Source organism: Arachis hypogaea, chromosome 12 (assembly GCF_003086295.3).
Source record: "Arachis hypogaea cultivar Tifrunner chromosome 12, arahy.Tifrunner.gnm2.J5K5, whole genome shotgun sequence".
NCBI classification, from domain to species: Eukaryota; Viridiplantae; Streptophyta; class Magnoliopsida; order Fabales; family Fabaceae; genus Arachis; species Arachis hypogaea.
This window is the reverse complement of record NC_092047.1, coordinates 72,572,864-72,644,952: the sequence shown is the minus strand read 5'-3', so window position 1 is coordinate 72,644,952 and position 72,089 is coordinate 72,572,864. Positions and strand designations below refer to the sequence as shown.

The following is a 72,089-nucleotide window of genomic DNA, read 5'->3' as shown; positions in this document are numbered from 1 at the left end:
GGTGATTAGCCGTGCTGTGACAGAGCGCGTGAGCGTAGTTTTCACTGGAAGGATGGAAGGTAGCCATTGACAACGGTGATCCACCAACACACAGCTTGCCATAGGGGGACGTGCGTGCATGAATCAGAAGACAGAGGAAAGCAGAGATTCAGAAGACAAAGCATCTCCAAAACTCCAACATATTCTCCATTACTGCACAACAAGTAACCTTTAATTTATGCTCTACTGGTTATTCACAATTCAATTGATAAACATAATTGACTTCCTGACTAAGATTTACAAGATAACCATAGATTGCTTCAAACCAACAATCTCCGTGGGATTCGACCCTTACTCACGTAAGGTATTACTTGGACGACCCAGTGCACTTGCTGGTTAGTGGTACGCGTTGTGAAAAGTGTAATTCACGATTCGTGCACCAAGTTTTTGGCACCGTTGCCGGGGATTGTTCGTGTTTGAACAACTGACGGATTATTTTGTTGCTTAGATTAGGAAAAATCTTTCTTTTTTTGGTTTAGAGTCTTTTATTATTTATCCCTTGTTAAAATACTTTAAACTTATAGCTCAGTTATTTAGAACGTGGTGTTTATGTTCATGATAATTGGCTATCATATTTTTTAAAAACCTTTTTTAAAAATAATTTTTCTATTAAATCCTGTGCCAAACTTTAAGTTTGGTGTTTTCAAAAATAATCTTTCTTAAAATTTTTGAAGGTCCCATAACTCATTTGGCTAGAGCGTTAATCTGTGTTCTTGGTAATTGGGTTAGAATCTTTTATACTCTTTTCAAAACCTTCTTTTTCAAAAATATTTTTTTTTATTAAATCTTGTGCCAAACTTTAAGTTTGGTGTTTTCTTGTTGATTTCCCTTTGATTTTCGAAAATTTTGGTTTGGTTTTCTAAAAATTTTAAGTTTGGTGTTCTTCCTTCATGTTCTTGTGTTCTTGTGAGTCTTCAAAGTGTTCTTGAGTTTCCTTGTGTCTTGATGTTAAAATTTTTAAGTTTGGTGTTCCTTGGTGTTTTCCCTCCAAAATTTTCAAAAACAAGGAGCATTAGATCTAAAAATTTTAAATCTTGTACTATCTTATTGTTTTTCTCTCTCCTCACTAAATTCAAAAATATCTTTTCAAAATATCTCTTCTAACTTCCTAACTTCTTATCTTTTCAAAATTTGTTTCAACTAACTAACTAACTTTTTGTTTGTTTCTTAACTTTTTCAAAACTACCTAACTAACTCTCTCTCTCTAATTTTCGAAAATATCTTCCCTCTTTTTCAAAAATTTTCTTTTTTTTTAACTAATTATTTTTATTTTTTTTTTACGAAAAAAAAAAATTTTTTAAATAAAAATATTTTTTAAAATTCAAATTCTTTTTAGTTATTTTATTTTATTTAAGTGTTTACTTCATATAAAATAAAATAAATAAAAAGATAAATCAGTCCAAGTTATATCCATAGATCCATCATGGACATAAGTGGAGATGGACAGTCCAGGAGGACTTTGGGGTCATATTCTAACCCCTCTACTGCTTCATATGGGAGTAGCATCTGCATACCCTCCATTGGAGTTAGTAGCTTTGAGTTGAATCCTCAGCTCATTATCATGGTGCAGCAAAATTGCCAGTATTCCGGTCTTCCACAGGAAGAACCTACAGAGTTTCTGGCACAATTTTTACAAATTGCTGACACAGTACATGATAAGGAAATAGATCAGGATGTCTACAGACTATTACTGTTTTTATTTGCTGTAAAAGATCAAGCTAAAAGGTGGTTAAATAACCAACCTAAGGCCAGCATAAGGACATGGAAACAGCTGACAGAAAAATTCCTGAATCAATATTTCCCTCCAAAAAGGATGACACAGCTGAGGCTGGACATCCAAGGCTTTAAATAAGGAGATAATGAATCTCTTTATGATGCCTGGGAGAGATACAGAGAGATGCTACGAAAATGCCCCTCTGAAATGTTTTCAGAGTGGGTTCAGTTAGACATCTTCTACTATGGGGTTGCAGAAGGAGCTCAGATGTCTTTAGATTACTCAGCTGGTGGATCTATCCATATGAGAAAGACAATTGAAGAAGCTCAAGAGCTCATTGATACAGTTGCCAGGAATCAGCATCTGTATCTAAGCAGCAACCCTTCCATGAATGAAGAGGTTAAAACAGTAACTGCTGAATTCAGTACTGTAAAACAAGCTGCTGAATTCAATCAGCAATTAGATTTTCTAACAAAGCAGCTAGCTGAATTCAAAGACAGGTTACAGGAGACAAGGATAGCTAATATACATATGGACGAACAGTTTAAACAAACAAAGCAGCAGCTATCAAGGCAAATAGCAGAAGAATGCCAAGCAGTTCAATTAAGAAGTGGGAAAACATTAAATACCCCACCTCAAGGCATCAAAAATTCAAGAAATGAGCGACCTACCAAAGATTCACCTGAGGACAGTAAGAGCCCAGGGAAAAATAATTCTGGCACTAAAACGCCAAAAAATGGGTGGAAGGCTGGCACTGAACGCCCAGACCATGCCCAAAACTGGCGTTCAGCGCCAGAAACAAGGCAGGATTAGCGTTCAACGCCAGAAATGGGCAAGAATCTGGCGTTGAACGCCCAAATGGTGCATAATCCAGCGCTGAACGCCCAAAATGGGCACAGTTCTGGCGTTCAGGCGCCAGGAACAGACAGTGAGCTGGCGTCTAACGTCACTCCAGCTTCTGACTCTGGCACTCAATTGCCAGTGAGGGATCAGACACATACAAGTGCTGATAACAACCCCTCTAAAAAGGCTTCTTTAACCACTAAGGTTGAGGAATATAAAGCCAAGATACCTTATCCTCAAAAACTCCGGAAAGAGGAGCAGGATAAGCAATTTGCTCGCTTTGCAGATTATCTAAGGAATCTTGAAATAAAGATTCCATTTGCAGAGGCACTTGAGCAAATACCTTCTTATGCCAAGTTCATGAAAGAGATCTTGAGTCATAAAAAGGAGTGGAGAGAAACAGAAAGAGTTCTCCTCACTGAAGAATGCAGTGCAGTCATTCTGAAAAGCTTTCCTGAAAAGCTTAAAGACCCTGGGAGTTTTCTGATACCATGCATATTAGAAGGTGATTGCACCAAGACAGCTTTATGCGATCTTGGGGCAAGCATCAACCTGATACCTGCATCCACTATCAGAAAGCTTGGCTTAACTGATGAAGTTAAACCAACCCGGATATGTCTCCAACTTGCTGATGGTTCCACTAAATACCCATCAGGCGTGATTGAGGACATGATTGTCAGAGTTGGGCCATTCGCCTTTCCCACTGACTTTGTTGTGCTGGAAATGGAGGAGCACAAGAGTGCCACTCTCACTCTAGGAAGACCCTTCCTAGCAACTGGACGATCCCTCATTGACGTCCAACAGGGGGAAATAACCCTGAGAGTCAACGATGACGAGTTCAAGTTGAACGCTGTCAAAGCCATGCAGCATCCAGACACATCAACAGACTGCATGAAAGTTGACCTTATTGACTCTTTGGTAGAAGAGATCAACATGGCTGAGAGTCTCGAATCAGAGTTGGAAGACATCTTTAAAGATGTTCAGCCTGATTTGGAGGATTCAGGGGACATGAAAGAGCCTCTGAACTTTCTTCTAAAAGAGGAAAAACCTCCTAAACCAGAGCTCAAGCCACTGCCACCATCCTTAAAATATGCATTTCTAGGAGAAGGTGACACTTTTCCAGTGATCATAAGCTCTGCTTTAAATTCACAGGAAGAGGAAGCACTTATTCAAGTGCTAAGGACACACAAGACAGCTCTTGGGTGGTCCATAGGTGACCTTAAGGGCATAAGCCCAGCTAGATGCATGCACAAAATCCTATTGGAGGATAATGCCAAACCAGTGGTTCAACCACAGAGGCGGCTAAATCCAACCATGAAAGAAGTGGTGCAGAAAGAGGTCACCAAATTACTAGAGGCTGGGATTATTTATCCTATTTCTGATAGCCCCTGGGTGAGCCCTGTTCAAGTCGTCCCAAAAAAGGGAGGCATGACAGTGATTCATAATGAAAAAAATGAACTGGTTCCTACAAGAACAGTTACAGGGTGGCGCATGTGTATTGACTACAGAAGGCTCAATACAGCCACCAGAAAGGATCATTTTCCTTTACCATTCATAGACCAGATGCTAGAGAGACTAGCAGCTCATGATTACTACTGCTTTTTGGATGGCTACTCAGGCTATAACCAGATTGCAGTAGATCCCCAGGATCAAGAGAAAACAGCATTCACATGTCCATCCGGAGTGTTTGCTTATAGAAGGATGCCCTTTGGGCTATGCAATGCACCTGCAACCTTCCAGAGATGCATGCTCTCTATTTTCTCTGATATGGTGGAAAATTTTCTGGAAGTCTTCATGGATGACTTCTCAGTATATGGAGACTCATTCAGCTCCTGTCTTGATCACCTAAAACTTGTTCTGAAAAGATGCCAAGAAACCAACCTAGTTTTAAACTGGGAAAAGTGTCAGTTCATGGTGACTGAAGGAATTGTTCTTGGGCATAAAATCTCAAACAAGGGAATAGAGGTGGATCAAGCAAAAATAGAGGTAATTGAAAAATTACCACCACCTGCCAATGTTAAGGCAATCAGAAGCTTTCTGGGGCATGCAGGATTCTATAGGAGGTTTATAAAGGATTTTTCAAAAATCGCAAAACCTCTAAGCAATCTGCTAGCTGCTGACACGCCATTTGTGTTTGACACAGCATGCCTGCAGGCGTTTGAAACGCTGAAAGCTAAGCTGGTCACAGCACCAGTCATTTCGGCACCAGACTGGACATTGCCATTTGAGTTAATGTGTGATGCCAGTAATCATGCCATTGGTGCAGTATTGGGACAGAGGCATGACAAGCTTCTGCATGTCATTTATTATGCCAGTCGCGTTCTAAATGATGCCCAGAAAAATTACACAACCACAGAAAAAGAACTACTTGCAGTGGTTTACGCCATTGACAAGTTCAGATCATACTTAGTAGGATCAAAAGTGATTGTGTATACTGACCATGCTGCTCTTAAATATCTACTCACAAAGCAGGATTCAAAACCCAGGCTCATCAGATGGGTATTGCTTCTGCAAGAGTTTGATATAGAAATAAGAGACAGAAAAGGGACAGAGAACCAAGTAGCTGATCATCTGTCCCGGATAGAGCCAGTGGAAGGGACGTCCCTCCCCTTTCTTGAGATCTCTGAGACGTTCCCTGATGAGCATCTATTTGCCATTCAGGAAGCACCATGGTTTGCCGATATTGCAAACTATAAAGCTGCAAGGTTCATACCCAAGGAGTACAATAGAATACAAAAGAAGAAACTAATTACTGATGCAAAGTACTACTTGTGGGATGAACCCTATCTCTTTAAGAGATGTGCAGACGGAATTATCCGTAGGTGTGTCCCCAAAGAGGAAGCACAGAGAATCCTATGGCATTGCCATGGATCTCAATATGGAGGCCATTTCGGAGGTGAGCGAACAGCCACCAAGGTCCTCCAATGTGGCTTCTATTGGCCCACACTCTATAAAGATTCCCGAGAGTTTGTACGTAATTGTGACAGTTGCCAAAGAGCTGGTAATCTGCCTCATGGTTACGCCATGCCTCAACAAGGAATCTTGGAAATAGAGTTGTTTGATGTATGGGGAATTGACTTCATGGGACCTTTCCCACCATCATACTCAAACACTTATATTATGGTGGCAGTTGACTATGTATCAAAATGGGTTGAGGCTATTGCCACACCCACCAATGATACTAAAACAGTGCTGAAGTTCCTCCAGAAACATATCTTTAGCAGGTTTGGTGTCCCTAGAGTGTTAATCAGTGATGGGAGCACTCACTTCTGCAATAAACAGCTTTACTCTGCCATGGTTCGGTATGGAATTCGCCACAAAGTGGCCACTCCATATCATCCACAAACCAACGGGCAAGCTGAAGTCTCTAACAGAGAATTAAAGAGAATCCTGGAACGGACAGTAAATACCCGTAGAAAGGATTGGGCAAGGAGCTTGGATGACGCTCTGTGGGCTTACAGAACAGCATTCAAGACCCCTATAGGGACCTCTCCATACCAACTCATGTATGGTAAGGCATGCCACTTGCCCGTGGAACTGGAACATAAGGCCTACTGGGCAACCAGATTCCTAAACATAGATGCCAAATTAGCAGGAGAAAAACGATTGCTCCAGCTAAATGAGCTAGAGGAATTCAGATTCACAGCTTTCGAAAATGCCAAGCTTTATAAAGAAAAATCAAAAAAATGGCATGACAGAAAGCTGTCATCTAGAATCTTTGAACCAGGACAGAAGGTCCTGTTGTTTAACTCTAGACTCAGGCTATTCCCCGGGAAACTGAAATCCCGGTGGAGGGGACCATACGTGATTACAAGTGTGTCACCATATGGTTATGTGGAGCTTCAAGATATTGATTCTGATAAGAAGTTCATTGTCAATGGACAGAGAATCAAGCATTATCTTGAAGGCAACACTGAGCAAGAATGCTCAAGGCTGAAGCTAGATTAAAAGCTCAGCAAGGTCCAGCTATAGACAATAAAGAAGCGCTTGCTGGGAGGCAACCCAGCCATGGGGCAACAATCCTCTAAGCATTTTGCCCTATTTCTATCTTTATTTTTTATATAAGAGTTCATTGACAACAAGGTAAATAATCATTTACAGAAGACCTCGGCACACAAAACAGAGTAAAAGAGCTCAATGGCAAGAAAACGCCAGTAAAGGGGCATTTTGGGCGTTCAGCGCCCAAAATGGGCATCCACTGGGCGCTGAACGCCAGTAATGGCAGCATTTGGGCGTTCAACGCCAGAAATGGCCACCCACTGGGCGTTGAACACCAGGAAGGGCAGCAACTGGGCGCTGAACGCCCAGGAGACCAACATTTGGGCGCTGAACGCCCAAAACAGGCAGTGTTTGGGCGTTCAAACGCCAGGAGGACAGGGAGGAGCCAAATCCAGTAATCCCACACGTATTTCCATTTTAATTTCAAATTTTATGCTTCAATGCATGATTTTTACATGAACATATCAAGAACCCTGATTTCTAAAATCCTTAATTTCTAAAAATCCATCTTTCCAAATTCAATCCAACTCTTTTCAAAATCTTTTCTGAAAACAAATCTATCTTTTTCACTCAAAAATCTTTTCAACTAATCCATATCTTTTTCAAATATCCATATTATCTTTTTCAAAATTCAGAGTTCTCTTTTTCAAAAATCTATCATATCTTTTCAAAATTAAACTCTATCTTCTATCTTATCTTTTTCAACTCAATCTTTTTATCTTATCTCCTCCAATTTTTCGAAAACCCACCCCCCCACCCTTTAAATTGGGCTCGGCATCCCCCCTCCTTCATCATCAAGTGCTTCTCAATCTCCTTCTATCCCTCTCATTTCTTTTCTTTTGCTTGAGGACAAGCAAACCTCTAAGTTTGGTGTGTTTATCCGAGATCACTACTAAGATTATGGCTCTCAAAGGGAAACAATACACTCCAAGAGGCAAGAAAGAGAGCGTTCCAAAACCACTTTGGAATCAAGGGAAGTTCTTATCTAAAGAACATTCAGACCATTATCTTAAAGTAATGGGTCTGAGATCAGTGATCCCGGAAGTTAGATTCGATCTGAAAGAAAACGAATATCCGGAGATCCAGGAGCAAATTCGAATCAGGAACTGGGAAGTCCTAGCTAATCCTGAAACGAAAGTAGGAAGGAACATGGTCCAGGAGTTTTATGCTAATATGTGGCAGACTGACAAGCAAAGACTATCTGGAACTGCCTGCTACGAGTTTCGGACCATGGTCAGGGGAAAAATTGTTCATACCACCCCTGACAAGATCAGAGAGATATTAAAGCTACCTCAGCTAAAGGATGATCCAGACTCCTTCAACAGGAGGATGATGAGAGTAGACATTGGCCTGGATAAGATTCTAGAGGACATATGTATCCCTGGAGCCAGGTGGACCACCAACACAAAGGGCGTCCCAAATCAACTCAAGAGAGAGGATCTCAAACCAGTTGCCAGAGGATGGCTGGACTTCATTGGGCGTTCTCTGTTGCCCACTAGCAACCGTTCTGAAGTCACAGTTAAAAGAGCAGTGATGATTCATTGCATCATGATGGGAAAAGAAGTGGAGGTTCATCAGCTGATTTCAACTGAGCTCTATAAGATTGCTAACAAAAATTCAAAAGAAGCCAGGTTGGCTTATCCAAGCGTGATTTCTCTGCTCTGCAAGGACGCTGGAGTCAAGATGGGAATAACTGAATATATCCTAATTGAAAAGTCAATCACCAAAGCATCAATGGAGAGACAACAGGCACAGGAGGATCCCATCAAGAAGAGAGCACAGGAATTCCTTCCAGAGATACCTCAAGCTGAATACTGGGAATATTTAGAGACATCCATCACCAAGATGCAGGCAGCTATGGATCAGATAATAAAACAACAGAAGGAACACAGTCAAATGCTGACCCATATGCTTAAAGAACAAGAGGAGCAGGGACGTGACTTAAGGGAACTGAAGCGCCAAAAGTCTTCTGTAATACCAAGCCTCCCAAGGATCAGAGGAACCCCCATACCCCCAGAATAAAGGTTGTTAATTTCCAATTTCTGCCTTAACTCTGTGACAGTGTCCTTATAAAAAGTTTACCTTAGAAGTCATATAATAGTAATTAGTATTTATTTGATTTTATCTCTAGTTAAGCTATAGTTTATTTTTCTCATCATCATTAAACATGAATAAAGTAGTAGATCTTTTGAATAAGAGGCAATAAAATTTTGAGTTTTGAATAAAACAAATTCTAATTGGTTAAATGTGGTGGCAATGCTTTCTGTCTTCTGAATGAATGCTTGAACAGTGCATATGTCTTTTGAATTTGTTGTTTAAGATTGTTAAATATGTTGGCTCTTGAAAGAATAATGAACATGAGACATGTTATTGATAATCTGAAAAATCATAAAAATGATTCTTGAAGCAAGAAAAAGCAGCAAAGAACAAAGCTTGCAGGAAAAAAAAAAAAAAAAAAAGAAGCAAGCAGAAAAAGCCAATAACCCTTAAAACCAAAAGGCAAGGGCAATTAAAAAGGATCCCAAGGCTTTGAGCATCAGTAGATAGGAGGGCCTAAAGGACTGAAATCCTGGTCTAAGCGGCTAAACCAAGCTGTCCCTAACCATGTGCTTGTGGCGTGCAGGTGTCAAGTGAAAACTTGAGACTGAGCGGTTAAAGTCAAGGTCCAAAGCAAAAGGAAGAGTGTGCTTAAGAACTCTGGACACCTCTAATTGGGGACTTTAGCAAAGCTGAGTCACAATCTGAAAAGGTTCACCCAGTTATGTGTCTGTGGCATTTATGTATCCGGTAGTAATACTGGAAAACAAAGTGCTTAGGGCCACGGCCAAGACTCATAAAGAAGCTGTGTTCAAGAATCATCACACTGAACTAAGAGAATCAATAACACCATCTGAATCTGACTTCCTATAGATGCCAATCACTCTGAGCTTCAATGGATAAAGTGAGATGCCAAAACTGTTCAGAAGCAAAAAGCTACTAGTCCCGCTCATCTAATTAGAATCTGAGCTTCAATCAAAAAACTCTGAGATATTATTGCTTCTCAACCTATTAGTCTTCTATTTTATTTATCTAGTTGCTTGAGGACAAGCAACAGTTTAAGTTTGGTGTTGTGATGAGCGGATATTTTATACGCTTTTTGGGGATAATTTCATATAGTTTTGAGTATGTTTTAGTTAGTTTTTAGTCTATTTCTAGTAGTTTTTAGGAAAAAATTCATATTTCTGGACTTTACCATGAGTTGTGTGTTTTTCTGTAATTTCAGGTATTTTTCTGGCTGAAATTGAAGGAGCTGAGCAAAAATCTGATTCAGGCTGAAAAAGGACTGCTGATGTTGTTGGATTCTGACCTCCCTGCACTCAAAGTGGATTTTCTGGAGCTACAGAACTCGAAATGGCGTGCTTCCAATTGCGTTGGAAAGTAGACATCCAGGACTTTCCAGCAATATATAATAGTCCATACTTTGCACAAGGATAGACGACGTAAACTGGCGTTCAACGCCAGTTCTCTGCCCAATTCTGGCGTCCAGCGCCAGAAAAGGATCAAAAACTGGAGTTGAACGCCCAAACTGGCATAAAAACTGGCGTTCAACTCCACAAATGGCCTCTGTACGTGACTCACTCAAATCTCAGCCCCAGCACACACCAAGTGGGCCCCAGAAGTGGACCTCTGCATCATCCATCATAGTCCACTCATATTTTGTAACCCTAGGCTACTAGTTTAGTATTTAAACAACTTTTAGAGACTTATTTTGTATTTCATGACATTTCAAATCTAAACTTTGTATTCTCTGACGGCATGAGTCTCTAAACCCCATTGTTGAGGGTGAGGAGCTCTGCTGTGTCTCGATGAATTAATGCAAGTATTTCTGTTTTCCATTCAAACACGCTTGTTCCTATCTAAGATGTTCATTCGCGCTTAACTGTGATGGAGGTGATGAGCTGTGACACTCATCACCTTCCTCAAATCATGAACGTGTGTCTGACAACCACCTCCGTTCTATATACGATTGAATGAGTATCTCTTAGATTCCTTAATCAGAATCTCCGTGGTATAAGCTAGAACTGATGGCGGCATTCATGAGAATCCGGAAAGTCTAAACCTTGTCTGTGGTATTCCGAGTAGGATTCAAGGATTGAATGACTGTGACGAGCTTCAAACTCTTGAAGGCTGGGCGTTAGTGACAGACGCAAAAGGATAGTAAATCCTATTCCAACCGGATCGAGAACCAACCGGTGATTAGCCGTGCTGTGACAGAGCGCGTGAGCGTAGTTTTCACTGGAAGGATGGAAGGTAGCCATTGACAACGGTGATCCACCAACACACAGCTTGCCATAGGGGGACGTGCGTGCATGAATCAGAAGACAGAGGAAAGCAGAGATTCAGAAGACAAAGCATCTCCAAAACTCCAACATATTCTCCATTACTGCACAACAAGTAACCTTTAATTTATGCTCTACTGGTTATTCACAATTCAATTGATAAACATAATTGACTTCCTGACTAAGATTTACAAGATAACCATAGATTGCTTCAAACCAACAATCTCCGTGGGATTCGACCCTTACTCACGTAAGGTATTACTTGGACGACCCAGTGCACTTGCTGGTTAGTGGTACGCGTTGTGAAAAGTGTAATTCACGATTCGTGCACCAAGATTCCACCACTTTAACCTTAACTTACTCTTTATCTTGGACTTAGCATGAGGACATGCTATTGTTTAAGTGTGGGGAGGTTGATAAACCCATATTTTATGATATATTTTGTGCTTAATCTGAGTGATTTATTCAATCCTTCACCAACTTATTCATATTAATTTCATGGTTTTACTTTCCCTTCCTTATTATGTGATGTATGTGAAAAACATGTTTCCTATGCTTAAAAATAATTATTTTGATTGCCCTTTATTTTCATTCGATGCCGTGATTCGTGTGTTGAGTAGTTTCAGATCTTCTAAGGCAGGAATGACTTAAAGGATGGAATGAAAACATACAAAAATGGAAGGAAAGCACAAAACAGAGTTTTTGAAGAAACTGGCAGCCACGCGATCGCATGGGCGACGCGGCCGTATGCCAGCGCGAAAAGGCATTGACGCGGCCGCATGACTGACGCGACCGCGCGCCTCGAGCAAAACACATATGACGCAGTCGCATGACTGACGTGATCGCGTGATAAGGAAAACTCCAATTGATGCGACCGCGTGACCCACGTGGACGCATGACAGAGGCCACGCACCAGAAATTGCAGAAAACGCTCATAGCGATTTCTGAGGCTCTTTTTGGCCCAAATCCAAGTCCAGAAGGCATAGACCAGAGGTTATGAAGTGGAGGAATGCATCCATTCAAAGGGAGAGTCTCCAATTATTTAGTTTTCCATGATTTAGATTTAGTTTTGAGAGGGAGATTCTCTCCTCTCTCTTTAGGATTAAGATTTAGATTTAGGATTTTATGCGCTTTCAGGATTATCTCTTTTTATCAGGTTCAATATTCCTTTTTATTATTTTCCTAATTTTATTTATGAATTCTTCTATGTTATAGATTACTCTTTGAATTAATGTTATTTGAGGTATTTCAGTTTATTATTGCTTTCTTTTATTTACATTATTGTTATTCCCATCTGAAGACATTTTTATTCCAGTAGATTTACTTTTCTCCTTTTGGTCTTGGTTAAGAAATCAGTAACTCAGGAGTTATCAAACTCAAGCATGATTGATAATTGTTATCTTTGCTAATTGAACTGAACTTCTATAATCCCAATCTTTCCTTAGGGATTAACTAGGATTCGAAGATCAAACTAATTAGTCACTTGACCTTTCTTTGCTTTAAGTAAAGACTAATTGAGTGGAATTAAGATTCAATTTTCATCATCATTGATAAGGATAACTAGGATAGGACTTCTAATTTCTCATACCTTGCCAAAAGTTTATTTTACAGTTATTTATTTATTTTACAGTCTTTTACTTATTTTAATTGCAATATAAATTACTTGCTCCCTACCTTCAAAACCTCAATTTACAATCTTCATAACCAATAATAAGAACATACTTCCCTGCTGAGAAGACGACCCGAGGTTTAAATACTCGGTTATCAATTTTAAAGGGGTTTGTTACTTGTGACAACCAAAACGTTTGTATGAAAGGACTTTTGTTGGTTTAGAAGCTATACTTGCAACGAGGATTTATCTGCAAATTTCTAGACCACGCAAAAGTTCTCTCATCAGTCGGTCAGTACCTGACTTCCGGAGGTAATTTCTTCTCCTTTAAACACCAATAATATAGGATATTTAGTTAATTTTTCTTTTGTTTAGGATAGGATAAATTGCATAGTAATAATTAGTTGCATGCATGTTCTACTTGATTGAAAAAAATAATAAGTTTCTTTTTAAGACCCTATTTTTGAAACATTTCACTAATTTAAAATAAATCTTTTGTGTTAAACTTGTTAGAAGTTGTAATTGGAACATAGTTAAAAAAGCTGAGAACACACAACCCGTGAGATTTTGAGCCTAATTACATGGTTACACTATTTAACCATAAATATTTTATTCTTGTGTGTTTACTTCTTTATGATTGTAATCTTTGTTTTGTTTCATCCTATATGTCCAATGTTTAATTTATTTATATGCATGCATATGATTGAGGCCATTAATTGTTTAGCTCACTTATCCCAAATAAGCCTACCTTTTAATCATCCTTGTCAGCCACTTTGAGCCTTTTAATCCCATTTGTTCTATATTTTACCACATTAATAGCCTTAAATGGAAAAACAATTAAATATCCCAATTGAATCTTTGGTTAGCTTAAGATAGAAATTGTGTGTTGATTAAGCATGGGAAAATTGTGGGAACATGGGTTAATAAAGGAATATGTTATGTTCTTACCTTAATAAAATAATGGGAATTTGGGTACCTACTCATGTGAAACTACAAAAATAGTATATAAAATCCATGTGCATTGATAAGTTATGTTTATTTTTCATAGTAAAAAAAAATAGTAGTAATTAAGTAAATAAATAAGGGGACAAAATTACCCCAATTCTAAAATTAAGTTAAGTTCAAAAGATCAATGCATATGTGATAAAAATTTAAGGAAAAGTTAATACATGAGTATATAATGCAAAAGTGAAAATTATGGGTAGCTAGGCATGATTCTAGAGTTATATGGAGTGTATGTATTCTAGATAAAAGCTTAAGTTAGTCAAAGATTCAATTTATAGCTCACTTAGCCATATGTATACCCTTACCCTTACCTTAACCCCATTACAACCTTGAAAAAGACCTCATGATGTTGTATTGGTACATTAAATATTGTTGATTGGTTAGGTGAAAAATAAAGTTTAGAAAGCATGATTAGAGAAGAGTAGAGTAATTACCCTAGACACTTGAGAGACTAGAGTGCATATACACCATCAGTGAGGGTTCAGTGCTTAATTCTATGTTCCCTACTTTCATGAGCTGTCTTCTTACAATGTTACATGTTTTTACAATATAATTTGAATTAGTGAAATCTAATTTATGTTTGTCTAGAAAAGCTTATTTATTTTAACCAAGTAGACAAGAATCATATAGTTGCATTCATATATATAGGTTGCATTGCATAGCATGAGTTTTACATTTCCCTACTCATTTAATTTATCTCCTTAAAACTAAGCATAAGGACATGCTAACGTTTAAAGTGTAGGGAAGTTGATAAACCATTATTTTATGATTTATATTGTGTTTAATTGAGTGTTTTTATCAAGTCTTTACCTACTTATTCATATGATTAGCATGATATTACAATTCCTTCCCAAAATTATTCCATGGTTGAAAACTTGCTTCCTAGAGATCTTTTAATTATACATTTTAACTCTCCTTCATCCCATTCGATGCCGTGATCCGTGTGTTAAGTGTTTCAGGCTTCATAGAGCAGGAATGGCTTAGAGAATAGAGAGGAAGCTTGCAAAAATGGAAAGAACACAAGAAACCAAGGAGATGACCAGCGAATAATGACGTGAGCGCATGGCTCACACGAGCGCGCGAAAAGAAGAAATCGCAGTGACGTGAACGCGTGCCTGACGCAAACGCGTGGATTGAAGTCTACACGAATGACGCGAACGCGTGGATGACGCGAACGCGTGACAAGAAAAATCGCTGAATGACGCGAACACGTGGACGACGCGTACGCGTGACCTGCGCAATCTGCAAAAATAACAGAATACGCTGGGGGCGATTTCGGGCCGCATTTTAACCCAGTTTTTGGCCCAGAAACACAGACAAAACCTAGGGAACATGCAGAAACTCAACAGGCATCCACACACATTCAGATACATCGATATTAGGATTGTTTTCAGTTTCATATCTGAATCTAGATTAGCTTTACATTAGTAGTTTATACTTTTGCTTTGGATTTTTGGATGCCGAAGAATCATTACCTCCGTGAAGACATTACTTTAGTTTGTTTCCTTATTCCTTTACTTTTACTCATTGCTCATTGACCCTATTCAAATAAGCTTGTTGCATTTTGAATTTATTAATATATAGAATTACTTTTAATTTTAATTAATTTTAATTCTCTATTTTATTTTATTTAATTTATTATGTCTTCTTATATTTTTATGAATATTAATTATATGTCAATGGAGTAGATTTTCTACTTGACATGGGGGTTGATTAAGAGGAGACGCTTGAGTTGGAATGCTCAAGTGCTTGGTTAATTTGAACATTGTTGGCTAATTCTATATCTACTAACGCTAGACCTTCCCAATGGAAAGGACTAGGATCTATGGATAAGAATCAGTTCAATCACTTGACTTTCCTTTACTCAGTAAGGGTTAACTAAGTGAAAACAACAACCGCTTTACATTACATTTGAGAAGATTCCAACAAGGATAGAACTTCCGATTAATCAATTCCCCAGTCAAGGCTTTTATATTAATAATAATTCTTAGTTTTATTGCTTTAATTTACAAATACTTTAATTACTCATTATCCAATTCAAACCTTCTGAAAAATTTCTAATTGATAAATTATCACTCTTTCCTGCAACTCGTTGGGAGACGACCAGGGACTCATACTCCCAGTATTTTTAATTTGAATTTTTGTGACAACCCCTTTTAAATTGAGAAGGCGGATCTTAGCTGGTTGAGAACTATACTTGCAATGCAATTCGTTTATTAATTTCTTAACAGGTCGATTTCCGCCACCATCATCTCTCCTATGCAATTAGCTTTTGACCAGCAGCCAAATGTTTCCCATTTAAGAATATTTGGGGGTGCGATATATGTTCCCATTGCATCACCTAATCGCACCAAAATGGGACCCCAAAGAAAATTAGGGATATATGTTGGATATGATTCTCCCTCTATAGTGAGGTATCTTGAGATACAAACTGGAGATGTATTTAAAGCCCGGTTTGCGGATTGTCATTTTGATGAATCAAATTTCCAACATTAAGAGGAGAGAATAAGCTTCCTGAAAAGGAACTAAATTGGAATGCATCATCGTTGATGCATTTAGATCCTCGATCAGGGGAATGTGAACTAGAAGTTCAAAAAATTATACATTTGCAAAGAATACCAAATGAATTGCCTAATACATTTTTCGATACAAAGAGGATAACCAAGTCGTATATACTAGTGGAAAATGCCCCAATTCGAATTGATGTCCCAGTAGGACAAATAGCCCCTGAAACAAATTCACGCCAAAAGCGTGGCAGGCCTGTCGGTTCCAAAGGCAAAAATCCTCGAAAGAGAAAAGAGGTAAATACTATCCCTGTTGAAAAAGACATAGTAAAGACACCTACAGTTGTCCAAAATTCTGATATAGTTTTAACGCCAGAAGACATTCAGGTACCTGAAATTGTGAAAATGACGAGATCTCGATAAATTATGTCTTTACAGGAGAGAAATGGGACCGAAATAAGGCAATTGTCAATGAAATATTTGCATATAATGTGGCATTAAATATCATGCATGAAAGTAAGGATCTTGAGCCAAGATCAGTCGAAGAATGTCGACAAAGGAATGATTGGCCAAAATGGGAAGAAGCCATGAAGGCTGAATTAGACTCACTTGCAAAACATGAAGTCTTTGGACCTGTAGTCCATACACCAGAAGATGTAAAACCTGTTGGATACAGATGGGTATTTGTGAGAAAACGAAATGAGAAAAATGAAGTTGTGTGCTACAAAGCCCGACTTGTGGCACAAGATTTTTCACAAAGGCCCGGTATAGATTATGAAGAAACGTATTTCCCTGTAGTGGATGCGATAACATTGCGCTATTTGGTCAGTTTATCTGCATATCATAAACTGCATATGCATTTAATGGATGTGGTAACAGCCTATTTATACGGCTCATTAGATCAAGATATCTATATGAAAGTCCCTGAAGGACTAAAGATATCCAAACCATCTAATGAATATTCACAAGGGTTATACTCAGTCAAATTACAAAGATCTTTATATGGTCTGAAACAATCTGGACGAATGTGGTATAATCGTCTTACTGAGTATCTGGCCAAAGATGGATTCAAGAATGATGATATCTGTCCATGTGTTTTCATAAAGAAATCTGCATCTGAATTCATTATAATTGCTGTGTACGTTGATGATTTAAATATCATTGGGACTCCTGAAGAGATTTCAACAATTATAAAAACTCTAAAAGAAGAGTTTGAGATGAAAGATCTTGGAAGGACTAAATTTTGTCTCGGCCTGCAGATCGAGCATATAAAAAATGAGATCTTTATTCATCAAACAACATACACAGAGAAGATCTTGAAAAAATTCTATATGGATAAGTCACATCCTTTGAGTACCCCAATGATCGTAAGATCTTTGGATGTGGAAAAGGATAAATTCCGTCCTAAAGAAGAAAATGAAGATATCCTTGGTCCTGAAGTACCATATCTCAGTGCCATTGGAGCGCTAATGTATCTTGCTAATAATACAAGACCCGATATATCATTTGCTGTGAATTTACTAGCAAGATATAGTTCTTCTCCAACCAGAAGACATTGGAGTGGAATCAAACAAATCTTTCGATATCTTCAGGGAACGGTTGATATGGGATTGTTTTATCCCTATGAATCCAAGTCACAACTAGTTGGCTATGCAGATGTTGGATACTTGTCTGATCCACATAAAGGGAGATCTCAAACAGGATATCTGTTTACATATGGTGGTACAGTTATATCATGGAAGTCCACGAAACAGACGATAGCAGCAACCTCCTCTAATCATGCCGAAATATTAGCGATACATGAAGCAAGTCGCGAGTGTTTTTTGCTCAGGAGTTTTATCCAATATATCCTGTCATCATGTGGACTTATTGATCATAAGATAGCTCCTACTGTCCTGCTTGAAGATAATACAGCATGCATTGCTCAACTTAAAGGCAGATACATCAAAAGCGATAGAACAAAGCGTATTTCTCCCAAATTCTTCTTCACTCATGATCTTCAAAATCAAGGGACAATTGATTTCAATCAGATCCGCTAAAATAAAAATCTGGCAAATTTATTCACAAAGTCACTTCCAAAATCCTCCTTTGAAAGATTGGTACAAGAGATTGGGATGCGCCAATTTCGAGACATTAAATGATGTCGACAAGAAGAGACTGTACTCTTTTTTCCTTAGTCAGGTTTTTTCTCATTGGATTTTTCTTGACAAGGTTTTTAATAAGGTAGTCCCCATCACAGAGGATATTGTACTCTTTTTCCTTCACTAAAGTTTTTTTCTCATTGGATTTTTCTTTAGTAAGGTTTTATCGAGACAATGATCCTAAATGGACATTTAAAGGGGAATGTTATGATAAGAACGTATTGAATGCCCATTTATAAAATTGGGCGGCTAATCTTTCCTATGCTGAAGGAATAACTTTTCAAGGCAAGTTTAAGATTAATGAAAGTTGAAATCAAAAGCTTGTCATCTGTATAAATAGTAGAAGCAATGATTAAAACAACATAGCAATAACAATCAATAACAATATTCTCTCTCTTTTATACTCTTCTCTCTTTACATACGATACTACTTATATTAGTAGATATATATAAATTATCTTTATTATATTGAGTTAATTATATTGGCTAATATTAATACTAGAGTCTTTTATTTATTATTTTATCTTCTTTATTTATTTATTTCACAACATAACAAAGGTAGAATTGATCACGAATTTGAGTACTTTGATCTCCTAGCCAATTGGTTTGAGCTTATATATGTAATAATATATAATGGATATTCTGAACCCACATATTTCATATTTGTCATAATCGGTTTAGGAACAGGCACATGTTTTGGAGAACCATATAGAAATTGCTTATCCTCAACTCTACTCTACTCTACTGCAGCCTATTTGGTCCTGAATGGAGTTGAAGTTTCCTGTCAGGGACAACCTGAAGAACACCGGGTTGCTCTGCAAAAGTAAGATAGAGATATGAAACATTAAAATGTGTACTACTAGAAGAAAAAGGGAAAAAAAGTAAGGGCAACAGATATAGTGTGACAACTTATGGTCAATCAAAAATAATTATTTGCAAAGATATAGATAGATTGTAAAAAGAAAACGTCCTATAAGAAAATTAGAAAATAACTAGACTTGCTAACGTTGAGATGTAATATGAGGTTCTCATTTGAAATACTTAATGACTGAAAATAAGAACACATGTTCCAACATTCAGTTTTGCGTTATAATTGAAAATAGTTGAGAATAAGTCTCTACGAGAAGCTACCATTTTAATATCAACAAGAAACTGAAACCATATTTATTTTAGATTTTAATTACTTAAAAACGACAAAATATGCAAAATTGATTTTCTTTTTTCAGTTAAAAAGATTTAATGGTAAAATAATCTAAAACAAACACACTCTTAATTTTAAAAACAGTCACTCGAGTAATTGTCTGTATCCTAAAATATTGCAAAAAGAAGTTCATTGGAGACACATATTCAATTATTCACAATGCAGAATCTAATAAACCCATATTCAATTATTCACAATACAAAACCCTGTGATTTCTGGTGCGATTCATTCATCACATTCTTTAGATTCCTATAATTGCAATGGAACAGCACTCAGCAGGGTGGGGGAAGCCTTAAAAATATCTTTTGATGCAAACAAAAGGATAGAGCTTGGCAAGTGGAAGTGCCTCAAATAGGGTAACTTATTTGGAGCAAGAGTGACAAACAAACAATAAAAAGGGAAGAAGAAGAAAAATCAGGTATAACAATGCAGTTCTTGTTCGACTAATTCTATCAGGTAATAAACTATATCCACTTAAAATCAGTGGTTAGAAGAACATCTTAAAGGTGTTTCCTATGTTCAACATTCGACATATATATATATATATATATATATATATATATATATATATATATATATATATATATATATATTGAGATCAAAACATTGATTGACCATGATGGAACAATATGAAAAACATGATAGGTGAGAGTGTAAAGCTGAAATAGAGAGCACCCAACCAGCTACCAAACTCTAAGAAAGAAAGCCGGTACCTTCCTTCAATTTTTGTTGATCCTAAAAGGAAAGGATTCTTGGCTAGACTGATTCTTAAATCTTACGGGTGCTGGTTCCTAATATCTAATACTTAACCTAACTAATAATAATGGGTATCACTCATAAAACTAACTCTAACCAACTTTATCCTAATACAGAATTCATAGTACCCCCTAGACTAATAGGAACTTGCATTACAAGAGCATTTTATCATTTCATCATATTTAATACTAGCGAAGATAATCTTTCATCCAATGGTTTGTAATGCTTATTTTGTTTTCTTGAAAAGCTTACTATCAAACATGTATTCCAGTTGCTTATAAAGCTGTCTAGTGTATTATGGTTGTATTAATTGTTGAGTAATCGCAGTTAGGGAAGAAAAAGTGAACCAGTTATCCTAGAATAAACAAATACCACAACCGCTCAAACTAGTCCAACAATAAACCACTCTCCCATTAGAGGAAACAGATTATTTAGCCAGAGAATACCTTTTCAGTGGTACATTTCCATCATTTGTTAAGATTATCTAATACTCTTGTGGAATCTTAACTAGTTCAAAACCTATATATGACAAGCTCAATCCAAATGTTCAGAGATAAAAACACTCACTCTCATCTATCAGGAAACATGCCAAAAGCCACCGCAAATCAAAACCCTAAATAAACAGAACATGAAATTGATAGCGCAAATTACCCATAGTTCACAGGTGACCCATAACACATCAGAAAATTTCAACGGGAGGAAAAATCACAGACCAGATGAGGTCCAAAACAAATAAAAAGGGGTGGGGTTTTGCTTCCAATGCATTCGAAGTCTTGAAATTTCAAAACTACTATGATTCCTTCTTACAAACTTTCCACTCTCAAAACATTCCCCTAAACCCTAAAAAATTATTATTTGAAATAAGAAACTCACTTGAAATTTCAGCAACCTGCTCTGGAGTAAGCTTAGCAGAGAACCCACTAGCTGCGGACTTGTAACTGTACACCAAAGCTTCCTTCGCAGCATCCTCACTACAGTCAACAACCCAGTTTCACCCAAAAATAAAATTATTAAAAAAATACTTTAATTTCGCTCAATTTTCTCAAAAAAAAAAAAAAAAAAAAAAAAAAAAAAAAAAAAACGAAAAGAAAAGGTAAGAGAATGAATGAATGAGGCACCTTCCAAGGACAGCAGATAGGGTTCTGATGTGGTAAGCCTCAGGCTCCTCGTCGTGGGGCTTCTCAGTGTACACAATTTGAACCGAAGCCGCCGGAGCAGAAGAGAGAGCCTCAGAGTCGAGGGTTTTGGCAGCGGAATCCGACATGGCGATGCAATTCAAAGGGAACAATGCCAAGAAAACAAGGAAAAATGATCGAGATTGAGAGGCCTTTGGCTTGGGCTTTGGATTGGGATTGAGGGGTGTGACTGTGATCATATGCTTTGATTGTCGTCTTTCTTATATAACAAGGTCGTGTACGCGGACACGGCTTGACGGGGTAGGAATATATATTTGTTGGTTTTTTAAGTTGGTAGTTTCATTTGCTTACCAAAGAAGTCACCATTTTGGCGTTGCAAACAATTAATGGGAATTCAGCGTTTTGTTTTGGAGTCAGTTATCCGGGCACGGATTCGTACACGGAACATGTTTGTGTCGCGGAAATGCCAAAAATTTATTTGGCTCATATGAGTCAGGCCGTGTAAAATTAGAATGTTTATGTTGACGGGTCTTTTTCGTAATTGCATGAAAAATAGAAGGGTCATTTTTTTATTTTTTAAATTATAGTTTATATCTGTTCACTTTTGATTAACCAATTTGATTAACTCTACTCAGTAACTGACCATAGAGTTTGTAAACGGACGTCCTCCAGCTCCATATTTGAACACAATGGTAATGACCTTCATTTTTGGCGGTCTTCGATAGTTGACGCATCCTATAATTCCAGTCAATTTGCGACTCGAACGTTTGATGGCATCGTCGTCTCGGTCAATAGAAAGAAGGTATCGACTGTATTATCACTCTACATTTGATTTTAAATATCTCCTTTTGTTTTCTCAAATTTTGTCAACTTTGTTTAAGGATATCCCTGTGTGCGTGTGTTTCGATGAATTATCGTATTGTTGTTATTTGGCAAAACTGTATGACAGAATAAACCTTGGAGTTAGACCAGTCGAGGACAAAGGCTTTGTAGGGATGGAGTCGGACAGGTATGAGTTACATAAAGATGAAACAGAACACGACCATCTTGGAGAGGCCGATGGCGACACTGGGGATGGGGTTGAATTGGAAAACAATTTGGACGCTGTCGGAGGAATGTATGACGACTTATACATTGTTGATTTTGGCGAATTGCTAGGTTCGATTGATTTTGTGAACTTGAGTAGGGAGAAAGTTTGCCGGTTTAATTTTGCAGATGTTGACATTGCGTTTGATTTCTACCAGGCATATGCAAAACACCATGGATTTAGCGGGAGACGTTTCAGGAGCGAAAAATGTGGTGAAATAAGGATACAATAGGAACTTGTGTGCCATCGAGAAGGATTTAGATCGCTGAAGTTCTACTCAATTCCTAACCAGCAAAAGAGGCCAAGGGCTGAGACACGGTGTGGATGCCCTGCAAGGATGCAGGTTTGCATGGACGATGAATCAGAATATTGGTACGTTACATACTTTTCAGACGAGCATAACCACCCCGTTCTTGATTTGCTTTTTTCTTCCATGTTCCCAAGCCATCGGAGGATGAGCGAAGCGGACATTGAGTAAACATAAATCCATTTATCTACCTATTAATATATAATAAGAATATAGTAGGTGGTTCTTTGTTTGACAAGTGCTAGGCTTATTTGGTTGACAAGTTGTGCAGACAAAACAAGAGTCCAAATGCTATTTCAGATATTTGTGAGGGGTGAAAATGTACTACACCTTATCCTTATTATTTTAACATTAACTCAAAAATAATGCTATAAATAGTTGTAAGAGCCTACCACATTTTATATTTGTCACTAGCACACTTTGTTTAAAAAGAGTTGATTGAGTTTAGTGCAATCTTTCTCCTTTTGATATCACAATTTGAAAACAAAATGTGAGTGTTATCTTTCCCTTTTGAGTGCACAAATTTAAATTCAGGTTTAAAAATCAATTCTTTGCTTGATTTTCTCTATCTCTCTCTTTCTCTTCTTTCTTTCTCACGCTCTCTCTCTGATTGAGTAAACACAAATGGAGTGGTAGTTCAAAATACAAGCATATCACCAATGAGGAAGAAGAAGCAAGGAGCTTGCTGCTAATGCAAGCAGTAACTGGCAGAGAAGATAGAGAGTGGTTATGGCGGTAGAGGCTCTGAATCTTTTTCCGGAGAGTAGCAGAGATAAAGAACAATAAGTCAGACGTGACGGTGGCTGTTGATGCAGCAGTGAGGAGAAAGAACAATGGCAGCAATAAGTGTTGTTTTGCCGTCAGTGAAGAAAGAGCAGCTGGCAGGAAGTTGACTATACCGGTGAGAAGAACAAAGAGCTTTGAGATCCTACAGTTAGCGGTGAGCTCTGACATCTCATTTTACTCCTGATTTCGGTTCTAAATTTCGGTTCTATGTAGTTTGGAGTTTAGATTAATCAACTTCTTTTACCCTCCTTTTTTCACTATGCCTTATTTCTTCATTTTGATTCAATAAGTTTTTTAGGGCGGTTTAAATTAACATTGTGATCAGAATTTCAATCAAGGAGTGGAGTTCATGCTTCTAATATTTTTTAATGTAATGGTAGTGTATGGGCTAACCTAGCTGAACATGCATTAGCCTCTCTAGCATCGCTGATATTGGGATCTCCTTCCTTGATATCCAATTTACTCATGAAGTGTTTCTTGTTCCATCAAACTTATCTGATTCATGGCTGCTTGTCTTTGTTGTCATGAGGGAGAACAATAAGGTATGGCAAGATCTTTTTACTAATTCTTTTTTAAATAAATAATCTTTTGTTTGTATTTGTATTTGTATGTTCACATTTCCCATCCAAAAAATAAATGAGAGAGAAGACAAAAATTTAATCAATGAGAAAAGAATATGACAGATAGAGGTACAATTCTCAGTAGGGAGGAATAGATGATGCAGGCAGAGGAGAAGACTTCCTCTGATGACGTCAGCCAACTGAATTGCTCTACAACATCCATAGGTCCGTGAGTATTATCGTCGGTTAGGAATTTCACACAAATAATTCTGTTGATAGTATAGTTCCCAACCAACAAATAATACTCAATCAAAGTTTAGAGTTTTGGTTGTCACAAGTCTAACCTAATAAAAGTAACCGAGAGTATTAGTTCCGGGTCGTCTTCTCAAGGAATTGCAGTGAGGTATGCATATTATTGGTTATGGTATCCAAGGGGTTGGGTTGGTAAAAAGGGGCAAGAAAATAGATTCAAGTAAATAAAGCAAATAAACAAATAAAGCAAGTAATAAAGAGAGACATTCATGGCAAGGATTGAGAATATAGGCTTTCTATCCTTGTCATTAATTATCATGCAATGATTAACAAGAATTTATCCTATTTAGTCAATTCCAACAATGGAAGAAGGTACAATATTATCTTCACACGAGAGAAAGTCAAATAAGACTAGTTAATCTCAATCCAAAAGTCATAATCAACTCACTAATTGAATTAGCAAGAGATTAGAGTCAATGGAAACAATACTAGCTAACAACTCTAGATCACCAACATAAGTTGCGTATTAATGACTCAATATCACCTAATTTCTCGTTCCAAGCCAAGAATGCACAAAATCTACTCTAAAATCTAACCAAGCATTTTCTCAAACACTTGAAAGACACAAAAGGAAAGCATAATAAAATTGCAAGGAATGATAAAATCTACAACTACCAATTGCAAGAAAATAGTAACACAAACTCAATTAAACATCAAAGAGATATAAAACATAAATTGCATTAATAGAAATTAAAATCAACAAAGTGTCATAAACATAAAATCGCGTGGCTTGCAAATCTCTTCTCACGCGTACGCGTGGGTGACGCGTGCGCATGGGTGACGCATGCGCGTGGCCTTCAATTCTCCAAATGCTCATTTCTTCATGAATTCTCCATCTTTCATGCTTTTCTCTTCACTTCTTCCATCCAATACTTGCCTTATGAATCTAAAATCACTCAACAAACATATCAAGGCATCGAATGTAATTAAGGTGAATTAAATTTAGCTATTTTAAGGCCTAAAAAGCATGTTTTTATACTTAAGCACAAATTTAGGGAGAATTACAAAACCATATTATTTCATTGAATAAATGTGAGATAAGTTGATAAAATCTCCCAAATTAAGCACAAGATAAACCACAAAATTAGAGTTTATCAGTCCGAACATGGCTTAATCTTGCAGCTTCTACACGCAATCTAAAGCGCCAGGAATAAAATGCTGGTTGACGATGAGGAATCGACGCCGGAGATGGTGATGCAAAGCGCAACGATGGGGCACACAGAGTATGGAGCAGCGACGATCCAATCCCCCACTATTCTAAATCGGACAACTTTTCCCCGGAACGACCAAGTCGTGCACTGGCTCCCTCTGTCCCCAAATGTCTTCAAGCTTAAGCACAGTCAAATGGGTTTGGTTTTTATGCTCAATGTTTTGCACTAATCTTTTGATGTTTCTGGTGTATAGGAATGACTTGTTAAAGATTTTGTACCTTTCTAGAAACACTGATGTGAGGTGTAATCTATGATGTAAGTTACCATTTTTGAATAGCGCAACTTTGAAGTTTCAGAGGCAACTGCTACTAATGAGGTGTTTGCAAATTCCTTTAGTTTATGGCTAAATGCTTATTTGCGTGTATGCTTATTTGCTTTTATGTGTGTAAGCCTTTTAAGCATCCGTGCTGAATTTTCCTTTTGTTTTCTTACTTGTATCAATCATTCTACTTTCTCATATATAATTTGCTTTGGTTTGATGATTTGCATATCTTGATGACATCCTTTTATGTTTAGAATTCTAAATTGTCAGCTCAAAAGGCAAGGAACATTAAAAGTACCAGATTGTTAACATAAAATGTTATACTAACATAAATTTCCACTCTTTAATTTTAGAGGTTTTCATTAATGTAAAAAAGCAAAGTTTCTTTTTGACATTTTGTTGGGGATAACATTACTTATTTGGCATCCCTTTGATGCTAAGGATTTTTTATTTTTATAAATTAAATAAATATAATAATTATCGAAATAAATAATTTAAAAAATATTTACTGAAATAAATATCCCTCTTTTATTTCGGTTTATAGTGTAAACGAGATACATGTATTTTTAAAAAAAAATTTGAAAATAATAAAAAATATTAATAATATCAATAATCCAAACTTTTAGCATGTAATTAATACATAAAAAGGTCGGTAGAAGAGATTAAAATAGATATGTTTGATTAATTAGTATTCGAAGGAGTACGTAAAAATGTTTAGATTAAATTATGATCTAATTGTTAGGAGAGGTTGTGGATATTAGGAGATAACGTAAGAGATAACCGTTTCAATTCTCTTCTTACTATCCCATCAACCTCTTCTAACAATTGGCAAACCGTTTCAATTCTCTTGTGTTTTCAGATTTAAATCAATCCAATTAAATCATAATTTAATCTAAAAATTTTTATATACTCTTTTTGAGTACTAATTGATCAAACATATCCATTTTAATCTCTTTTACAAACTTTTTTATGTACTAATTACATGCTAAAAATTTGGATTATTGATATTATTAATATTTTTTATTATTTTCAATTTTTTTTTAAAATACATGTATTTCGTTTACACTATACACGTGCCACGTTTACCTGTCTTTACAAAATTATCTCGTTTACACTCGTCGTTTACAGTGTAAACGAGATAAAAGAAAAATATTTATTTTGGTAAATATTTTTTAAATTATTTATTTTGGTAATTATTATATTTATTTAATTTATAAAAATAAAAAATCCTTGATGCTACACATGGTCTGACCAACGGTGTTCCTCTAACTAATATTCAGAGTGATTGAGATGCAGTCTTACATGATTTAGCCCTATATATATATCATAGCTTTACTCTTCCATATTTGAGAGGATATTTTATCCCAATTTAGTTTTTATACTTTTATACATGTCAAAAGTTTTCTCTTCTTTTCTAACATAAAAAAGTGCTCTCTTCATTCTTGTGATGGTAATGTGTCTTTGTGAGGAAATTCTTTACAGTCAATGCAAGTCTTGGTTTATCTAAGTGGTCAACTAAATCTCCAATCAATTAGACGGAACTGAGTTCAAGACTTGCATCCTCCAAGTTAACCACATTTTTCCCACAAATATTAAGACAATCAACGAGAGATGGAAAACTATTCACTTTTGTTCTGAGGCAACCAAGACAAAATTGGCAGGTTGAATACCTCATTATGACATCCACAAGCTGTACATGGCATGCAGTTGGGTCATGTCCGTACCCTTGAGGGACATCTTATACAGTTCCCTGATCTTTCCTCCATCTCCAAGTCTACCAGAGGATAGAGACGGTTGGCAGGGAGATTTGTTCGCACTTGATGATAGTACCATGGCTAACATTTTCTTCAAAACCATCTGCAACTGACTCCAGTATTTCGCATGCAGTTCAGGATAACCAGCACTGAAAGTGTCAGTGCTTGTCTCTGAAACATGGCGTCCTTCGAGCATGAGAACCAAAGCTGACTCAAGAACCTGGAACAAATTCTGAAAGTATCAGCAACTGATGGACAAAGAAACACTGAAAATCAGAACCACAAATGGACAATAGAATTCACCAGAAGTAAATAAATGTGACTAAGTCAAAATATGCTTAGTATTGCCCTTTGGCTTCTTTTACTGAAAAATGTTAAACAGCAACACAATATGTTTGTAGTGAGGCGCTATTTTAAAATCAATACTACAATTACCAAGTTTTACCAAATAGATAGAATGAGCTACATGAATTAGTCATGTAAGGCTATATAAATTTATTTTTTGTATAGCATAGTAGATAGTTTTTCACAAATAAATCACTATAAGAAATGCAACAGTGAGTAAATTCTAGGAATCTTCATTGTTCTAATTTTTTCTCAATATCCATACACCAGAGGAGCGATTCGAGTGTTATATTAATATTACACAGTATTATAGAACTTGAGAAAATATGCAGTTCACATTTTACAGTGGAACTCATCTAACATATCAGCATAATTCAGTACATGTCAGACAGTTTTTAACCAAGTTCTCATCAGGACATGTATAAACTGGAAGTGCGAAACATTCTCTGCATACTGTTCGGAGAAGACGCTAGGAATTGCTACTGATATACATAGAAGATAGAGCATACTTCCACATAAAAGATTGACATTTACTTAATCTGAACGGAATCCCAGGGAAAGAAATTATAACAAACATAATATAATATGCAAATATAAAGGGAAGGAAAATACCACACTGGAGCGTATTTGACTTGAAAGGCTTAATGAAAGAGACGACCTTTCCATGAGTATAGTAATATACATGTTAGGATGGGTTTTAGGGCCATAAAAGTCCATTGCTTTTTGCCAGTTCCTGTCTGCCAGAGATGAATACTGCTTGACTCGATGGTCAGTGCTATTTTCACCTTTTGTTGAAAGGCTTTTCTTATTGCCAGCGTTCATAAATTTCAAACAACAATCCCTCTGATAGCAACCTAACTGGAAGTAAGCATATGCAGCCTCCTGTTTGCGTAGTTCACCTAGAGACTCGTACACAGATAATGCTTCCCTAATGGCCTCATTAGCTGAAATCTCATGCTTTCTCAATTCTTTCCTTCTTCGATCATGGGAATTCCTATGCCTTACACAGGTATCCTCCAGTGATCCATTCTCATACAGTTCAGCTGTACTATTTTCTCTTGCCAAAAGCATGCCAAGCCGCAGATAAGTATGAGCATACTGTGTATGTACCTCCTTCCTCAAGCTGCTTGTCACAGCATCATCATCCTCATTTACAGCATTTAGTTCTAGCCTTGCTGCCCCATAATATCTAATAGATTCTTTATATTCTAGTTTTGCAGTTTCCAGAGCATGACTGTATGCATTATGAAAGATGTTCTGTAATTTGAGATTCTCAATTTTTGATACCATCTCCTCAGCTAAAGCTCGTCGGCCATGACCCAAATTACAGTTTATCAATATTATATTGGTGTGATCTGAAACTTCTCTGAATGCAACTATAGCATCTACAAAGGCCAGTTCAGCCTTGTTCAACTCTTTATTTTCTATTCTAATTCTCCCCAATTCATTACAAACCCACCCTTTCTTTTTAACCAGTGATTCTAACTCAGATAAACTGGATGGAAGTTTAAGCAATGCTTTTCTAGCTTCTTCATAGCATTTTAAAGCAGCTAATAGATTGTGCTCAACATCTCCAAGTACAGGTCTACTTAGATAATCAAAGATACCACCATTTTTAACTATACCTGTTACCTTTGAACTTAATTCAGTTTGTGATAGAGCACTGGAACCGGAATTGTCGGGCTCTGAAGATCCCTCATGTTTTCTGGAGTTCATAGCTGCTAAGGATTCAACTTCAATCGCGCTACCATCAAGAGTATCTATCAAGTTTCCACCATAATTACTGTGCTCAAAATGTTCAAAATCTTTCTGATTCTCATTAAGAATGAGCTCATCTCCAGGATCTTTTGGATGCAAATAATTGGTATTTTTAGTAAACCATCGTTTACCATGCTTTCTACCATAAGTCATCAGGCTCATATCTGCACTACTACTGCTTGCACTGCTTCCACTACTAGCTCTGTCGCTTTGGCAACTACAATTTACCAAGGAACATGATCTACAATTCTGGTTCAACTGCACCAGCTTCTTCTTCAGCCTTTTAACTTCCTTAGCAACCTCAGATGACATTTTCAATTCACTGTTTGCAGGCCTTCTCACATCTTGTACTGAAATTTCATTACTCTCTATCCTATGGAACTCGACATAAACATCTCCGACCAGCTCCCATGCCTTGGACCAGAAAAAGTAAGTAGAAGACTTTCTCTCAACAGTGAGATACCCATTAACAGTCTCATCTTTTACATCATTCAGCAATGTACGACTTTCATTTATATCATAACATTTTCTCTGCAAGGATGAGCTACTAACCATAGAAGAAATGAACTCCGTGTCCTCCAGATGTGAAGGCATTGATCCATAAACAGAACATGCTAACTGTATAACCTTTAAAGCTTGATGTAGTTGACCATCCTCCTTGTATGCTTCGGAAAGTGCTAAATAAGATTCTCCAAGCAAAAGAACAAGCTTCCACAACTTATGATCCAACTTGGATGTTGGTAGCCATTCTCGAATGTCACAAACCTCAATACAGTCAGCATCCCCACAAGCACAAACAGAAACATCAAAAGATGACGGTGACCTATCATGATCTTCATCAAACCGATCCATCACCTCTGGTTCGTTGCTGTGAAGCTGTCGCATCCATCTCAGAGACTTAATGGCCTGTGAAACATGATGTACTGCGGCTAACTTAGATGATATTGGATCAGCAACTGTCTGAACCACAGGTGTGGTAACTGGACATACTTCACATCCAGAAGAGCTGCTAGCATCTGGAGATGAGCTGGATAGAGACGTTCTGTGGTTGCTCAATTGTGCATCACCATCTACTGAGTCAGGTGTTTGTTCATGTTCATGGGATTTGTCATCGGCTAGGAGATAGAATACTTCTGGAGCAACTGACTCAGAATTAGTGTTTTCGGCATCCCAAGGTGACTCTTTGGCTTCAGTAAGAGTTAGTCCACATTCCACAGCTAGTGAGTCCGATGTTAGATTAAGCTCCTCATCATAATTTAAAATCAGCCTTGCAAACTGTTCATGAGCAATTGCTCGTACTGCCTGTTGAGCAACACATTTATTAGAAATGCAGTCATCAGAAAAATTTTGGAGTGCAAATGTAAAGTGCGGGAAGATATAAAACATGTTATTCCAGAAAGGTACCAGGTGGTCTGAGTCGTCAAGAAATTCCAAACACTTCCTAAAGAAGCTGACACATCTAGCCCTATTTTTAGCAGCCTGCAGAAAAAGAAACAATAACTTGCAATTAGCTGTTCGAGACCTCAAATAAACCTGGAGATAGGGTTAGTTTTCACACCATTGACAGTGAAAGCCTGTGAGCGATTCGATACAGGAGTGTTCCCAGTGAATACACTGCATCACTTCTACCTCTATTGATTAAAGATGGCAAGGAGCTTGAAGCATCATCACAATCATTAGATGAATGGTTTTTGGGAATAACAGAAAGATCAAAAAGCTGTATATCGTCTTCACCTGCACCTTTATAAAGCTGCAAAAATACTACTTCAAACTTGCCAGCACTACTAAGGGAAAAAAATTGTAAAATCAACGGATATTTTATCTTAATAAATAAAAAGTACCCAGTAAGCTCCAGGATCCTGTTTGCAATTTTCCTGAAGGAACCTCAAAACGGAAAGGCCATTTTGCTGGACAACATATGGATGAAATGCTGGCGTCCCATCCTCAGATATCCCTTTAAGTAAAAAAATATCATCTGTCTTCAGAAGCTCATATCCCTGAACAACACCATTACGATGATAACATATTGCCAGCTCAGGCACACTTGCCATAACATTGTCAAGCCAGGCTTCAAGCCATGTCAAAGGTGTGACCTATCAAAATCAAGTGAACATAATTAACAATCTTCCAAACATAAAGTATGATCAAAGAGTATTAGAAGAATGCTCTTACCTGTCTTGTGACATCCCACAAATGCAAGCTCACAGCAACATACTTTTCATTACTAAACAGAAGCAAATCACTTCCAAGGAGCATCCGAAAATTATGAAACTGCCAGAACAGGACCCTCAGAAAGCTATCATTACCAGCTTTTCTTTGTTTTTCAGACTCTTGCATTGTTGTTCTGGGTTTTTCACCAACATGTGACACTTTATTGGCAGGACTATGGTTCTTATTTCTCCTGTTATTCTTGCTTCCCCAAATGACATCCTGCTTAACATTTGAGTACTCAGAACAGCATTTGTATCCATCAGCTTGGACAACATCATTCTGTTCCACAATATGGGGTGTTTTGCTTCCAGGAAGAACTGAAGATTTTGATTTCTCCTCTTGTGAAACATGATGAGTTGGTGGACAATCGCAGGCCTCCATTCTGACTGAATGCATAGCAAAATTCAAGAATAGTGACTGATCCGCACATTTTGATTGATTGTTATGCCTCCTAATCAACTTTTCTCCTTCTTCAACATCTGGCCTGTACCTCATAAATATTGTCACATATAAATAAATCGAAGATTGAAATAATAAGCAGAAAGCAACCCCAAAAGAGAAAGATCTGCCAGCATGGGCGGGGTAAGGTAAAGGCAAATCAAGAAAATGCTGCTAACCTACACATCAACAATAATTAATATAGTAAAGAACTAGAAGCCCTTTTCAATTATTTGAATGACTCTTGTGAAGAAAACCTGACCTACAATTTGTAAATATTCTGGCACTTTTAAAGTAATTAAATGCAAGTATGAAATGCAGATGGTATCAAAAAGCAGATAATATTAATTAAAAAGCAGAACCCATTTCAACATTTTAAATGACACATACAAAGAAGATCATCTTTGAATTACCATATACAATATACTACACAACCCCTGATCATACAAGAAGGACTAGAATCAGGAGAACATGATTTAGCTGTCTACACATGTTCTTGTTTCTTTATTGACGAAAAGAAATTTTAATGAGAAAGAAAAGAAGACTTACAAGGTGTCCTTGCCTTCCCCTTAATGTTTAACCATAGATAGAGAATAAACATTTCAACTACTAATCTTTTCTATTTTTCAATGCAAAATCCAGTTCCTTTTTTTCTTTAAAAGACAAATAAGGATTAAAAAGAAAAAGAAAATCATTTTTCCTAAGTAAAAGTGCATCACATGGGACTAGTTTAGATAAGGTGAAAATGAGGCACGGAAAGAAAATGAGTAAACAGTCGATCAAATACACACCCAGTATTTAAAACAAGAGTCTGGCCAATTCGATGAACAGCAATTGACAATCGAGCCTTGGAATATGGCATTTTAAATATCTGCTTCAAAATGTCTGCTGGAGCAATTACATCAATCTCATCCCCATAATCAGCCAAGCCAGATACTGCGAGGGCCTCACATTTTCTTGTAAAATTTGAAGCAACAGCATTGCCCTCCCAAGGGAAGTCTGTTTCAAACAATATGAGATGTTAAAAGAAACTGATAGGTTTCGAAATTAAGTATAAATATCAGATAAGAACTGGACGCAAATGTAGTTTAGGTAGATATTTTGTATTATGTTGTACACAACACAAGTATTTACATGCAATAATACATATTTTTCTGGCACTAGGGTTATTTTGTGGCAGCTGCATAACAGACTTTTAACCAACTTCTATGCTTGTTCAGTTGAAAGAAGAACAGAGTATAATGTAAACATCTTCTAGCAAAACCATGTCCTACACAAATCAGAGGATAAAGCAATATTTATCTCATTCTAAATTTAGAAGACTCCAACCATATGAGAGCTCGTGCACTAGGCTGCCTTCTCTCTTTGCTCTGTTTCCTTTGCTCTTATATTTTACTCAGATTTCTCACAAGACCAGGATATGCTTTGGTACTTGGAATGTAGGAACATTAGTGCCATTGCATCCTACCATATATCATGTAATATATATGAACTTTCACATTAAGCAAATGGTTTCTATATAGTCGAGCAAAAATGGTATACACTTCTTACACCCTTGGATCAAGTCCAAACAGCGGTATCCAGATAAATGTTAAGCTGTCCATTGATCCATTTAACAGATGGGATACTGTGGCAAAACCCTGACCCTTCTATTGATATAATACAAGAAACTGGCAATTTCAGCATTTAATAGTAAGAAAAATACAAAAAGAGAAATGCTAGGGGGCCATCAGAATTTATTGTTTTTGGCCATGACTTAGCCATCAAGTTAATTCCTTTAGTCTAATTTCTTTAGTCTAGTAATCCAACAACATACTTTATTTCATACTTTTAAACATTGATGGCTAACTGATGGCTAAAAACAATAAATTCTAATGGTCCTCTAGCATTCCTCATAGGAAAATGCATGAATAATCTCATATACAGAACTGTGAACTAACAGAACTCAATTCCAGACCTTATGCATAAACTGTATTTAGCAAAACCATATTACTTATGGTGTTTGCAGAACATCCATTCCAACTTTAACCAAGAACCTATGGTCCAATAACAAGGGCACAAGGAACCATCGAAAATCTAGATGAAAAACGAGTAAGTTGGATGGATGTGGATTGTTAATCCTATCATCACAATATGACTATGTTCATATTAACTAACAGATGCTAAACTAGATACCAATATTGTACAAAATAAAAAGCATTTTTCCCATTCAATTCTGTAGCCTTATCATTAATAATTTGAATCAAACAAATGCAGCAAGCAAATTCAATCAGGACACGAAGAAAATAGTGGAATTCAATAATAGCATTCTATCAGAAAAAGAACTAAATTTGAGTAAGATTACTTTTTCAATGAAGGGAGAACCTAAGAGAGAGGGAGAATGTTGGTAAACCTTGAAACAGTGCACTTCAATTAAACATATTGCTTACTTCTGGTCCAACTTGTACTCACAAGTCACTGTGTTGCTCACAGTTTCCTATTAGTGGATTCAACATTGTAGCAACAGTCAACAAAACTAAAATCTTCAGATAGTCCAGAGCTCCATGCTAGATCAAAGCATGTTCTTCTCACTATGCTTGAAGCAATCGTTACGACAAAGAAAATGCTGATCTTAGCACCACACTATGACCGCAATCACAAAGTTATATCCTCTTGAACTAATTTATATCCTTTTATTTTCAATGAAAGCTAATTCTCATTTTTGGCTACAACCAAGCCATTGGCAGCCTGGTTTTGGAACAAGGGACAAGACGGGACAAGACAATGAGACAGAGATACTAAAGATATAGACACTAGTGTTCTTCCAAGATGCACAAACAGTGTATTTCAGTCCCACTCTTTGCCTATGTCTAAGTGCTACCAAACATCTTTGTGTACCTTCGCACCTATGTATTTGTGTATCTAAGTCACTAACCAAACGGAGCCTGTAGCAAGCTTCCTCAAATAGTGGTAGATATCACTAAGCAAACGGGGTGCAAGACTAAGCTATCACTTTATTTAAAAATGAGAAGCAAATGAATTTCTACTCTGAACATCTACCGGATCCTTCCTCAAATAGTTGTAGCTAAACAGATGCATCTAATTTAAAACAAGCGAGGCATTAAAACTGCACAGATTTCCAGACAACAAAGTACTGAATGTGATATTAAACTAGACATTTACTCTAAAGAATTTCCTGAAGCAATGAACAGTTAGTCACCTCCTCCAGTAGCCTTGGACTGCACATAACCAACAGGAAGAACCTTGTCTGGGAAATCCGCAAGAAGAGGCGGCATATTCAGATCAGTCTCAGTTGGCAGCATCCGATACCGATATCGCGGAGCATTCACTCTGAATCAACAAAATCCCATCACAAAAAAAAAAAACATATCCAAATATAATAAGAATAAGAAGGAAAATTATTGTGTGTGTGTGTGTGTGTGTGAGAGAGAGAGAGAGAGAGAGAGGGAGGGAGGGAGGGAGAGAGAGTACGTTTGAGGAGTTGGGAGAAGAGGGGAATGGAAAGCATGGAAGGACTTGTCAGTTGGAACAGGGATTGAGCCGCAGAGGAACCCAACGGGCTTTGGAGTGGCGATTTCCAAGGTTCCTACACACAGAAGCTCGCGAGAATTTTCCGAGTTTGAAACTGATGATGACGACGACGACGACGAAGATGATGATAACTTCGCCATAGAAAGGGAAGTAATCGCTCTGAAACCAGCTATTATCTATGTACAATGAGAAAGGGTGAGGGGTGAAGACAAAAACCCTGGAAAGTTGAAACCAATATACTGGTGAATGGTGAGTCTTTGTACGGTTTTCTTGAGCTGGGAATTGTATAGAGTGCACTGTTTCAGTTTTAAAAGGCGACCACTTTGTCACCACTCACCATGTATACGTCTATAGGATTTTCGTCCTCTAAATTTGCTGAAATCGAATTATTCTTTCAAAAATTATATTTTTATTTTTCTTATTTTACTAATAATTTTTATATGGTTAATAATATAAAACATTAATCAAAATATTTGGGGGCTATACATCCAAATAATTTTTTATCCAAGTCCAATCAAGTAGGCTCAATACCAAAAACGCCAATCTCATTAATGTACGTGTATTACACGCGTGGAAACCATCCAAACGTTACCAATTCTTTCATGCTTCAATATAAAAAACCGTTTCTTCTTCACACTCGAAACTGCTATTAGAGAATTTTAAATCTCTCTCAAAATCTTTCAAACCTTGTTCGTATTCTTTGTTACTGCAGAATCGAGTAGAACTTTCTATACAAAGAAGAAAAAACAAAAAAAACAAGAACAGAGACTCAGCAAGATATGAGAAAAACTATTATTATTATGTTCATTTAATTTCTCGCAAATCTCGTGTTTCTCCTAGTTCGATTTAAAGTTTAGTGGATTGAGTTGATTCGTTTAGTAGATCGAGTTTCTCTGATTCCATTTTTTTCTCTCTAACTAGGGCATACAAATGAAAATGTGTTGTTAGTTTATTGGTTCTGATAAATAATTCAGTTCATCACTTAGTTTAAATGAGTTTATTTGCATGCATGAAATTTTTTCTTGCTGATTAAATATTTATCACCTTTTATTCAAATATGAATAAAATTCGGTTCATTGGGGAATTGAATTAGAATCACTTGATTCCGCTGTTAAGTGTTCACTTGAGTTCATTTACATGCAGAAATATTTTTCTTACTAATTGAATGTTTATCACGTTTTGTTCAAATATGAATTGAATTCGGTTCATTCTGTTCATTTGGAATTTGAGTTAGGTTTACTTGATTCTACTGTTAAGTGAAGTTCACCTATTAAGTATTGACAAATTGTCCTTATAGCAAAAATAAAAAAGATGACGGTCACAAAAAAGGAGAAGCCGCACTATAACGTAAGCATATACACATTAAATAAACTCTATTTTTGTATTATACATATATCATAACAAACTGTTTCAAATCTTTGCAGAAAACTCACGATCTGAGATGCCAAACAAAATCAATAGTTAGGGTGTTCAAAGAAATGACTGTAGAAAAGAAAAATATTGTGGAAAAAATGGGATTCAGTGTGCTGGCACATATCCCGGGAATGAACATCTCTCACAAGCTCTTGAGAAAATTGATTCGTTGCTATGATGCCTATCATGAATGCTTGGAGACTCTCTATGGCAGAATAAATATAACTCCTGCCAAGATAAGAGATGCGCTAGGCATCAACTTTGGCAGTATTATACTTTTCACATTTTACATTTGTATTTTTCTTTTTTTGATATTCGTTAAGTTATTTCGGTTCATTTCTTGCTTTATTTAGGTTCATTTGAATACAGAAAATGAAACTAAGCTTTTTTATTGATTTGTTTATATTAAAATATTGTAGGAGATTGTTTTCCTGAAAAAGTTAAGAACAAGAAACTGAGTGAGAAACAGAAGGAGATAATTGACAGCTTCAAAGGTGCTACTTTGGCATCTTTGACAAAATTTGTCATTGATATGAGTGTTGAAGGGGAAGAGAACTGGTTGAAATTTTTAAGAGGACTTTTGTCGTCTTTGTCCATAAGTATTTTTTGCTGCCGACGATAGTAAGTATGGTCTCCCCGATCCATAAGCCGCCTGCTGGTGCACGAAATTGTGTTCCATGTTCTTTGTACTTGTGTGAGATTAACAATATATAATTGTATTGAATCCTCATTATGGCTCTATGTGTGGACACAACTCCGTTCAACTAACCAGCAAGTGCACTGGGTCGTCCAAGTAATACCTTACGTGAGTAAGGGTCGAATCCCACGGAGATTGTTGGTATGAAGCAAGCTATAGTCACCTTGTAAATCTCAGTCAGGCAGATATAAAACAGTGATATGGTTTTCGAATAATGAATAAAAGAATAGGGATAGAGGTACTTATGTAAATCATTGGTAGGAATTTCAGATAAGCGAATGGAGATGCTTTTCGTTCCTCTGAACCTCTGCTTTCCTGCTATCTTCATCCAATCAGTCTTACTCCTTTCCATGGCTGGCTTTATGTGATACATCACCACTGTCAATGGCTACTTTCGGTCATCTCACGGGAAAATGATCCAATGCCCTGTCACGGCACGGCTAATCGTCTGGAGGCATCACCCTTGTCAATGGCTTCATCTTATCCTCTCAGTGAATAATATGCTCACGCACCCTGTCACGGCACGGCTATTCATCTGTCGGTTCTCGATCATGCTGGAATAGGATTTACTATCCTTTTGCGTCTGTCACTAACGCCCTGCAATCGCGAGTTAGGAGCTCGTCACAGTCATTCGATCATTGAATCCTACTCGGAATACCACAGACAAGGTTTAGACCTTCCGGATTCTCTTGAATGCCGCCATCATTCTAGCTTACGCCACGAAGATTCCGGTTAGGAGATCTAAGAGATACTCATTCTAGCTTATTTCATATAGAACAGAAGTGTTTGTCAGGCACGCGTTCATAAGGGGGAAGGATGATGAGCGTCACACATAATCATCACCTTCATCACGTTCTTGGGTGCGAATGGATATCTTGGAAGTGAAATAAGAAGAATTGAATAGAAAACAGTAGTACTTTGCATTAATCTTTGAGGAACAGCAGAGCTCCACACCTTAATCTATGGAGTGTAGAAACTCTACCGTATGAAAATACATAAGTGAAGGTCCAGGCATGGCCATGTGGCCAGCCCCCTAAACGAGATCACAGGATCAAAATACAATCCAGGATGCCTAATACAATAGTATACTACAACAAATCCTTAAGATAGCGACGGATATTTTGCGGCGGTTTTGTAAATGTGCCGCGAAAAGACAAAATGCGGCACATATAGCGGCGGTTAAAGGGTGGGGCTGCAATCAGACCGAAATTTAGCGGCGGTTTTGCTAAAACCGCCGCTATATTATTGTAAGGTTGACATATCGCGGCGGTTTTCTTCAAACCGCCGCTATATTGCTGGTCAGGTTTGTATTTCGTGGCTTCTTTTCGAAAACCGCCGCGATATGTCCGCCGGTGACTTCTTGTTAGGCATTTTGCGGCGGTTACTTTTAAACCGCCGCAAAATGCGTGTTACCACATATTGCATTGTTCTCTTTAGAAATAACCATCTGGGTTTAATATATTTAAGTGAAGACTACTTTTTGAAGCTACATATGTTTAAATCATTCTTACTTAAACTCGTAACACTTTTTCTACATTCGGTTTACGATAAAAATTTCACAAGTTACTTGTAACCTTTATATGTTAACTCATGTGAACAAATTTACCACTAAGATTTTCTTGATTACGTTATTGGCATTTAAAAATTGCATTCAATCATGGATGTAAAAGTAGAAAATAAAATCAAACTCTGATATTTATGAAGTTAAAATAAAGTTCTAGATAGCATACATCAAAGTTACTCCTCTTTGAAGTTATGCCTTACTAAACCTAAACCAAGAATAAACATGTACAACTGTGACCCAAATCATTAAACTAACGAAATCAGCGTAACTATTATAATAAAAGATCAAAATTTCTCTCCAACATCATATTGACCTGGCGAAAAAAACTCTGTTATGAATCTTGCGGCTTCACGTTTCAGAGGATCTGATATTTCATCTCCATACCATGGCATCTTATTCAGATCAAAGCACCTTTTCTTAACATGTATATCATCTTGTTTATCTTGTTGGTCTTCCAAAGTTGCATCCTCTTCATCCGGAACCTTATTCAGATCAAACTGCATGGATCTATCAACTGCGACAGAGGATACATCATCTAAAATGTCTTCTGAATCAGACTCTTCTCCGTCTAGACTGTCAGGAACTATTTCTCCGGAATATTCAGGTACGACTGAAAATATCAACATGCACATAACAGAATGAGTATACATAGAAGGAATTGAGAACTCTGGAGTTATTAAATACTGACTTAGAAAAACAACTAAACTACAAGATGCTAAGACAATTTTAAAACTAAACACAACTTTTCAACAATTACTATCACCCTTGTTAGTAGTTAAGGCAATTTTCTTAAACAGAAGCTCTATAGCAATTGTTGTGTTTGCAGAGAATGACGAAAAGTCCTCATTTTTTATCAATCCTGTTCCATCGTCATGTTATGTTCACTATTGTATTCAAAACGTATCACTAGTGAAATTATATTGCGTAATACATAGCAAGATCATAAAAAAATGCAACCCTAAGAAAAACAACAACTGTAGAAGGAATAAAGACCAAACGTAAACTAACTTTTTCATATTAAAATCGTTGAAAGAACCAAAAGTCTACGTTTACTCATGAGAATTCACAATAACACAAATATTTATCTGCAAAAAAAAAAAAAAAACTACACAAGTATAAAGTAACCAAAGAAAACAAAGTACAACGCTGATTTTATTTAACTTAGTTTATGACAGAAAGATCATTTTTAAATTACATTAAAATGCTTCATACAAAGCATTACGCGACATCATCAAAATTCTCTGAGGCATTTTCTACGAGGTTTTCTATATCTTCCTCCCTTGTCAACAATAAATCTTCAATGTCACCTTCCGCTGACATGTTCAACCCTGGCTGTGGAGAAAAACCGACTTCAGCTTCTTCATTCTCTTCTCCCATGTCATACAAATCCCTTGGTTTCACATGAACTACAACACTCCAATCCTTAGCTACTTCATCCTCCACATAGTATACAAGCTGAGCTTCTGATGCCAATATGTACGGTTCATCTTCTTCACGATTACCAGTGTGTATTGGACGAGAGAAATTAACGCTGGTAAGCCCCAAATGGTCTTGTTTGATGCCTCTACTGGTAGTGGTATCAGCCCAAACACATTTGAACAATACCACTGTGAAGGAACAACTGTAATTCAATTCAATTATGTCCACAATTTTTCCGTAATACGGAACACCACCAACAGCCACTCTATTGTCACGCATGCTTGCATAACTTCTTGTATTAGATGATACATATACTCCACTATTTTGTGTTTTCATCCCATTTTCCTTTGTTAAAGTTCTAAACTTGTACCCGTTAACATTGTACGCCCCAAAACGTCTGGCCTGAATCATGGGACCGCACGCAAGCAACTGCAGGTGTTTCGATTGAGGCGTACTTTCCATAAAAACCTGAAACCATATAACATTCATGTTTTATATTAAAATCGGTTTTCATATAGTACTATTTCCAGGCCAAAAAAACATTGGTCAGGTTAGTATTCTGTCAACCTGATGCTTGAACCACCGAGAAAATTCTGCATGGACGACACTATCTATCTTAGCTTGCGACCTTGTCTGATGACGCAAGCTTCGCTTTGTCTTTTCCCTAAACGTACTTTATTGGAGAGAAGAAAATTAGTCCAACTAGTCACTGGGAGAAAAGAGTTATATTGGTGTTTTATAAATACATGCGTATACTTACTCAAGGAACGGAACCACGGCATCGCAGTTGACTAGCACATGACGATGAGCTTGATGTTTTTCCATTGGAGTGAGTTCGAAATGCGAAACAGCCCCTACTGCTTTTCCAATAGCTGGGAACATACTTTCCCCTGAATTATGAAGAACATCGACGGGCTCATCATCCACTCGCCCTGGTCGGTTGATTCTAGTCTCAATATTATCCAGATACCTAGAACAGAAAGTCAGGATTTCCTCAGATAAGTAACCTTCTGCAATTGAGCCTTCCGGTTGTGCCCTATTACGAACATATTGATTCAGACGTCCTAAATACCTTTTGTATAAATACAATAAAAATCTCAGTATATATACAATTAATTGAACTGAATGTACTAAAGGGGTTTACAAGCAAGCTAACCTTTCTATTGGATACATCCATCTATAATGTACTGGTCCCCCAAGAGTAACCTCATCAATGAGATGCACGGTGAGGTGAACCATGACGGTGAAGAAGGATGGAGGAAAAATCATTTCCATCTGACACAAGGTTTGCACAACATGATTCTGAAGTTCAGCAAGCTGCATAGGGTTTATGGCTTTCCCACAAAGTTCTCGGAAAAATGATGACAAATTTGCAATCACATTGGACACCGGACTCGGAAGTGCATTATTCACCAAAATTGGGAGTAATTGTTCCATCAGAATATGACAGTCATGACTTTTCAACCCAGATAACTTGCGCTGTCGCAAATCAACACAACGAGCAACATTGCTAGAGTAACCATCTGGAAAGACCACATTCTGCAAAGTCTTCAAGAATACATCCCTCTGTGAATTTGACATCGCAAATATTGCAGAAGTATACTTACCACCTTCCCCCGGCCATAATTCTGGCCTTATACCCATGCATTGTAAATCCCTGCGAGCTTTAAGATTGTCTTTTGATTTGCCGCTATCGTTTAAGATAGTGAAGACCACGTTGTCACACACGTTTTTTTCTATATGCATTACATCGAGGTTATGACGCAACATCTGGTCCTCCCAGTACGGGAGGTCAAAGAAAATACTCTTCTTCTTCCAATGCGAGTCATCTTCATCCGCGTCCTGACCATTGCGTCTTTTTTTGGATGTCACGCTTGAACTCTTCCCAAATGAAACGTGCACATTAGACTGTTGCCTCAAGATATCTGTTCCGGATAACTTCGTTGGTGGATCTCTACCTTCAACCTGCCCGTCAAATCTATTCCGGTCTAGTCTGTATTTGTGTCCCTGATTTAAAAAGCGTCGATGGCCCATGAAACACCATTTCTGACTGTCTTTCAGCCGCTGTGGCTTAGCATCCAAGTTACACGTAGGACAGGCTAACCCACTGTGCGTATTCCAGCCAGATAGGTTCCCCAATCCTGGAAAGTCGCTAATAGTCCACATCAGTGCCGCACACATCTTGAAAGTGTTTCCCTCTTTGGCATCATAGGTTTCAACCCCATCCCATAATTGCTTCAACTCATCTATCAAAGGCTGCAAATAAACATCTATGTCGTTACCTGGCATTTTCGGCCCGGGAATAAGCGTGGATAGAATCAAAGATGTCTGCTTCATGCAAACCCAGGGTGGTAGATTATACGGAATAAGAATCACAGGCCAGATGGAGTACTTTGTGCTCATATTCCCAAAGGGATTAAATCCATCGCTCGCCAAGGCTAGGCGAACATTGCGCGGATCCGCGGAAAAATTAGTATATTTTGCATCAAACTTTTTCCATGCTTCAGCGTCCCTTGGATGCCTAAGGAAACCATCGTTATTAGGCGCCTGTTTATGCCATAACATATCACTCGATGTCTTGCTGCACATGAATAACCGCTGCAGTCGTGGTATGAGGGGAAAGTAACGAAGACTCTTGGCTGCTATAGGTTTTCCTTTTCTCTTTACTGGTACATTGAACCTAATAATAGAGCCTTTTTTAGTCTTCTGCTTCCATCTTGAACATCCACATTTCTTGCACCTAGTCAGATTCTCATCATCACCTCGGTACAGCATACAGTCATTTGGACAAGCATCTATCTTGGTGTATTCAATACCCAGCTTTCTTATTGTCTTCCTAGCTTCATACACTGTCTTTGGGAGTTTTGCTTGTTCGAATGCGTCGCGCAGTAAGTCAAGAATCATTGTTATTGCCTTGTCACTCACACCGCACATACACTTGATATGATAAAGCTTCACTAAAAATGATAATTTGGAGTACTTTGAGCATCCGGGATATAACTCCTGCTCTCCATCTGACAGTAGATCGTTAAAATCCCGCGCCGCGCGACTTGGACCTTCATACAAGCTCGGTAATACATCTTCATCATCTTCTGCATGCTCGATTGTTGTGATGTCCTCACTCCCATTTTGTATCATGAAATTGAATGCATCGTTGACCATCTGGTGCATTTGATTCACTTGGGATATCAAATTTTCATCTTCTCGTCCCAATCCAGGCCTCTCGTCAACCGGCTGCTCACCATGACGCACCCAAATAGTATATCCAGGGGGAAATGGTCGTAACAACAGATGGTCGTATGCATCCTCTCTTGTTTGCATATATTGAAACCCGCATTTAGGACATGGACACTTTATCATGCCATCGGAGGATGCATTTGCAAACGCAAAGTCTAAAAAAGTGTTCAGTCCTTGCCTATATTCCACACTACCCCGTGACTTTGAAATCCAGGTTTTATCAATATCTAGTATAGTATCAGAATATATCGAACTAATTAATAGTGACGTACGAGATATGAGAAGACAAACTGGTAAAAATATGCATCCATCATAACTATAACGATATAGTTTTAGCAAGCAACTTTGTTTTAGCAAATTACAGTTGATATGAAATTTAAAGTTTCTGTGAATCTACTTTAAAGTGAACACCGTGTAACTAATGTCTTTATTAAATATGTCATTACTTCTACTTGTTTTAACTAAATTATCGTGTAGGTGTCATGCAACTTGGTTGAAGTTGTTTTGGTTTTATATTAACTATCATTGGAAAAATTAGATATTACAATCCAATACTGATTTCAAATTTTATGTTACAAGAAATTATAAATTCAAATCAATAAATTATATTTTATTCTCAGCCACTTTTTAATTAGTGAATAAAAGCTCCCTTACAGTCTTAATTTATATATATGGTGCATTAGTTGATTATCATACATTATTCGTTTTTATATTAAATACCATTTTTAATTAGAGTTGGTCAAACTGGATTTTGAATGAAAGTGATCTTGTAAAATTGATTTTGGATAGAAGTGAGTTTGTGCCAACATATTTATGTTTGGTAATTCTATACTAAAATTGATTTTGATAAAATGAATTTGTTTAGATAATATTAATAAAAATCACTTTTAGATAAAGAATTAGTATGTTACTAAAAAAATATAATATTAATTTATAGTATTAGTTTTTAGTATATTTAATCGGTTTTAATTCTTCTTTTTAGTATATTTTATATATAATATTTTTTATAAAATTATATTTTAGTTTGTTATAATTTTTTTTAATAAAAATTAATATTTACACATTAAATTAAAAATAACATATAAAATAATATCTTTTATTATTTCTTATGAATACTCTCATCAAATCTGACGCTCTCTGCCGTTTTGGACTCTAACTTTGTTACTAATTATTATACCATATAGTAATTAATATAATAAGTAATACTATTAATATTAAATTATCCTTATAATATAATAATATTATATGTTATAAATTACTATACGGATATTTCGACAGCTATCCATCATTAGCAATTATTATAATAAATTAAAATCATTATACTATATATAATTATATTAATAAGGATATTAATACTTATAATATTTATAATAAATCTTATAAAATAAATTATGTTTATTGTCATAATATTATGTTTACTAATAAGGATAGTATTTATAACTATTTCTGAGGATATTAAAATCTCTATAAATATTTACAACTGTTATTATCAATTAGAGCTATTATAAGCAATTATTAATTTTGTGAAATGTTACACTTAATTTCTCAAATTGATTTTAGTTTCCCTGGTTTGGGAAATTTGCCTTAAACAGCGCCCTTTTTTATTTTTATTAAAAAAAAAAAAAAGAAACTTAAACCTAAGGAGAGACCCGCAAGCCCCTGCTCCCCCCAAGACCCGATTCACCTCCCTTCTTAGGTGAAAAATGAGAAAAAAACAAAAAAGAACCCTAGTAGCCGCCACCCTCTCTTCTCCGCGTACTGCAACCAATGCTCACCGCAACCACCGCCATCTCCACAGTCAAGCTCCACCGCCTCGTTTTATCATCTCCCATCGCTCTCTCTCTGTAGTGGTCGGCGTCGTCTGGTCATCGGAGCCAGGATTGTATATTCGTCGCTGCCGCCGCTGTGGAGTTATATATTGTCGTCCCCGGCGTCGAGTTCTCTATTGTCCTCATCGTCACCGCCGAGCTCTCTCCTCTCCTCGCCGTCACTGCCGAGGTATCTCTTCTCCTCGCCATCGTCAAACCGGCTCTTTCTCTCTCTCACCCTTCATCTGGTTAGATTAAAGACTGCTTCTTAAGTTTGTTTGTTCTTGTTTTGTTGATCTGTATTTAACACTTCTAAATTACTGATTGAGTTGCTGGGGTGGCTCACTGACTTACTGTTGCCGCGATTTTGTTAACATCTTACTATTCTGAGTTGCTAAGATTGCTCTAATAGTATTGTTGATTGTTTTTTCTTGTGAATTTGGTTAAATTTTACATGCTATTGTTAACATGTTTTTTAGTTGTATATTTTTTTTTTGTGTTAGAAATTTAATTTTTCAAATGCTGTATATTTTGATTTAGACTTAAATTAGAAAAAGTATAAAAAGAGGGTTCAAATAGTACATACATGAGACATAGACAAACCATGTGACTTACCTGGTTGAAGATCCATATAACTAGCTATTGGTGTGATAATTAAGGAGTTCAACAAACTGAAAAAAAAAAATTGAGGTTCATCGTGAGATATGAAAACAATTTAATGTGAAACATCTCAAAGTAGCATGTATAAAAATATTTACAGAGAAACCCAAGTAGAGGAGAACCAGATAGGTGAATGTGGCTTCTGAAATGATTAAGTGCTGAACTTGTGTCATCGCAGTTGTATTGCTTTTCAGTCAAATTTATTTAGTTCAATAAGCACGTTTATAACATTTGAGAATCACAGATTTTTATAACTGATTATCTGAACAAACTTTTGAAATTCCCATAAAGTTCTCTATTTTTATGTTATCCTAACCGTTTACCTCCACTTAAATTATGCAGGTGGTACATTTTACTTTTATAAAGATACAATGGTTAACTTGTTTAAGTAAATATGGTAACTTAATAACATATTTGGTGCAACAACTAAGGAACATGTACATTGCATAACAGAAATTTAAAAGTGATCTGAAAATACTCTAACAAACTATTTGAATTGATTAAGTTAAATCTGAGTGTCAAACGGTGTTGTGATCTGATTGCATACCAGAAATTTAAAAGTGATTTGAAAATACTCTAACAAACTTTTTGAATTGATTAAGTTAAATCTGATTGTCAAACAGTGTTGTGATTTGATTGCATACCAGAAATTTATAAGTGTTTTGAAAATACTCTTAACAAACTATTTGAATTGATTAAGTTAAATCTGACTGTCAAACGGTGTTGTGATCTGATTCCATAACAGAAAATTAAAATTGATTTGAAAATACTCTAACAAACTCTTTGAGTTGATTAAGTTAAATCTGATTGTCAAACGGTGTTGTGATCTTATCCCATTTATTCTCGTTTTCTGTTGTATACATAAACCCCAAAATTTCGATTTTTTTGTATATGAAAAATACTACTGGTTCGATTTGTTTTTGTTCATTCACATAAATTATTTTTCCTTTTTTCTTTCATTCTGCCAGCGATATGTCTGCATTGAAAGAAGCTCAATGAGAAACCTTGTTTCCTTGTTCGCCTGTTTGTAACTCGTTTATTAGGTAAGCTTATTCTTCGTCATCTTCATCTTCTTCTTGAGTCTAATTTCATGGGAAAATGATTTTGGCTCACTGAAAGAAAACAAAAGGGGCTAACTTATTTAACAAAGGTCTTTCCGAAACTCATATTGTGAAAGTTGGGTCCTTTGTGTGAGAAAGTGAGCTCTGTTGTTTCTTATTAGTGTATATATATAATGTCATGAAGAAAATTGGAATCTATCTTTTCAGTTCATGTATACTTAAATGCCCACAGTGTATTTTTTCATTTATTCATTGTCTTGTTTGATCGAATAATCTTCAAACTATATCAAACCAAAGTATCATCATATAATATTATAACGAATATATATACACAAAAAGCAAATCACCAATTCAAACTATGTATTTATATTCAAACTATGTATTATTTAAGTTTTTCTAATGTATAAATTTAATATAATTATATTATCGTGAAGGAAAATTTACTTTAAATGTATAATATGTGCAGTGAATTTTATGGTAGTATCTAATTGATATTTAATTTATTTTTTTATGTTAGAATTTAAATATTTAATAATTATTTATTTTTATACTTTTAAAATTAAATATTAATTTTTATTATAACTTTTTTTAATAAATTTAGTAAATACTTTTAAACACCATAACTAAAAGTCAACATAACATTTAACAGTGAACTAAGAAACTAAAGCATATGTAATATTTTAGTGTACAATAAAAAAGCCAAGATAGCGAAGAGGACATGTTAGTTGGAGGAATATAAGTTCTGGAAATTAAGCTTCGCAATATAACTTACTCATTTACTCATTTGATATGTAGTAGTTAGTTTAGTTAGAGGACATGTTAGTTGGAGGAATTTGTAGTGAAGAGATTGATTTGAACTTTGTGTTCATCAGTTGAACCACTCTGAGTTGCACACTCCTCAGTGTACACTTCAAGGCACCCTCACGAAACCACAAGGTTTGAGTGTAACCAAGGTCTGTTTCTTTCTTCTCACTTGTTAAATCATATTTAGATTCAGTTCACCATATATGACTAATTTCTCCTATGACTTTACTAGAAGGAAGGTTTTGTATTTCGGTATTTTTTTTGGTGGCATGGTTATAGGAACATGTAGTGTTTCTACTGTGCTTGTGTTTTGATGAGATCTTAGTCCTCATTGTTTGACATCCCCTACCATTGTGCAGCGCCTTGTTTCATTGTGGGGGAAGAGGTTCGGAGAAGAGGTGGATCAAGATCTTAATATTTACCTGCAAGTGACGTAGACAGGTTAATCGTTAATATCATACTAATTATTTATGTCTTTTCTTTTTCGTCTAATATTATCTCTCATCCCTTTTTACAATAAGTCATGAATCATGATTACTATTAAATATAAACATCTAAAGCAAGGACAAGACTTCAAATTTCAAATGTGTGTTTTTCTCTTATTTTATTTTTGTGTTGTTGGGTACTCTTTGCAAGCAAGTTAAGATCATTAACACAGGGGATCTTATCCGTAAGCAATTCTAAATGACAGTGATTAGATTTGAGCTTTGAAAATGAAAAGAAGTATTAGGGGGTGACTGAATTAATTAATTAGACTTAGTCCCTCACTCCTGTAACTTGAATTTATTGTTTGCTAAAACGAATTTTGGAATAAAAAAAATCTACAAAGGGGTGGGCAGGGCCTGAAATTGAAGGAAAGATCACGAACAGAAACTGTTCCTTACAACCATTTTTCTTATTTTCATAAAAAGAAAACAACAAAAAAACATACTGCCTAACTGTTTTGTTTTTCCGTAAGAAACGATACATGAGTTGAGTATATAGAGTCACGGAGATTTGAAGATGTTCATAAATGGCAAGCAAAGCTAAGATGTTCAAGGTTGTCAACATAAATATCTAGGATTGCATATATAACTTTATTTTATTCCTTCAATGCATTCATCAAAGCACCTTTGCATCTATTATTAAATTAATAATTAATAATTAATTTGCATTATTTATTAAGCCATATCATGTCACAAGGAGTTGCTGTCATCAATCCACTCCAATGCCTTTCTTGCTTCAACACCAACTCTCAACTGTGTCACTTTCAAATCCTATTTAGTAATAATGATAATAATAAAATGGTGTATTCGATGCCTATATATAGATATCTAATTTAATTAAAAAATAAAAATTAATATTTAAATTAAAAAATTTAAAAAAAGTATTTTTTAATATTTAAAGAGTGTGACGCCTTCAATTCCAGTGATATAGATTTTTGTTTTTTTTTTTTTCACCTTTTCTACATTAGATGAATTCCATTAGCGAATAAAGGAGCAAGATAATTAATACTCTGCCAAAACGTAGATTCTTTGGGTGATTAAGCTGTTGTATTGATTTGTTTAATCTTTTCTTTGGATTCAAGCATCTCATGTCCCAAAAAGGGGAAAGACAAATGTTAAAATATTCAATACAGCAAGATGTATCAATGTGGCATGAGATGGTTCATACAAAGAGATTACCAAGATAATATAGAATAATCATTTGCCACCTTTCTTTTTGCTCTTTTCTACAGGAACCCAACGTGTGTGCCTTTCATGCATCATATGAGAGTTAGCTCTGCATATATGATGTATGATATATAGTACATTAAAATATTAGTTTTAGTAGAAAATTCAAAACACTCACAGATTTAGAAACTTAGTTGAATATATTAGTTGTAGTCAGTGATGTGGTATTAATTTTTAAAAATATAAATTAAAAATATATTATTAAATTATTAAATTAAAAAATAACACTAATGTGAAAAAATTGGTTAACGGGTACCGAATTTGTTAGTTTAGATAACTTGAGTCTGTACTAGCACATTATGACTAAGGTCTGATGACTGTTGATATAGTAAATAAGTTAAAATTAGTTGCTTTAATATTTCTCCATTATTCTTTTCTTAATACTATGCTTCTTACATTCTTTCATAATTTATTATTTGAGGTTGTTTCTTCACTTTTGGTCTTCTGCCTCGTTTGGCTCCATATATAGAACAAAAGTAGGAAATACTGTATACAGTAAATATTAATTCTATCTATATATGTGGAATTGTAGGTAAGAACACTATATAATATTAATATAATTTGTCTACTAATATTGTTTTATATACAGGTTTTTAAGGATGCCTAGAAAACCAAGGTACAACATTATACAGGAACCCCCGAAAGATGCCGAAACTAATGCCGGTACCGAAGAGACAACGGTTAGTGTTTGTGGTTAAGTTTTCTTGACGTAACCTTATGTGAAAATTATATGTTCTTCAGTTGACTCACCGAACCGCATTAATTTTCCTCCCGGCAAGATTATTAGTTTAAGAAATAAAATAATTCTCAATATTAATTCGTTCTCTAAGATATAATTCTAAATAGTTTTACATTGTGTTAAGGTTGGGACCACGACTAGAGGAGCTCAGACATCACGGCAAACACGTGATAGGGTTCCTCCGATATCATCCTCAGCTAATAGAGCTCCGGCAACCCGTATGAATGAACCGTTTCGTGCACCGCGCATCGACCATAGGAATGCACAATCGAGTACTGCTGATGACCCTCAAACTCCAACAGACGACATAGAGACTCGGCCTCGCGCGGAAGTGGCTGATGATGAATTAGGGGATGAGGATTATGACCTAGAGGCGGATGAAGTTCCGTCGTTCGATGACCACATCGACGACTTGTTTGCTGCCCAAGAAGTCGAAGGTCAGCATAGCAACAAGAAAGCCAAAGATACAGATTTCTGGGAAGTTACAGTTATCGGTAAACATTTTTTTCCTCCCATTTTCGTAAACAGTGATCTGTATAGTCCTTTACTCCTAATTTTCTTTTGTGCAATGATTAGAGAGTAATTTTGTTTCCCATACATTTCTTAGAGGACGGTGTCAGAAAGGTTTCTAAGCTGAGTGTGAAGGAGGCTATAGGCCTCCCTTCCAATACGAAGATAGTACTCCTGTTTAACAGTCAGCTGCAACCGATTGGTCAGGCGGCAGGACTACTGAGTGGTTTCATAGGGAATTTGGGTGCGGATTATTCTCGGTTCCCCATATACTTAGAAAGTTGGAAGCTGGTGAGCAAAGCAAAGAGGGATCAGGCGTACAACATGCTTAAGGTAAAACTTTAAGCTTCTACAATTTAAGCAATTTTAGTTTTCGGTTTTTTCTTTTTAGGTCTTTTGCATGGGTAATTTATATGGTTAGTTAAATTTTTATATTGTGTTTTTCACATCATCATTTAAGCACTTCTCATTTATACGTAATTGCGACTGCTTGTACTGGATTTGAGTTCCATACTTCAACAATTTAAATTAGCCTGTAATTGTTGTGGCATGTCTTAAATATATCAATCTTATACTTGTTTGTTGGTCTTCGTTGATGACAATGTAAATGGGTTGCAGCGGGTCTTTTACTATGAGGACGATGCCGGAGGAAAAATAAAGCGTGATATTTTGAAGAGGATAGGAAAGAACTGGAAGGATTCAAGACACCACTTGTTTCATAGGTGTTACAAACTTGTAAGGACTTATGAGGAAAATCTTCAGCATCACCCGAAAGGAATAGACAAAAATGATTGGAAAAAGTTCGTTGACTATCGCCTGAATGAAGAAACGCAGGTAAGCCTTGGAATATTTTATTATTTCCATATAAAAAAACATGTGTATACATAGTAGTAAACTTACATTTGATATTCATCATATCTTTCTCATTTGCATTTGTTTTGTTATTTGTTCGTAGAAAAAGTGTAGACAGAATACTTTAAATCGGAGCAAGCAAGTTTACACACATACTGGGGGCTCCAAAACCTTGGCACGAAAAAAAGACGAAGTGGTAATAAGTCATCATTTGGATTAAGATTTTGATTAAGGTTCTTGAAAAATGATGTTGTTTACTAAATTGTGTCAATATCAACGATATAGGAGAGAGAGCAAGGAAGGCCCGTGGGTAGAGGGGAGTTATTTATCATGACTCATAAGAAAAGAGATGGCTCGTATATCCACCCCGATGCGCGTGTTGTTAGTGTAAGTCATGGTTGAAAATTTGAAGCAATATATAGCTTACTGTATATATGGTGCTACTGTTAACTTCTTCCTTTCCAATGTTGTATATTTGTAGGAAGCAATTGCGAATGTTGAGAGGCAGGATGGATCCTCTAAGCACCTTTCACAGAATGACTCGCTAGCACAAGTTCTCGGAAAGGAGCACCCAGGACGAGTTCGTGCCCTAGGTGCTGGACCATGTCCCACCCAGGTCTTTGGTAATGCTGCTGGACAACCGTCGGGTTCTGCAGAGTCCAATGCAGAGGATAAGAGGATGATTGCAGAATTGATGGCTAAGTTAGAAGAAGAGCGGGCGAAGAGACAGTCAGTACATAAGGTCTTGGGATATGTAGTCCAACAGTTAGGAGGCAATTTGCCAATTGAGATTGCTGAAGAGCTGGCTTTTGTGGGCGATACACCAGACTCGTCATGTGCAGGGCCATCTTCATCTGGAAATCGCAACCCGCAACAAAAATCTTGAATTTTAATTAATGGTTTTGGATACCTTTTACATTTAAGTTGGTTTAGTACGTTAGGCTTATTTTATTGAACTTGAGTATTTAATCCTGTATTTTGGACGATATTATGACAATTTCGTTATATAAGTTATGTTTGCATAATTTTAATTTGGTTTGTTATGTTAATTGAGCTGTTTTAGTTGGTTTAAATTAGTTAAAAAGTAAAAAAATTAAAGTTTAATAAACATTCTTTGTCAAAATAGGCAAAATATAGAAAATTCAAAATTTTAATGAAAAATTTGAATTTGGCGGCGGTTTTTAAACCGCCGCAAAACTGGAAATTTTTTTTCTGTTGCGACATTTAGCGGCGGTTATTAACCGCCGCAAATTTGGTATTAACAATTATCTTTCACATACTGCGGCGGTTAATAACCGCCGCCAAACCTAAATGCCATTTTGCGGCGGTTATTCCAGCGGTTGACTAAAACCGCTGCAATCTGTTTTGCCGCGCCCCGTCCTCCAGCGGTCCAAGAAACCGCCGCGAAATGTTTTGCGGCGGTTCAAAACCGCCGCTAAACGGCTACAGGAACCGCCGCTAAATGGCGTTTTTGTTGTAGTGGTAAGAGGTCCTATTTATAATAAACTAGCTACTAGGGTTTACATGAGTAAGTATTTGATGTATAAATCCACTTCCGGGGCCCACTTGGTGTGTGTTTGGGCTGAGCTTAAGTGTAGCACGTGCAGAGGCCATTTGTGGAGTTGAACGCCAGTTTCTGTGCCAGTTTGGGCGTTCAACTCTGGTTTTGGATCCTTTTCTGGCGCTGGACGCCAGATTTGGGCAGAAGGCTGGCGTTGAACGCCAGTTTACGTCGTCTATTCTTGGCCAAAGTATGGACTATTATATATTGCTGGAAAGCCCTGGATGTCTACTTTCCAACGCAATTGGAAGCGCGCCATTTCGAGTTCTGTAGCTCCAGCAAATCCACTTTGAGTGCAGGGAGGTCAGAATCCAACAGCATCAGCAGTCCTTCTTCAACCTCTGAATCTGATTTTTGCTCAAGTCCCTCAATTTCAGCCAGAAAATACCTGAAATCACAGAAAAACACACAAACTCATAGTAAAGTCTAGAAATATGAATTTAACATAAAAACTAATGAAAACATCCCTAAAAGTGACTAGATCCTACTAAAAACATACTAAAAACAATGTCAAAAAGCGTATAAATTATCCGCTCATCACCTACCCTTCATGTGGACACCATCAAACAATGGGATTGGGCGTCTCATGTGCTGAGCTTCTTGAGGAAGGGGATCAAAGCCCAGAGAGAAGGAAAGAAACTTTCTATTGATGGCTGCATCTTTGTTTTAATGTTAATATATTTCCATGAATCAAAGTTCCCTCGACTAGAAGCAGATAACGCTCCCGGGCAACCATGGGTGGCCTACTAGACACGGAGAAAGCTCGTCGACCGGGTTGCTTTAGAAACAACTGATCAAATGGTAAATAAAAAAATTTTCTTGAAATTTCAGTTCAGATGCTTCTAAAAATACTGTGCTAACTAAATAAGTTTATGTTTTAGGGACTTGTGAACATAGCAAAATTGAGGGGAGAAGAGATAGAAGAAAAGAAGGTAGAAAAGAAAACAGTTTTTCTGAAGAAGAAAAAGAAGGAAAAGGAGAAGAAAGAGAAAAAGAAAATTGTCATTTTGGATTCATCTTCGAAAGAAGACAGTTTTTTTGAATCTGAGTATACTTCTCACCATCGCTTATTAAAAACTATCTATTTATTTAAAGTTTTATATTATCATTTTAATGTAACTTTTTGTATGTGTTGCAGAGAAGAAGAAGAAATCGAGAAAACGCCACCAAAGAAAAGAAAACAACCACAGAGAGTGGCGAAAAACAAACCAAAATAAGGAAGATTGTTCTAACAGATTCGGAAAGCAAAACTGAATGTGAAGAATAGTAAGTTTCGGAAATGATTATTTTCTGTTCATTGCTACATTTATTTGAGGTTTATTTGGTTTAGTTTTGCTTGTATTTCCTGAAAATTGTTCATGTGTGCTTGTTAAGTTAATTACAACTCTAATATTTGTCTCCGATATACATTCGATGTGTGTTTCTTGATTGGCTCTGTTTGACTGCTTGTTTAAATCTGAAATAAATTTCTCTAATATTTTGTTTAACTGATATTTGTGTCCGGTTCATTTATTTTTTAACTATGGTTCATCCTGGTTTTAAGTGAAAACTTATTGTATAAATTTTTAGAAGTGAACAAGTAGAGGAGACGACTGATAAAAAAAAGAAAACAAATGTTGGAGCAGAAAAAAGAAAAAAGAACAAAGAGAAACAATGGTGGAGTTGAAAAAATAAATGTTGCTCTGGATGATTGTGACTCAATAGATGTGCGATATGATTTATTGCAGACGTAAGATTAAGTTTCTTATATAAAGTTCATTTTCTTTCTCTGCTAACTTTTCCTAAAACTTCATGTAATTTCTTTAGATTTATTGAATAATATTTATTTTTTGGCTTAGACTGCCGATTTTAAATTTGGGTAGCAAACCTGTGTTACAAACACAGACGAGCTCGGCATTGTCTGTAAATGTACCAAGCAACACCAAGTAATTCCTCTTAACTCTTATTTATATCTTGTGCTTTTAATTAGAATATTTTAGTTGATAATTTTAGTTTCGTATCTTTTTTCTTAGAAAAAATACCCCTGAAATCTCCGGTTACAATTTTTAGAACAAAAAATTGAATGAAAAATAGAGTTTGCTTGAGGTTCAAATATGGAGTAAATTCGATTCATTTATAGCTTTAATTGAAGTTCATTTGAATCCAAAAATATATTTGATGTGTTTTTAATCCTCTTCTTTTAATCTTGATTGATGATTTTAATTTGGTATCTTTTTTATTAGGAAAAACTTTTCCTAAAACTCCGGTGAGAGATTTTAGAAGAAAGAAACGACATAAAAAAAAGAAAAACTAGAGTATACAAATTCCAACTCTGTAAGTTGAAATATTTACATTGGTCTTTTAGATTTAGGTAATAATTTTTGTTTAATTAATTATACAAAATTTTTGTTTAATTTTCAGTAGCACTACACCTGATTCTCAACTATAAATCATTGTGGTTGGAGAAGAAACTCATTCTCAACCTCTGAATATGTGAGTTTTTCAATGTACAACTTTTAGTTTCTCAGTTTATATTCTAATCATTCAATATTAACTTCTTCCTTGTTACTTCCTTAGAGTTTCTATTACAGTGTCTCTTCCAAGTTCTCTTGTGGAAGAGATAATAAAAGATCAAAAGACCTTTATCTATGTCCCTTTGGAAAGTCAAACAGAAGCTTCTCCTATTAATGATTAAGTTGGACTTAAAATTATTTTTATTAGTTTTAATGGTATAGAATACTAATTTCAAGTCATTATTGAACTCTTTTTTGTTTAATGCAACAGCTCTCCAAAACCACAACAGCAACCCTGCGAAGAACTTCCAGCAAGACAATCAGAACAAGAAGCACCTCTTAATGTGTAAGTTTTACTTAAAATCTTTTTTATTAGTTTTGATGGTATATAATAATAATTTCGGTTTATTTCATAGTTTATTTGAGGTTCATTTGAATCCAGAAGTGAATTCAATGTATTCTTCTTGATGATTGAGTTTTTTTTACTGCTAGTTCAAATATGAAGTAAATTCGGTTCATTATTCGACTATTTTCTGTTTATTACAGCTGCCCTCTAGAACCCTAACACTAGGCCTGCGAAGAACCTTCCGCAAGGCAAACAGATCAAGAACCTCCATAAAATGTGTAAGTTTTAATTAATCATAATACTTTTTGGTTATTAGTTAAAACTTTTCTTTGTCGTCTTGTGTAAGAACCGGAGTTTTTCACGTAAAACTATTTTAATAAAATAATAATTTTAAGTGCCTGAGATAGATTCAAAATTTAGAAGTTTTAATTTGAAAATATAAATGTGAAATTTGATTTTAGTGAATTTTTTCGAGTTGGAAAATGTATCTTTTTCAAAAGATTTTTGTAAAAATGCGTACTGGCGCTTAAGCTGGGAGTACCGGCTCTAGTCTGTCCAGTATCGCGTATTTTGGGAGAATAAGATTTTGAAAAATTGATTTATTGTTTTGAAAGGATAAAAATAATTTAGAATTGAAAACCGGGCACTAATCTTAAAGGTTTAAGCCCAAAGTGGGCTAAACGAACCAAAAATGCTAACGGATTGGACCGGGTCAAAACCGGGCCTAAGGCCCAACATATATATGCTCATTTAATGAGCATTCAGCTCATTCTTGCCTTCATATGATGAGAGGGGCACTGAAAAGAGAGAAGAGATGAAGAAGAAAGTGCACTATTCACCTCCTCCTTCTTTTGGCCATAACTTGAGCTACGAACCTCCGATTGACGAGCTGTTTACGGCCACGCGAAGCTCTTATCGAGCTCTTCCTTTCTATCTAGGTTTTGCTGGTAAGATATCAAAGCTTAAGCACCAGTTTCCTGCCCTAACTTCTGCATTTTTGGGGATTTGATTTTTGAGTAGATTTTGTGGTTTTGCTTGTTTAGGTGATCTTTTGTAGCGAGTAATTGTTGGATTTTACCCCTAATCTCGTTGGATAAGGTAAGGTTTCACTAAACCCTTGTGTTTAGTTGTTTTGTGTATCTTAGGTTTTGATTTTGATATTATATATATATATATATAATGTTAGATTGAGTTTTGGGTGTTTGTTGGAGTTGGTTGAGGTTTGGATCAAGTTTGGTGGCTTCGTTTTGGTGTTTGGTGCGTTTAGAAATCGGCCAAGGTATGGTTTTGGTTTTCTTTATGTAATATGTAATGTTTCTGGACACTTAGGCTAGTTGACCTTAAGATAGGATTGAATTATGTATGTGGCATGTGAGTTGTGATGAAGATTTTATGAGTTGTGTATGTTAGAATTTGATTATGAGGTTGATGAGAAAATTGATGATTAGTGTTGTTGATGTGGATTGATTGATGTTGTAGTGGTGTTGTGTGGAAGAAATTGGAATAATAATGATAATGATTATATGATTTGATAATGACTGTTGGTATTTTTAATGATTATGAAGTTTGATGATGAATGTGAGATTTATTATTGTTGATGAAGGTTTGTTGATATGGTTGATGATTGATGATGAATATTAATGCTGTTGATAATTGGAGATGAGTGTTTAAGGAGTTGATAAATTGAGATATTATAAATGTTGAGAATTATTATGGTTGTTGAGAGTTGTTGGTATTGTTGATGAGAGATAATAAATCATGAAAATGTTATTGAGGAATGAGGAAGAATTAGGAGTGTTTATGATGATTTTATATGTTGGAGATTAATGATTTTGATGGTGTGGATTAATGTAAATGGGAGGTTATTGATGGTTAAGTTTAAGGAATGAGTGGTATAGACTTTGTGTTGTTTTGGTAGTAATTTAATTGTGGGTAGTTTGGTTTTGAAATGAGAGTTTTGGTGAAAATAAGTTTTTAAGGTTTTTGGTAAAAACGGATTTTTGGTGAACTTTGACGGATCATAACTTGAGCCTCGGTTTTCAAAATTTGTTGGAATTTGTTTAGAATTAAAGTTCATTGAAAAATCTTAAAATTGATATAAAGTTTGTGAAATTTGGATTTTTGTAGAGGGAGTTATGATCATTCAAAGTTTGGTGTCAAAATCTGAAATTCTGCAGAGTTGCAGAATTTTGTGATTTCTGGTATGTGCGCACGCACACCCCTGCAAAAATTTAAACCTGTGCGCACGCACACATAGGGGAAGGCTTCCTATTTAAAGCACTAGCAAAGCTTGTGGGCGCACACAATCAATGAAGATTTACAACATGTGCGCACGCACACGTTGGGGAAGGCAGTCTGTTGGGGGCGCTAGCACAGCTTGTGTGAGCGAACAGAATTGTGAAAAATTTCACTTGTGCGTATACACACCCCTATGCGTAAGCACACGTTTTAAAAATCTCCCTGAGCGCGCGCATGTACACCTCTGTGCGTACATACACGTCCTGTTTTATAGCTTAAACTTTGTTTTTAAACTATTTCACTTTTTCAACAAGATTGTATACTTCTATGACACCATTTTAAAACTCTTGGGCTTATTTTTGGGCATTAAAACTTGGGAAAGGCCTTAGTAGAATTTATTTGGTATTTCTTTGAAAAGTTAGAGAACGGAAATTTAGGTTTCTAGTGTAATGAGGATGAGTTTAGTTGAGAGAGAAGGAAGAGTAGTGAACTTGGTGAATACTGATGATGAGTTGGAAAACTAATGTACTAATGAGTTCGGAATGGAATTAAGAACTGATGATGGTTATTATGAGCTTGATGGATATTGAAAGAAAGTGTGACAGGCACTATATCCTTGGAATGTTGAGAATTGATAAATGAAAGTGTTTTTAGATAAGAAATGGTGATGACTGGTGATGTTTTGAAGTCGATGGACAGTGGTTGAGATGAGTCAAGGACTCGGAGTTGAAATGATGGAATTATTGGAATATATGAGAGTGTGCAGGGCCTATATCCCTGGCGTAGCAGATTCCTCTGCTGCATGAGTATATGTTGTTGAGAGTGTGTAGGGCCTATATCCCTGGTGTAGCAGATTTCTTTGCTGCATGAGTAGTTGTTGTTGTTGTTTCCTTCTCTGATGCATGAAGTTTGTAGGGCCTATATCCCTGGTGTAGTAGACTCCCTACTATATGAGTGTGCAGGGCACTATATCTCTGGCGTAGCAAGTTCGTTGCTGCATGAGTGTGCAAGGCACTATATCCCTGGCGTGGCAGAAAAGGCTACATCCGGGAGGATATGTCGGGTTGGCATTTACGGATCGATAAGTGATATCACGAGCTAATAGGACAAGCATTCATCATATGCATCTTCTATGTGCTTGTTTGCTTTGATTACTTGAGTTTTCCTAATTGTATAATATGCCTACTTGCTTCTTGGATTAATTGTGATATATGATTATTACTTGTGTATTACTTGTTTGCATTAATTGTGATTGTCTGGTACTGAGGAGGTTAGGTAGGCGATGGCGATGGGATCGCACGGAGGTTAGGTTGGCAAAAGCTGTGGGATACAACGGTGTGATTAGTATTAGTTAGAATTTTTCCTAAGTTTAGATAACCCTGTTTAATGTTTATGGTATAAGTTATTTATTTTATTCTAAGCTTGAATATCCGTACTTGATGTGAAGTTCTAGGATTGCCTTCGGCGTCTCGGAGCCTTACATCTTACATATTGGGCACTGTTACCATACTGAGAACCTCTGGTTCTCATTCCATACTTTGTTGTTGCTTTTCAGATGCAGGTTACAAATCCCCCTCGGTAAGATTGCGGATATGGTGACAGAGCGGAGTATGGTTCCTCCTTGGTTTATTTCTATTTTACTTTGTTGTCGTTACTCTCACCTCTCTTTGTATATTTATCTTTATGGCCTTAGAGGCTTACTTGAGAGATAAGTTGTATAAGCTGTTTTAACTTGAAAACTTTGTATTTTTCTGTTTGTAACTAGTCGGCTTAAACTCCGCAAGCTGCGGCTAGTTCCCTATGATTATTATACTCTTATATTTATATATGTTCTATTATCTTGCATCTATACCTTGTGTCTTGTGTGTTAGCTTCGTGTGAACGTTTCACGCTTTTATAATTCTCTTTTTGAGCTTAATCCATCATCGGGCTTCTAGAATATATTATTTCTTTCTATATAAATATGTATAAGCCTTAGAATTGTCGTAATCTTTGATTAACCTTTGCTTTACGGCTAGATGTAAGGCTTAGGGTAATTAGGGTGTTACATCTTGCAGTTCTCCCCATCCTCAACATTGAAAAGATGATGTACCTTCCTTCAGCCTTAGCATAAGTCCCCCAATCTCTCAAACAATTCTCCCAATTTCTCAACCAACAGTAACACAACTTCAAATGTTGGCAGATGCGGTGATGGATGCTGGAGTGACAACAGCATTAAAATTTGCTGAGGGAACTAGTGCGGAGCAGATTTTGAGCATCCTTGAAAGGTACAAGACTCTGGAAAAAGAAAAAAAATAATAGAGGAGCTGAGGGAGAAATGTTATCAATGGATGACCCAATTAAAGGTTTACAAAGATACAACCAATGAGTATGACACGATACTCATGTTGGACCATGAAGCGCATTTGGAGGGGGCTAGATTGCACTTCATGTCTCTAACACTCGGACAAGATGTCGAAAATACGGTAAATTCTTTGCCTATTACATTAACATTAATGATTTTTCTAAAAACTTTTATACCCATATATCTAATAAATTTTCTTCCTATAGGTGGTCAATGCAATGTGTATGCTTCTCAATGAAAGAAAATGTCGCCGATTTGAGGAAGAAGTATAATGTGTACCGACAGATATTGTGGTAAGAAAAATTTTTTATTTCTTAAGTAATTTATTAGTTTTGATAAATAATTTGGTTCATCTGATAGTTTAATTGAGTTCATTTGCATGAAGAAATAAATTAAAAATGTGTTTTTCTTGCTGATTAAATGTTTATGAATTTTTGTTCAAATCTAAATCGAATTCGGTTCATTTGGGAATTGAGTTAGGTTCACTTGACACTACTACTAAGTGTTCACCAAATCTGTTATTCCTTAAGAAATTTGGTTCATTTGCTTGTCTATTCAGTTCATTTGTGATTTAACTGAGGTTCATTTTGTAGAATATAATGTTGGGATTCTATAAGGAGAAATACATTGATTCAAACACCAAGGAAGCCTACCGGATCACTTAATATAAGGACTACCTCTCATTTCTTGACAAAAGAAAACTGGCGGTGCATCCATTTGTAAGTTGTCATTTCTAAAACTTCTTTAATAATTCTGTCGCTTGCTATTATTTAGACTGAAATATTCTATCATTTTCCAAAACCTCAACTGTTTATATCAGTTTGCCATGGAGGACATTGGTGGTTGTGGATTTTCGATGTTAAGAAGAAGGCCTTCTATGTGCTTGACCCCATCAAGAAAAAGAAAAATGAAATACCTCAATCAAGAATAACTTTAAACAAATTTGTTGTAAGTTATTTACATAATACATATTTATGTTGTAAATTATCTTGTATTTCTAGCCATTATCAATCACTTTTGTATCCTTTTCAGGGGTTAATAGTATCCCAGATGGGGATTTATGCTGGGGCAGAACCTTTGATGGAGGATGAAGAGGGCGTTGAAGCACCGTATATCACGATCAGCGGTCAACGAACATTGTAAATATAAATCTTTCTTTGTTATAGTGCTTTTATTAATATGTTTTATTGTGTCTCCTATTAATCATATTTAACTTTCTTATTTCTTTCTTAGTTATGATTACGATATATATGTGATGAAGTGGCTGGAAATAATTGATCCTAAAAAGATCAACAAAGGGAAGTATAAATGTAAAAGCTAGAAATAGATAAATAATTTCTAAAATAATTTATTTCGGTTTATTTCTTATTTCATTTGACTTCAAATTAAGCAATTTCTTCCACTTGTATTGTAGGAAGAAATAGATGCTTTCAAGCAAGAATGTGGTCCAACAATTCTCTTGCAAAGATAAATAAATATAGAAACAAAGTTATTGAGGCATCTGAAGCGATAAGACTCCCAAAGTCTTTCACTACCCCCTCAAGCTTTTTTTTGTAAATTCACATATAGGGATATAGAAAGTAAATAGGTTATAGTTTCTTTGACTTGGTGTAAAGAATTGTAATTAACACTATTTTGTTTAACTCGTTGTAAAAAAATAAACACTATGTTAATGTTAATGTATATATTTGTTGGAATCATCTGGGTTGCTATTTTGAATAAATCTAGGTTTACAGTGGATGGATTCAAATGTATTTATAAAACATCAAGAACTCCAAAAATACAAATGAACCAAAATTAATTCACTAAACGAACCAAAAAGAAAGTATATATTACTATTCAATTTCAAAAACACCTAAACTATTTCACATAATACAATTGCAGAAAGCTAATTTAAAAAATAAAAAAAGTGACTATTCAATTAAAACATATCATGAATCAAAATTAACCCTCCTAGAATTCAAATGAATCGAAATTTGGTCATACATGAATCAAAATTTATATTAATAAAAACTAAAGCTTCTATAATCCTCTCAGGAATAATTTATATCCTGTGCATCATAAAGGCTGGAGCTTGACTGAATTATTGATCCACCATCTAAAAGGTTCAACTGCAAAAAAGAAAATAAATCATATATTAGTAAAATACATAAACGAATTTTTCCCTAATCAAAAGCAAATCAATGTTACCTCGCTTAGAGGTGGCTTTTTCTTTTTCTTTGTTGCATTTGTGATCTTTTTTCCATATTTGATCCCAATTTGTTATTGGGATGGCCTCTTATTCTAACACGTGGGAAGAATTGAAGGTCGTTAACATCACTCAACGTCGCATCTTCGTGAGATAACAAAATTTTACCTTTACTTTTTGCTTGATATTCTTGCATCTCCGCCATGACATTATCAAAAGCCCAGTGCAAAATTCCAATTAGCTCCTCGGATTCTGACACAAATTTGCAAATATTGTGTGACCAAAATACCAAATTGTCAAATCTCTAGCTTCTCGGCTCCAATAGAGGCTCGTGTTGGCTGCTCTAGATATGTGTGTGCCTCTTCTTTATGTTCTTACTCCAGCGTTCCAGTATATATTTTGGTGCCACTTTATCTACTCGCTCAAAGCTTAAGACACTCAGAGAATGACGGCAGAGCATATCCCTTGACTCAAACAACAAGCACTGGCACTTTACTTCTCATGATACTACGTCATAGGTAACAAAAAATTTGTTGAATGTGGAGTTAAAAACCTGCTCTACAACTTCGAATATCATAAAACCTAGAGTGGAATGTATTGATCTTGTGATGTAATTCACCTTTCCTCTGAATTGTGCTTGAACTTTTCTGAACTTCTCGTAAGTATACACGTGCTGAAATTGAGCCTCTATTCCTGATTTTGTTGTACACGGTATCACGGTGTGAAAATCTGTAGCATCAAATTCTCTCTCTTTTTGCCCTCTGCTTGCTAGGCAATTATCGTATTGCTTCACAAATTGAATCAAGGAGCTATTGCATGTGATAAACTTGTTAAAATATTCATGCATGCTCTCGCTCCTTTGTGTGCTTCTCATCCTGACCCAAAAGTGGTGATCTAGATAAACTAAATCCATAAATGGTGATCTTCAAATAGCTCTGCAGAATGAATCGAAAATAGACGCAATGATGAACTGAAAGTTATACACATTTTCACTGAAAAGGTGACAGTATCAAATAATTTGAATTAAAATCTCAGTTACCTGAAAGCCACTTATTGTCACAAACACCGTACTTTGTGACAAAATCATTCTAATTTTTGTCGAATGCGTCTTTTGTAAACGAGTTCCAAATGACATGGCTCATCTCTTGTTCGATTTTTTTGTGTCGCTTGTACCCATTTAATTTGCTTGGGATCTTCTTTATGATGCGCCAAATACACCATCGGTAAATTGTTGTTAGCATACACATCTCAATATCCCATTGCATCGATGCACATTGATCGGTAAGAATCCCTTTTGGTGCCTTCCCTCCCATGCAACGAAGCCAACATTTGAATAGCCATTTGAATGATTGGATGCCCTCATTTTTCATCAAAGCACATCTGAGAAGTGTCGATTGACTGTGGTGATTCATGCCCATAAAAGAACCAAAAACTAGATTGTACTTGCATAAATGGACACTCTCACACATTTATGAACTGAAATGTACAAGCTGTGTGAACTAAAATTATATCGTAGTGAATCGAATACCTGTTTGTGTTATTAGTGGTATCAAATGAAACAACATCTCCAAAATACTCGGATGCAGCCCTTGTAACACCCTACCACACAGAGCCTTATGCATAAGTCATAAGACAGAGGTGGCGAGGTATTACAACCTCTAAAAATATAATAATAATAATAATAATAATAGTAAAAAGGTTTTATAACTAGGAGCCTTTGAGAAAAAGGGTAAAAAGCAAAATCGTTAAACAGAAAAGCACAACATTCACGAATGTGATAACGTACACAAAACGAGGTAAAGGATAAGCTAACACGAGTATATGTACAAAAGAGTGCCAAAAATACAAATATCAAAGCTCAAGACTCGGTTTGCGAAGATAACCGATCCAAGCATAGAAGTATACATACATATATAAAATAGGAGGACCTAAAATGAAACCCAAAAGACAAGATACAGAATCTGTAAAATAACCTCTAAGAGGAGTTAATACAGTATATATATAAACAGTGGAGATAATAAGTATCTATGCAGGTACATATAACTAAAATAGAGTCCCAAGAGCTAAGGATCTTTACTAAATCAGAATCTTCTAGCATGCCTCAGTGAGGAGCCTCACTTCCTGCATCTGAAAACCACAAAATCTGCATGGGTGAGAACCGGGGGTTCTCAGCATGGTAACAGTGCCCACATATTTAACATATAATGTCCTGGAAAAACCGAAAGCATTCCTAGAACTTCCAACAGACAATTAAAGCTTACAAAATTAACTAAACCATGGGAAAGAAAACTAGGCAACTAACTAAGGATCTTCGGTCTAACTAAAACTCCCTTTTCCAACTCCTCCGAACCTCCCAACCACCACCGGTAATTTGATATTGCAAACACAATTATGTCAAGCAAGGAAATTACAAATAGGAAGTAGATACAACAGTTAAACAAGTAGCAAGTATTTATGCAGTCAATTAGGCATTCCAAACAAATCACACCAAACAAACATATAAATGCATATGATGCATGCCTGTCCTAGTGGCTGATGAGTTTCATCTGTCAGTTATAAAGCCAACCCGACAAGTCCTGGTAGCTAACCATTGGGCTATCCCTCTGTCGTGCATCCCCAACTCGAGTTATTCACAAACATAATCATAATCACATACAACACCCACACTGGTGTTTATCCACGGGGGCGAGCTCATCCGAAACTTTCACAGTGTCCGGCCACACTTACTACATAGGGTCAACAGAGTATCGAGTCTCAACCTGGAGCACATGGTGGCTAGCCACTGCTTTCACCCAGGAAAACTCGTATCTCAGATATTTGGAAGTGCAACAATCACATTATCAGTCAACAAGCATATATGCATACATACTCAGCCATAATCAACATTATTACAGCCATTCGACTCATAATACAATCCACAACCAGTCATAATTCATCAACAAATACAGCCCTTCAGCTTATGGCATATACAACACTTCCACCATCATCCTCAACAACTCATACAATCATCATTAATCATGTTTCATCAGTAATTCTCACTTTACTTCATCCACAAGTTACCTCATTTCCTAGCTTCTTCTCATTACTAGGCATACTATAAAGTTTTAAGACAAAAAGGATGAAAATGGAGGCTTAGAGGTTTGAAATTTGGCTTTAAAAACATAAAACTCATGTTTGCTGAAAATAGGATCACGTGCACGCGTGGGTGCACGTTTGGACCAAGACGCGTACGCATAGCTCTCCTCGCGTACTGATAAACCCCATTTTGAGGGTTTATCTTGTATCGATTTCAGGGGTTTTATCAATGATTCCACACGCTTTTCATGTGAAAATACAAGACTTTGTGTTCCTTTCCTAACTTTTGCCTCATGGATGAAAACATGCTTATTTTGCACTAAATTAGATACATTTCTAATCTTCTCTTGATGCCGTTCGATGCCATGACCTGTGTGTTAAGTGGTTTCAGAATATAGGGCAGGGATGAACCGGAAGAGAGAAGGAGAATGAGCGCGAAGGAAAGGAGCATGAGAAAGTGAGCTTTGGAAACTTCAGCAAGGGCGCGTGCGCGTACTTGGCGCGCCCGCGTGGATTGCGCAGCTAGAAGTCAAAGCCAGAAGCCAAGCCACGAGCCGGCTTGTGTAGCGGCTAGGCCATAACCCCCATGGGCGCGCACACGTACGCTGCGCCTCCGCTCACATTGCAAGATGCCCCAGTGGCGCGCACGCGTGCTTTGCGCGTACGCGCCGATGCTCGAACATGATTTTTTTTAGAAGTCACGTGACCTGGGCGTGGAGACAGTTGGAGATCTCATCTTGGGGGAAGTGCCTTGGCGGGAAGAGCTTAAGAAGACCAAGGGTTGAAGGGTTAAGGACTTTTGGCTCATTTTTAGATGGTTCTAGATTTTTTGGCTATTGTTAGTTACACTCTTGGGTAGAGAGAGAGGGAGATTCCAAGCTCTCACTAGGGTTCATCTTCATCCATTTTCTGAATTTCCAAATCACACTTTGGTGAGATCCATTGCAATTCTCAATTCATTTGTTCATGTTATAGATCTTCTTCTCCAATCTCAATTAGTGCTTGTAATTGCTCAATCCTCATAGATCCTAGATTCAACTTTGTAGTTTTAGATTTTTTTCAATTTCTTGAGAAGTTCATTTCCATTGTTGTTCTTTGTTAATTGTTGTTAGTTTCTTGTGTTGAAGCACTTTCAATTCTACTTCCTTCTCATTTTTTTACTATGCCTTTTATCCTTGCTCATCAATTGTTTGATAAAATGCCAACATTAGTTATGGAGTAAAAGTTTCTTACTTGGCATAGGGTTTGAGTCATTAGAAAGAGTTGAATAGTTTATGTCAATTGTTGATTTGGAATTAGAAATTGCTAATTGACTTGGAGTGCACTAAAGCTAGATTTCCCTAAGGTGAAAACTAGGACTTGTGACTCAAGTTAGTTACTCTCATTTGACTTTTCTCTATACCTAGGGGTTAACTAAATGAAGCAAGGCCTAATTGTTGTCATCATTGACGGGACTATAAGGATAGAATTTCTAATGCCAACCCTAAGCCAAGTCTTTTATAAATTGATTGCTTGTTTGCCATTTATTTTGCTAAACCTTCAAAAGAACCACAACAAGGCTTCCTAATCGATAAGATGCATGCTCTAGAAATTCCAAGGGAGGACGACTCGGGGGACTAGTACTCTCGGTTATAGATTGTAGGATTGTTTGATGCGAAGTTTGAATGTCGATTAGACTATACTCACGATTATATCCGTTATTGAATTCTATATCGGCATGATAAATTTCGTTTATCAAAATAGCGCCGTTGCCGGGGATATTGCTTAGTGTGCCATGTTATTACTTAGAGTAGTTATGTGTGCATGTATATAGTTGCATCTTTTTGTGATTCTTTGTTCAAGTGACTAACCCCTCATTGTTACCATGAATTTCACTTCCCCTTCATTGCATGACGCGTTCACAACCGAATCCGAGCTTAGTCCCCTTTGATCCGGAAATAGAACGAACTTTGTTTCATATTAGACAAGTTCGGAAGCGGTTAAGGTTTGGACAAGGTGAAGAGGTCTTCACCACCTCAACCACCTTACTAAAAGTGAACATTGAACCGTCACTCAACGAAGGCAATAATCATTCTCCCATCGAAATCACTAACAATTCTTTTCTTGTTTTAGGTACTAACGCCATGGATGCTCCGAGGAGAGTTACTATCAAGGAAGCGGGTGCACCGGATTATGTCCTTCAACCTCTTCATGTAACTCACCCCAATTTGAATGCAAACTTTGAACTCAAGACCGCTTTGATCAACCTCCTACCCAAATTTCATGGGCTTCCCGCACAAGACCCTATTCGACATCTCAAAGACTTTCATCGTATATGCTCAACAACTAGACGGGAAGGATCCGATGAGGTTGCTATATGGTTGTTTGCTTTCCCTTTCTCTCTTGAGGACAAGGCTAAAGAATGGTTCTACACCTTATCTAGTGAAGTCACCTCCGATTGGGACTTGCTTAGGCGAGGATTCTTGGATAAATTCTTGCCCCCGGAGAAGATGGATAGGCTAAGGAAGGAAATGTCTTGTATTGTACAAGGTGAAACGGAACCACTGTACGAGTATTGGGAACGGTTTCGTAAGCTACTAGACGCATGCCCTAATCACATGCTTGACACTCAAGTATTGCTTGGATACATATGTCAAGGGATGCGAGAACAAGATAGAACCCTCTTGGACACCTCTAGCAATGGTTCTTTGTCTAAATATAAAACAGCGGAGGAGGCATGGCAACTTATCATTGACTTAGCCGAATCCAATCAACATATGAGACGAAGAGTCAACCGCCCAAGAACCGTGAATGAGGTATCCACTAGTAGTGAAACCACCGCTCTAACCAAATCCTTGAGCGAAATGACATCCGTCTTGAGGTAACTCCAATTGAGCCAACAACAACCACAACAACCTCAACCTCAACCTCAACCATATCAACAACACTCTCCACCCCCTCAACAACACAATCAACAATTGGTCCCTCAAAAAGTGTGTGGCATTTGTTCTTGCTATTCCCACTACACGGATGAGTGCCCAAGCCTTCAAGAGGACAACACTTTGGCGGCTACCCACAATTTCTATGACCGCCCAAATCAAGGGTACGACCAAGGTGGTAATCCTAACCAAGGGCACCCTTATCAAGGAGGAAGCTACAATCAAGGGAGTGGGTACCACAATCAAAATTGGAGAGACAATCACCAACAAGGAAATAGGGACAACAACAACAATGGAGGAGGTCAAAGATGGAACAACAATTCACAAAACCGGCCACCATACAACCAACAAAACCAACAAAGAAACTACCAAACATACCAACCACCATATCAAAGACCACCACCCAACCAATCACAAGCTCCTCAACTTACATATCCAACCGCCCCCTCCAACCAAGATGAAACACTCTGGACCATCATCCAAGGCCAAAAGGAACTACAAAACACACTTGCTTCCGGTCTCATCGGCCTCACCTCTACACTACAAGCTCTTCTTGCACGAATGGACACATCATCAAATCCCACTCCTCAACCCCCAATCCAAAGCGTCATCCCCTCTCAACCTCAACCCAATCCTAAGGGGGGCATCAATGCCATCACCCTGAGATCCGGAACACAATTAAAAGAGAAGGGAGCAAAGGATTCAAATCCCATCACAATCACTCAAGAGGAGGAGAGAATAGATATAGAAGAGGTAGTGGAAAAGGAGACACCACAAGTCATAGTTGAGGATGAAACTCAACCAACAAAAGAGACCCCCAAGACTAAGAGAACCTTGGAAGAAGAAATTGCTCAACCACTCCCATTTCCAACACTTGTAAAGAAAGCTAGGAAGCGCATAGAACTCGACCCCAAAATGGTAGAAATGTTCAAGAAAGTTGAGGTAACCATCCCCCTCTTTGATGCTATCCATCAGGTTCCTAGATATGCAAAATTCCTTAAAGATCTATGCATGAACAAGGATAGAATTCTTGAATTAGAAACCATCCCATTGGGGAGTTCTATTTCCGCTTTAATGGGAGCATTGCCCGAGAAGTGTGATGATCCGGACCCTTGTATGGTCACTTGCACCGTTAATGGAGTTCAATTCGTAGATTGTATGTGTGACCTCGGAGCATGTGTTAGCATCATGCCTCTCTCCGTCTACCGGGTATTGAAGTTACCACCACTAAAAAGGTCGACGGCGAGATTTGTCCTAGCGGATAAAAGCATAATAACCGTGACGGGTGTTGCGGAAGATGTATTGGTGAATATCAAAGGGTTGGTATTTCCGATTGACTTCTATGTCCTTGAAATGCCATCAAGTGAAACCGAGAGAGCATCATCCATCCTACTTGGAAGACCATTTTTGAGAACTTCTAGATTTAAGCTAGATGCTTACACGGGAACATACTCATTTGAGATAGATCCGAGAGTCGTAAGTTTTAGCCTAGAAGAAGCAATGAAGCATCCACCGAAAAATCACTCTCTATTCCGGTGTGACCCAATTGACAACATTGTTGCCGAAGTGTACCTTGCAAAGTTAGATGAGAAGTACATGATTGAAGAGGCAAATGAAGATCCAAGCAAATTAAACACCACACACCATACAAATCATCCGGAAACTCAAACATCAAATCATGACAAAAAGATGGAATTGAAGCCACTACCCCCCCACCTAAGGTACTCATATCTTGATGAAGCCCAAAAGCTCCCCGTGATAATCGCACAAGAGCTAACTCCTCAACAAGAAGAAAAGTTGCTAGAGGTATTGAGAAAAAATAAAAGGGCAATCGGGTGGAGTTTGGCGGATCTAGTGGGAATAAGCCCCCAAGTATGCGAGCACCGCATATTCCTTGAAGAAGGAGCAAGACCGGTCCGACAACCTCAAAGGAGACTTAATCCAACCATTCTTGAGGTGGTGAAAAAGAGGTCACTCGGCTACTTGAAGCGGACATCATCTATCCTATCTCGGATAGCGAATGGGTAAGCCCGGTCCAAGTGGTGCCAAAGAAATCCGGGGTGACCACAATCAAAAATGAAAGCGGTGAACTTATAGCAACAAGAGTGCAAAATTCTTGGAGAGTATGCATAGACTACCGAAGGTTGAATGTGGCCACAAGAAAAGACCACTTCCCACTATTGTTCATCGATCAAATGCTTGATCGACTAGCTGGTAAATCATATTATTGCTTTCTTGATGGTTACTCCGAATACTTCCAAATACACATTGCTCTAGAGGACCAAGAAAAAACAACATTTACTTGCCCCTTTGGAACGTATGCTTACAAACATATGCCATTTGGCCTATGCAACGCACCGGCAACGTTTCAAAGATGCATGATGAGCCTATTTGCGGACTTTCTAGAGCAATGTATGGAAGTCTTCATGGACGACTTTAGCGTGTACGGTGATTCATTTGATCATTGCTTAGGTAACCTTGAAAAAGTCTTAGAGAGATGCACCAAAACAAACCTTGTCTTAAATTTTGAAAAGTGTCATTTCATGGTCAAACAAGGCATTGTTTTGGGGCACATAGTTTCAAAAGAAGGCATCTCCGTAGATCCGGCAAAAATAAATGTCATA

The 72,089-nt window shown here is 36.7% G+C and overlaps 4 protein-coding genes and 2 long non-coding RNA genes across 11 annotated transcripts; 3 read left to right on the top strand and 3 right to left on the bottom strand.

Moving 5' to 3' along the window:
• Positions 1-18,678: 18,678 nt before the first annotated feature.
• On the bottom strand, positions 18,679-21,791 carry LOC112727522 (subtilisin-like protease SBT3.4). Its single transcript, XM_025777298.2, has 3 exons — positions 21,248-21,791; positions 21,003-21,100; positions 18,679-18,987 (listed from the first exon to the last, which is right to left on the bottom strand). Exons 1-3 carry the CDS (start codon positions 21,502-21,504, stop codon positions 18,914-18,916), a joined length of 429 nt encoding a protein of 142 aa, XP_025633083.1. The 5' UTR covers positions 21,505-21,791; the 3' UTR covers positions 18,679-18,913.
• A 5,356-nt stretch (positions 21,792-27,147) lies between these two features.
• LOC112727521 (uncharacterized) lies at positions 27,148-36,179 on the bottom strand. The gene is made up of 9 exons (XM_025777297.2): positions 35,768-36,179; positions 35,496-35,626; positions 33,088-33,295; positions 31,820-32,342; positions 31,489-31,740; positions 31,206-31,397; positions 31,052-31,126; positions 28,502-30,949; positions 27,148-27,764 (listed from the first exon to the last, which is right to left on the bottom strand). The coding sequence occupies exons 1-9, from the start codon at positions 35,965-35,967 to the stop codon at positions 27,465-27,467; spliced, it is 4,329 nt and encodes a 1,442-aa protein (XP_025633082.1). The 5' UTR covers positions 35,968-36,179; the 3' UTR covers positions 27,148-27,464.
• A 5,497-nt stretch (positions 36,180-41,676) lies between these two features.
• On the bottom strand, positions 41,677-44,280 carry LOC112730124 (uncharacterized). The gene is made up of 2 exons (XM_025780230.1): positions 42,077-44,280; positions 41,677-41,992 (listed from the first exon to the last, which is right to left on the bottom strand). Exons 1-2 carry the CDS (start codon positions 44,278-44,280, stop codon positions 41,677-41,679), a joined length of 2,520 nt encoding a protein of 839 aa, XP_025636015.1.
• Positions 44,281-45,722: 1,442 nt separating this feature from the next.
• On the top strand, positions 45,723-53,334 carry LOC112727519 (uncharacterized). Of its 6 annotated transcripts, none has more exons than XM_025777290.3 (11): positions 45,723-46,213; positions 47,594-47,668; positions 48,559-48,639; positions 48,850-48,931; positions 50,792-50,882; positions 51,066-51,435; positions 51,549-51,784; positions 52,070-52,285; positions 52,407-52,499; positions 52,589-52,690; positions 52,785-53,334. In XM_025777290.3, the coding sequence occupies exons 5-11, from the start codon at positions 50,802-50,804 to the stop codon at positions 53,187-53,189; spliced, it is 1,503 nt and encodes a 500-aa protein (XP_025633075.1). In that variant the 5' UTR covers positions 45,723-46,213; positions 47,594-47,668; positions 48,559-48,639; positions 48,850-48,931; positions 50,792-50,801; the 3' UTR covers positions 53,190-53,334. The 6 variants fall into 6 exon arrangements, with proteins under 6 accessions (XP_025633075.1, XP_025633080.1, XP_025633074.1 ...); XM_025777289.3 differs by having other exon boundaries at positions 45,749-46,155; XM_025777291.3 differs by lacking the exon at positions 48,559-48,639 and having other exon boundaries at positions 45,791-46,155.
• A 1,411-nt stretch (positions 53,335-54,745) lies between these two features.
• On the top strand, positions 54,746-60,789 carry LOC112729276 (uncharacterized). The gene is made up of 8 exons (XR_003166452.3): positions 54,746-54,912; positions 55,003-55,130; positions 55,703-55,789; positions 56,087-56,177; positions 56,265-56,336; positions 56,628-56,702; positions 56,903-57,800; positions 60,496-60,789. It is a non-coding gene; the product is annotated as an uncharacterized lncRNA (long non-coding RNA).
• Positions 60,790-62,113: 1,324 nt separating this feature from the next.
• On the top strand, positions 62,114-62,424 carry LOC140177324 (uncharacterized). The gene is made up of 2 exons (XR_011869151.1): positions 62,114-62,232; positions 62,317-62,424. It is a non-coding gene; the product is annotated as an uncharacterized lncRNA (long non-coding RNA).
• Positions 62,425-72,089: the final 9,665 nt, after the last annotated feature.

Coding starts and splice junctions, on each gene's coding strand:
- LOC112730124 (XM_025780230.1), bottom strand. CDS start 44,280: ATGATAAAGTGTCCATGTCCTAAATGCGGGTTTCAATATATGCAAACA. Junction 41,993..42,076: donor TGGATGTATCCAATAGAAAG/GTTAGCTTGCTT, acceptor TTTATACAAAAG/GTATTTAGGACGTCTGAATC.
- LOC112727522 (XM_025777298.2), bottom strand. CDS start 21,504: ATGATCACAGTCACACCCCTCAATCCCAATCCAAAGCCCAAGCCAAAG. Junction 21,101..21,247: donor CTATCTGCTGTCCTTGGAAG/GTGCCTCATTCA, acceptor TGTTGACTGTAG/TGAGGATGCTGCGAAGGAAG. Junction 18,988..21,002: donor GCAGGTTGCTGAAATTTCAA/GTGAGTTTCTTA, acceptor TTACTTTTGCAG/AGCAACCCGGTGTTCTTCAG.
- LOC112727521 (XM_025777297.2), bottom strand. CDS start 35,967: ATGGCGAAGTTATCATCATCTTCGTCGTCGTCGTCGTCATCATCAGTT. Junction 32,343..33,087: donor ACTCTTGTTTTAAATACTGG/GTGTGTATTTGA, acceptor TATGAGGTACAG/GCCAGATGTTGAAGAAGGAG. Junction 30,950..31,051: donor TTGACGACTCAGACCACCTG/GTACCTTTCTGG, acceptor GTTGCTCAACAG/GCAGTACGAGCAATTGCTCA.
- LOC112727519 (XM_025777290.3), top strand. CDS start 50,802: ATGCCTAGAAAACCAAGGTACAACATTATACAGGAACCCCCGAAAGAT. Junction 51,785..52,069: donor AGGCGTACAACATGCTTAAG/GTAAAACTTTAA, acceptor AATGGGTTGCAG/CGGGTCTTTTACTATGAGGA. Junction 52,691..52,784: donor CCGATGCGCGTGTTGTTAGT/GTAAGTCATGGT, acceptor GTATATTTGTAG/GAAGCAATTGCGAATGTTGA.